The sequence below is a fragment of the Coregonus lavaretus genome (genome assembly GCF_964263955.1).
Source record: "Coregonus lavaretus genome assembly, contig: HAP1_SCAFFOLD_351, whole genome shotgun sequence".
Lineage (NCBI taxonomy): Eukaryota > Metazoa > Chordata > Actinopteri > Salmoniformes > Salmonidae > Coregonus > Coregonus lavaretus.
Window position 1 is genome coordinate 186,667 of NW_028165496.1, and position 69,287 is coordinate 255,953.

General features: G+C 41.9%; 3 protein-coding genes across 3 annotated transcripts; all 3 read right to left on the reverse strand.

Moving 5' to 3' along the window:
- Positions 1–21,578: 21,578 nt before the first annotated feature.
- Positions 21,579–25,829, reverse strand: LOC311115775 (ribonuclease inhibitor-like). The gene is made up of 7 exons (XM_084190915.1): positions 24,766–25,829; positions 24,260–24,433; positions 24,018–24,179; positions 23,663–23,827; positions 23,408–23,581; positions 23,248–23,294; positions 21,579–23,097 (listed from the first exon to the last, which is right to left on the reverse strand). The coding sequence occupies exons 1-7, from the start codon at positions 24,963–24,965 to the stop codon at positions 22,667–22,669; spliced, it is 1,353 nt and encodes a 450-aa protein (XP_084047041.1). The 5' UTR covers positions 24,966–25,829; the 3' UTR covers positions 21,579–22,666.
- Positions 25,830–32,636: 6,807 nt separating this feature from the next.
- LOC311115792 (ribonuclease inhibitor-like) lies at positions 32,637–37,622 on the reverse strand. The gene is made up of 8 exons (XM_084190924.1): positions 36,098–37,622; positions 35,734–35,988; positions 35,378–35,551; positions 34,919–35,086; positions 34,606–34,776; positions 34,258–34,431; positions 34,055–34,101; positions 32,637–33,931 (listed from the first exon to the last, which is right to left on the reverse strand). Exons 1-8 carry the CDS (start codon positions 36,217–36,219, stop codon positions 33,378–33,380), a joined length of 1,665 nt encoding a protein of 554 aa, XP_084047050.1. The 5' UTR covers positions 36,220–37,622; the 3' UTR covers positions 32,637–33,377.
- Positions 36,375–41,371, reverse strand: LOC311115793 (protein NLRC3). Its single transcript, XM_084190925.1, has 4 exons — positions 41,268–41,371; positions 39,432–39,658; positions 38,472–38,762; positions 36,375–38,013 (listed from the first exon to the last, which is right to left on the reverse strand). The coding sequence occupies exons 3-4, from the start codon at positions 38,734–38,736 to the stop codon at positions 36,626–36,628; spliced, it is 1,653 nt and encodes a 550-aa protein (XP_084047051.1). The 5' UTR covers positions 38,737–38,762; positions 39,432–39,658; positions 41,268–41,371; the 3' UTR covers positions 36,375–36,625.
- Between the last annotated feature and the right edge of the window lie 27,916 nt (positions 41,372–69,287).

A 69,287-nucleotide genomic window follows, 5' to 3' on the forward strand; every position in this document is an offset into this window, starting at 1 on the left:
CCAGTTGGCGTTTCTTTGTAGGTGGCGAAACGCCAAAGAAGCTGCTTAATGTCTGTTGCTTTTTGGACATCCCTGACAGTAGTTGACAAGCAACATGTCATGTGTAAGGTTAGATGAGAAGATCGGTCAAGTACGCAAAGGCGCGTAGTAACACAATTGGCATTACGCATTCCTAATTTTTGTCGCGCTTGCGTACCTGCGTACCAGTTATGTGCACCCCTGCATATGAAATCTGACGTGCTTAAATCCAATGGGTTATTTCCTAGCATCGATACAATCGATTTATTACATTTTAAAACGATGTTAGATCGATATATGTTGTCCAAAAGGCCAACTCGCCGAGCACAGATCGATGTAGTTGGATCATAGAAATATAAATCGATACATCGATGTAGTAGATGGATCGTTACACCCCTAGTAACAACACATCTGCCATGCTGATCCTCAACACGGGGGCCCCTCAGGGGTGCGTGCACAGTCCCCTCCTGTACTCCCTGTTCACCCATGACTGCATGGCCAGGCATGACTCCAACACCATCATTAAGTTTGCAGACGACACAACAGCGGTAGGCCTGATCACCGACAACGATGAGACAGCCTATTGGGAGGAGGTCAGAGACCTGGCCGTATGGTCAAGACAAAGTGGTCAAGACAAAGGAGATGATTGTGGACTACAGGAAAAAGAAGAGGACAGAGCACGCCCCCATTCTCATCGACGGGGCTGTAGTGGAGCAGGTTGAGAGCTTCAAGTTCCTTAGTGTCCACATCACCAAGAAACGATCATGGTCCAAACACACCAAGACAGTCGTGAAGAGGGCACAACAAAGCCTATTCCCCCTCAGGAGACTGAATAGATTTGTTCTACAGCTGCACCATCGAGAGCATCCTGACTGGTTGCATCACTGCCTGATATGGCAACTGCTCGGCCTCCGACCGCAAGGCACTACAGAGGGTAGTGCCTACGGCCCAGTACATCACTGGGGCCAAGCTTCCTGCCATCCAGGACCTTTATACCAGGCGATGTCAGAGGAAGGCCCTAAAAATTGTCAAAGACTTCAGCCACCCTAGTCATAGACTGCTCTCTCTGCTACCGCATGGCAAGCGGTACCGGAGTGCCAAGTCTAGGTCCAAAAGGCTTCTTAATAGCTTCTACCCCTAGCCATAAGACTCCTGAACAGCTAATCAAATGGCTACCTGAACTATTTGCATTGTCCCCCTCTTTTACGCTGCTGCTACTCTCTGTTTATTATCTATGCATAGTCACTTTAATGTACATATTACCTCAATTACCTCGACTAACCTGTGCCAACACATTGACTCTGTACAGGTATCCCCTGTATTTAGCCTCGCTCCTGTTATTTTACTGCTGCTCTTTCATTATTTTATTTATTATTATTTTTTACTTAACACTTATTTTTTGTTAAAACTGCGTTGTTGGTTAAGGGCTTGTAAGTAAGCATTTCACTGTAATGTCTACACCTGTTGTATTCCGCGCATGTGACAAATACAATTTTATTTTATTTTATTTTGTTGATATCTAGGCATAGTGTAAATTGTATTGATTGATTCTGTAATTTCTTTCATATAGCCACCTTTAAATTGCCTATTGTCTTCAACTTTGAAGAGATGTATTAACCAACACATTTGAATACTGTATTGCATGTTTTATGTATTTTTCTTTCAATGCCAATAAACCATCATAAAATAAGTTTTTTTCCCGTGACATCGCGTAAAAATGTTATAGGATCTGTATTCATTAGGGAGAAATAGGATTTGCCCGGGGCAAATGATACAACAGGACAAATAAATGTGCTCAGAAATTACGCACTCTGTCCGCAGTAAGGAACTCGTCACCATAGAAATCGAATCTAGTTTATAATTCTATACGCGTCACAATGCCCAATAACATACATTCTAATTCCTAATTCTGTGTGTATCACTCAGAGGTTAAGTTATTCACAATCACAACCAACCTACAGTATATCTATTGCAAACGCGCATTCTTCATTCAAGTCAATCAATATTTTTTATTGTTCTCAGTAAGGTAAGTAGGTCTTCCCATAATGAGAATGACCGATATTGCACGCTTTCGACATTTGAGAAAAATAACGTTACTTGGATCATATCGAATCTATTAGATATACAACCAATTTATCGACAATCTAAGATGACTTGCTTCCTCATCATAATTAAGATCTCATTAATCTCATCTGCATTTTCATTGTTTATATTGCATGGTCTTGTTCTATGTAAGGTATAATGTATATTCTTCCCATTTAGATAACTTTTTCCAGCATGAATTAATAAAAGATAGATGTACTGCTGTAGACATCTGGTGTTGGGTACTGTGCTCAGTAACCCTCGCTCTTTCTGCAGGGTTTTGGCCAACAACAATTAATAATCAATAAGGCCTCATCACTCTCCATGTAGGAGCAGTAAGTTTTTGCCATGAACCAATTTATATCACTCTCTGATTGCCACATTCTAACTGGTTAAGTCACTAATTGAAGACTCTATTGCAGAAAATGCTCAAGAGGCAATTCTGTATGCTGAAAGCCCAGGGAAGGCTCCCACTGGACCTCCCTCTGAGACCACTGAAGGCCTGGCTCCTGGCAGGGAAAATAGTCTTCCTGGAGTAAGTGCAGTGTTCTCAGACTATTTTCAAATACGAAGTACGAAACTTTATATTTCATTTAGGTAACTTGAGTTTATCACATCAGTACACAAGGCCAAATAATAACCTGAATGTATCAAAATATATTAGATGATAGCAATAGTTTGATAGATAGTGTAGACAGACACAGTCTGATACATTTCCATATTCACATGAAGGCGTGAGGCAGAGACATGGAAGAGATGGAGGAAGGTCTCTGTAGCTGAATTGGTGAGGACTATGTAGAGCAAACAGTACACCCACTGTAAAGCACTTCAAATATCAGCAAGCTCATTTTTGTACCCAGAGAAAAACAATAGCTATCAGTTCAAATTCATAATTTTCCCCATCATTTCAATGATGGACCAGTGTCCAGTCTCACCTGGTACATCAACAGTCTTTTAATGACATATTATGGGGCGGCAGGTAGCTTAGTGGGTAAGAGCGTTGTGCCAGTAACCGAAGGGTCGCTGGTTCTAATCCCCGAGCCGACTAGGTGAAAAATCTGTCGATGTGCCCTTAAGCAAGGCACTTAACCCTAATTGCTCCTGTAAGTCGCTCTGGATAAGAGCGTCTGCTAAATGACGTAAATGTAAAATGTAAATGTAAATGTTGTTACATAGACTTGGGATGCAAAGAGGGGCCTGGAATTACAGGAAACAGAGAGAGTTATCCTGCTCAGTGGCCAGAGAGTTCAGGATGAATTAAGGATACCAAATGTCATCGTGGACACTGCTACCGACGGAGACATCCAGCTTCTGAAAGAGGAGCGTTTGAAGTTAACCCGAAAATTCTATGATATGATTGCGGAACTACCAAAGGTAAGGAACAAGAAGCCTGTTTCGTAAGTGTCTTTCCAAGTTGGGTGTATCAGAGTTGTCTCAAACTGGACAATATTACAAATGAGCTTCTATACATTTTGACTTTAGATGTCTGTGGTATGTTTTGTGAAAAAGGACAGATATTGTTTTGTTCTTACTCTTTCATTGCTCTGCATTGTCTATTTAGTCCTATTTCGAATCCACTGAGAGCCTTCCTGAGATGTGTGGCAGAGGTCCTGAGGTGTGTAGCAGAGTGCCTGAGGTGTGCAGCAGAGGTCCTGAGGTGTGCAGAAGAGGTCCTGAAGTGTGCAGAAGCGTGCCTGAGGTGAGAAGCGGAGGTCCTGAGGTGAGGTGCAGAGGTCCTGAGGTGAGCAGCAGAGGTCCTGAGGTGTTCAGTGGAGGTCCCGAGGTATGCAGTGGAGTGCCTGACATGTGCAGTGGAGTGCCTGAAGTGTTCAATGGAGGTCCTGAGGTGTTCAGTGAGGTGCCTGAGGCACCAAACGCAGTGGAAGAAGTGTCCAGTGACAAAAAGAAGACAGCGGCTGCTGAAAACCTTCTGGAAACTGAAAATGTCCTTAGCAAGGTGGTGAACCCCAAAGGGTGGCTGAAGGAGGGCTGGGAAGATCAGCTGCACCGAGACTTCACTAATATGATTGCAAAACTCCCAAAGGTAATGAACAAGAAGCCTGTTTTGTAAATGAAAGGTCAAGCATCTTTGAAAGTTGGGTGTATCAGGGTTGTCTCAATCTGGACAATATTATAAATTAGCTACTATAATCTTAGACTTTGGAGGTCTGTGGTATGTTTTTTGAAAAAATGACAGATGTGTTGTTCTTGCTCTTTCATTACGCTGCATTGTCTGTTTAGTCCTATTTCAGATCCACCGAGAGCCTTCCTGAGGTGTTCAGTGAGGTGCCTGAGGCACCAAACGCAGTGGAAGAGGTGTCCAGTGACAAAAAGAAGACAGCGGCTGCTGAAAACCTTCTGAACACTGGAAATGGCCTCAGCAAGGTGATGCAGCTATCTACTGAGAGCTGTCCTGAGGTGAGCAGCGGAGTGACCGAGGCGTTAAACTCAGTGGCAAAGGTGTCCAGCGAAACAAAGAAGCGGAAGAAAAATGGCGTTCTGCGATTCTTCCGACGTGTGTGGAAGTTCTTCACATGCACCATGAGCCTCCCCAAAGAGGAGTGACTCAAGCACAAACACACACACACACAACTCTGGGCCACACTCTGCATCTGAATTTCTCCACCATCTCCACCTTTCCTTTGAACTGCCTATTTTTAATAATAAAAATAAAGGGGATCTGAACCCCAACAAAAAAACTGGTTTCATTAGTGTTTTTCATATAACTTGAAATTCATAATGCTTGAAATAACATTTTTATTAATTAATTATCCAGACTATTAAGCTGTTTGAGAAGTACTTATTAAGTACTTATTAATCACAGTATTACTGCATTACACACTAGTAAATATGTACGAAATCATTTGAGACACTTTGCATATTAATGTAAGTTTTTGGTTGAATGGCTCTACTGTGGGATATGTTCCTGATCAAAACCAAATCAAACTTTATTTTCAGAGCACATTTCTTACAGATTATGCATTTCAAAGTGCTTAGCAAATAAAATAAAAGGTTAGAAAGACACAAATAGGTTTTATAAATTAGACAAATTAAAATAGTAAAACAATAACAGTGGACATGAGAGACTAATGCATTAAAAGAAATGAAAAGAAATAAGATATATACAATAGATAGTATGACTAAGCAGAAGCATGGCTAAAAAGGTATGTCTTAAGCTCTTCAAACTGTCTACAGTTTCTGAGGCCCTCAGATCCTCCGGCAGGCTGTTCCAAAGGCCAGGATTACTTTTATACTATTCCAGGTTGTTATGATGAGTTTCTCAGGTATCAAAGAATCAAGGATAAATTCTCAGTCATTATGCGATATAACCCCTATTTCTGAGACATGCAATCAAAAAAAACATACATAGAAATAAATTGTGACCATCATGACATCATCCCCACAAATACAAAGATCCGTGACACTTTGTAAATTACATGGATATTACAATATATGCAAATGAATATATCAAAAATAGAAATAACTTCAGTCTTCTTACTTTTACTTATTTATAGGTTCACACCATTCTATGCCAAATTATCCCTTATTATGCATTAAGATACCATCTGTATTTACCTCACTAGAAGACAAAAACACAACAGTTTAATTAATTTCATTTCTAAACCAATAAATCCCTATAAACATTCACCATATGACAAATTATTATGTTTTAACAATTATTCCTAATACCAATTCCTAATATACATCCCAATTTCCATTATATAAACCCTTTAAATACATATAACCGAATGGAATGAAATCTTGAAATTATTGGAGGTATATAACTCTGTTCCTCCACTCAGGTACTCAGCCATAACCCACATCTCATCATTGTCATTCCTCAAACGTCGTCCTCTATCACCTGATAATTGTCATCAACAGTATCCTCATCTCTAATCGTCAATTTCATCGTAGCCTTCTGTATCATTGGTTGACATGATACCTGTTCAATCTCCCCTCTATCCATACCTCCTTTGTGTTAGAAAAGTCCTACAATGTTACATATAGATCTAGGAATCTCTCTTTCTTACTTGCCCCTCCATCAAGGTAGCCATTAACACCTATTACTAACCTTCCCACTTGGGTGTTGTCCATCAATGACTTCATTAATCCTTTACCACCACATAGTCTCCAAGTTGCAAAAAATGTCCAGATTCTCCCGGTAGGTCTGTCAGAGAAGCCATCACCTTTTCTAAAGAAAGTCTGGATAACATTGTTAGTTGAGACACAGCATGCTACTTCAACCTTTCTTCTTATCCTTCCTGATAAGCCTTTTAGATTAGGAAGTTCACATTCTTGCATCTTGTTATAGTCACTAATGTCATAGAAAAGGCCTCCTCTAAATTCTGCCTTATACCACAAATACATTTTCCCTTAAAACATTTAATCTAACCCATAACACATGACTTTCTACTGCTCATATTCTTAATACAATATGCAAATATACCAAGAAATCCTCATACCATCAATACTACCCCCTTTTTTGAACACATGAGTCACAACGTGATTCATGCTTTCGAAAACAAAACACCAACATTGTTAATTAAACCCTAAAAAAATGAAATTAAAAAGACAACCTTTGATAATACCTCCATTTACTTCTATCCCGTAAAGTAATCCAAGATTAGTATACATAACTATCAACAGTTATCCCTCATTCAGGATAGCTCTCTCTCTCCCTTGTTATTATCTAGCCCAAATCATATATATTAAAATCAAATTATAAACCACAATCAGTTATAATAAATTACCCTCAACTCAGTAAAATGAACTATCTTACATTTCTCAGCCCTTGTTTCTCGGATTACTAGTGTGGATGATCAGATCACACCAGCAAGTCAGAACAGAGTTCAGAGGTCATTGAAATCATTCAACGAATTGATAGTATACTAATCATTACCAACATTCAAAACATCTAATAAATGTTATGTACCCCAAGTGTACATAAAATCCTCATGACATTTATTCTCATAAGAAATCATGTATACCCAAAACTCAGTCAAAAATAAAAATAAAAAGTCATTGTGTGTGCTCCTTTAAGACGTATCACCTTTGACCTGTTGAAATCCCCTTAAATAAAAATAACAACCTTTTATAACATCATCCTAGGTGAGTTGTGTGTTTATTTGATAAACCCATTTGGAAAACAAATAAAACAAACATGGCCAGGCTTTATTTAATTTGGTAGCTCCCTATTACAACCTAAAAACAAGACTACTTAATTTTACTAACTAGTTCCACCCTAGCTCTGGGCAATATTCCAATGAGATAAAGAAATGCCCTTTCTCCTGGAATAGAAAGTATACATGTTGTTAACATATAATCAACATTCCAAAGATAGTAATTACACACAAAACATGATACATACATCCACAGTCCTATCTCATCAATAATCATTTGTATCAATCTCACTCCTCATAACTACTCAAATAAAAATATTATATAAAACCTTTCACAAAATTAAAACCACTCAAAATTCCTCTGAGTTTACAATGATTCTGTTGAATTGATCACCCTTCAGATCATATCCTCTTTAAATCTCAGCATGATTATTGAACCCCTTCGTCTGCTCCTTGTGATCCCACATCAAACAAACCGTTATCATTTACTGTATCAACAACATAGGAAATATCAGCTACCCCTTTTAATGTTCCTAACTTCCCTCTAAATGTCCAATTTCATACATTATCCAATACAATCATGTATATAATATAATAATATAATATTATATATAATATATATAATAATATAATAATATATAATATGCCATTTAGCAGTACTCCTCTTAAGTAAGACTAGATATCTTATCCCCAGCATCGATAAAAAAAAAATTATACGTTGTGTCCGACTTTACCCCTAACATAATATTATAGGAGACTTCCATCAATCCAGGAAAAAAAACTCCCACTTAGAAGACACTAGATAATAACACGTTTTATTAAGTTAAGTACACCTTCCACTATAAACCTATAACCCCTTTTTAGTAATTTAATCATTGCAAACTGTTGCATTGATGTTATTAAAATATAAACCTATTGTTTCATAATCCAAAACCCATAAAAAGATGTCTACTTAATCCATCATGCCAACAACAACAACTATCTCCCATCATTCAACGTACCATAAACAGATTATCGTTATCTGAAGTAATGAACCATTTGCATAACACACGGCTTTTTAAACAAACTATATAATGTCATAATAAAATGATCAATTATCAAATATTGTTCCTTATTCAACTATCTAGACATGTTCTTCATTAGTAAATCGTCTCCACAAAGCAATACTACTTAATAACATATTCTCATTCTCCTAAATAGAAATAAATACTTCTATTAAACAATCCAATTCAACATCAAGTCAACCTGTCTCATCAACCAATTAAATTACTTACTTTTTAAACCCTCTACAATATCTATCATACTCTACCGCTAATTTTCCTCATAACGGTACCTCAACAGATGAGACATTAATTTAAAGTTATAGTCAAAACCAATAAAACATCCATTCACCGATATGCAATTTTAATTACTATGTTTTCCTATCTGACATGGATTGGTAGGACAACATCTTTCCTATAATGTTATCAATGAAACCAGTAATTCACGTCAATAGCATCAATGTAAAAGATTAGCTTTCTATCCCTTACTGGATTCGAATCAGGGACCCTCTGCACACATCGACAACAGTCACCCTCGAAGCACCGTTACCCGTCGCTCCACAAAAGCCGCGGCCTTTGCATAGCAACTACTTCCAGTTCATAGAGCAAGTGACGTCACCCAATGAAAACCGCACTAGCTCTCACCGCTAACTAGTTTGCCATTTCCTGCCGATAATATTCAACCTCCTATGACTTCCTACAAAATACGCAATCCTTGTACACCTAACGTAACCCATAATGTCCATTTATGCGCTCTCACGTTTCAGCAAGCCCCAATGGTTAATACCCGCAGACAAAAATTGAAATTCTTCCATTTTTACTACCAGTCCTAATAAAACACACTTTCAAACAACGTTCTGCATTTACCTCTATCATAGGGTTTAAAAACTAACTTAACAACATTAACCATCCTAAATTGCCATAGTAACATCATGTTTGGTTCAGTTTATCAACTAAAATCATAGCCACACAATGAAACCATCACTCCGCCATTTACAGAATGAATGAGATCTAGTCAACTATCCTTTCTAAGTAGGCTACAAGTAACACCAAACACTTGCTGTAGTTTACCATCATATATTGAAATCATCCATTTATCACGATCCAATTTATTTATAGACATATTCCACCATTCTCACTCATTTAATCTATCAAAACCTTATTCAAATGCCAAAAAAATGTACTATCACGCACTCTTCTCTCCATACTCGTTAACATTTTTACATTTTAGTCATTTAGCAGACGCTCGTATCCCAAGCGACCCACAATTAGTAAGCTCTTACATTGTTATACTTATTCCAGCCCACCTTGGGAATAGAACACACAACCCTGGCGTTGCAAGCACCAATCTCCACCAAACGAGCTACAAGAGTCCTGCTATTTAAACCACACACGCTTCAAATCATACATTCAACATCACCAAACCAAATACTCCGTCGTACCCATTCAATCAACACATCAGCAGTGGAATGTACACTCATAAATGCAGATTGATACTCCATGCCTTGAAATGATAAATAGATTTCCACCAATAGCGCCATTACAATGATTTCTCATCTGACCCTCTGATACAAAATGAAGTTCCCTCACTGTACTACGTTAGCTCTACCATGATAATTATTTCAATTGAACCCTCTATTTGCTTTGTACAATATTATACATTACGTCTGAAACAACATTACTTATGGTCAGTTTATTCCACTATCACATGATCCAACAACGGTATAAACTTAGAAAACCCATATTTATTACTTTCTTCACCCACGACGCATGTCTACGTTTGAGTGAAAAAATATAATACAGACATGGCACTCTAATTATGATTTTGTCATTACCATTTCCAAATCGTCACAACTCCTTATAGAACGTTAGAAAGTTCTATATATTCACATGAAATAATCCCTTCAGTTAGTTTAACAATCCTCATTCAACCCAAATCAGCCTCTCCTTCATTCTCTCAGCGGAACCAAAAAAAAACAGACTGTAATTTCCAAGGACACTGCCGTTCCTGTCCCAGAAAACTCAGACTCTTCCACTACTTTCTACAATAACATCAAGCTCTATTTACCCCTTATAAATACTCTTCTGAGGATATTCTTTATCACCCATGCAATGTTAGTAACTTTCAGTGTTAGTAATTTAAATACTTGCATCAAATCCACTTCTGATAATGTTTTTTTTTTAAATGTAGTTCGCCTTTAAATGTCATTTTTGGTGCTATGATTCAATATGTTACCTGTCATTGGCTCCATCTCCTAGCCCTTTTGCGTAATTCATCCACAGTACTTATTGTGACAGGGCTTGTATAACACGGTTGAGGCCTTGAACCTCTTCCCGACTAACACTTTATGATGAATCTTTCACATCAAAGGCCTTAAACCTATTTTATGAACTTTATGGTGATTGTTTCACATCAAAGGCCTTAAACCTATTTTATGAACTTTATTATGATTCTTTCACATCAAAGGCTTTAAACCTATTTTATGAACTTTTTGATGAATATTTCACATCAAAGGCCTCGAACCTATTTTATGAACTTTATGATGAATCTTTCACATCTGTCATGAACCCTGCGTCCTGAGTCGGTTCCTGCCTATGTTGCCATTTTTTCTGCTCTAAATCTCCTGTTCCTGAAGGTTCTTGAACGCTCCCTGCCTGGTTGCCGGGCGACATTGCTAGGCGGGAGATCTCCCTATTACCCGCACCTGCATCTCATCAGCGATCTGCACACCTGGTCCTGATCATCACCCTTCATAAGCTCTGACCTGACATCCATTCCCTGCCGGATCGTTAGCCATGAACAGTATGTTTGTCAGCGTATCAGCCTTTGAGTTTCTAGCGTTAGTTTTGTTGTTTTGCACCTTGTTGTCTTGCCGTGTACTTACCTCCGTTTTGTTTCTATCTACAGTCAATCTCCCGGAACCTTCACCCAACCCCTGCCTGGTTGTCGGCGGCTGCCGAGCCATTATTGGATCTGCCACTGCACCTCCACCAACTCATCTCCGCCGCCCGCTCTGTCCCCTGGATTATTCTGCATCGTTTTTTTGAATCTGTTAAATAAATACTCACCTTCGTTTCAACTCACCTTGTCCTGGTCTGCTTCTGGGTTCTGGCTTAGTAAACCGTGACAACATCAAAGGCCTCAAAACTATTTTATGAACTTTATGATGAATCTTTCACATCAAAGGCCTCGAACCTATAGCCAGGATTCAATTTTATAATCTCGTCATGTTGAGGACTCGACCCCCGCATCTCCCTACGTTCGTCTACCAAAGACGTTTATCCCTGAGGACTCGAACCTCGCATCTTTCTACGTTCGTCTACCAAAGACGTTTATCGCTTTTCATAATGATACTACACATCTCTCTATTTCATGAATTCTTCCATGATGATACAACACATCAGAGCTTAATCTATTTTACTCCTATGATGATACTACACATCAGAGGTTCATCTATTTTACTCCTATGATGATACTACACATCAGAGTCTCATAACCTAATTTACTCCTATGATGATACAACACATCAGAGCTTCATATATTTTACTCCTATGATGATACTACACATCAGAGTCTCATAACCTAATTTACTCCCATGATGATACTACACATCAGAGTCTCATAACCTAATTTACTCCTATGATGATACTACACATCAGAGTCTCATAACCTAATTTACTCCTATGATGATACTACACATCAGAGCTTCATCTATTTTACTTCTATGATGATACAACACATCAGAGTCTCATAACCTAATTTACTCCCATGATGATACTACACATCAGAGCTTCATATATTTTACTCCTATGATGACACATCACATCAGAGCTTCATCTATTTTACTTCTATGATGATACAACACATCAGAGTCTCATAACCTAATTTACTCCCATGATGATACTACACATCAGAGCTTCATATATTTTACTCCTATGATGACACATCACATCAGAGCTTCATCTATTTTACTTCTATGATGATACAACACATCAGAGTCTCATAACCTAATTTACTCCCATGATGATACAACACATCAGAGTCTCATAACCTAATTTACTCCCATGATGATGCTACACATCAGAGTCTCATAACCTAATTTACTCCCATGATGATACTACACATCAGAGTCTCTCTTTACCAATTTATGCTAATTACTATAAACACACCTTGTTTTGAATCATAGCATCATGTCATTGTGTAATTTAATATTTCTCCTTACATCCCTTTACATCATTCAACACCACTCATCGTCCCCATTTAAAAATATTGCTTTTTACAGTTCGTTACAGCTCAGCTTTACCACAGATAAGCAGATTTTGACAGAATTCAAAAAATGAAAGTCTGCTTACCTGTTAGTTGAGCTGTGAACTGCATCCTGTTCATTTAGACGCCAATCTGTTATGATGAGTTTCTCAGGTATCAAAGAATCAAGGATGCAAGGATATTCTTAGACATTCTGTGGAGATTTCAAACCAAGTATTTATTGAATCACAAGCTTGTGGGTTCATCTAACAAACGGACATGGCTTTGCCCTTCGTCAGTTGAACTAACTAGACAAAGAAGACCCTCTATCTTATATAGCCTTTTGGTTCTCATTCCTTTCACATACATTTGACAAGTCTCCATGGGCACTCCCTGTCTTTGATGTTCATCACTTTTTACCCCAAGTCAGTATACTAAACATCACTCATGCTATCCTAAACATCACTAATCTACCTTGACATAATGGAATGTAGACTTCATGGCCCCAAACCACTCATCTCTTAACTCTTCCTCTGTCCTCACAACACTGTGGCATGACATCATTATACCATAAAAACATCATATCACAGGTATTCCTTAAAGAGGTAGGGTTTCAAGTGTCTCCGGAAGGTGGTCAGTGACTCCGCTGTCCTGGCGTCGTGGGGGAGCTTGTTCCACCATTGGGGTGCCAGAGCAGCGAATAGCTTTGACTGGGCTGAGCGGGAACTGTGCTTCCGTCGAGGTAGGGGGTCTAGCAGGCCAGAGGTGGATGAATGTAGTGCCCTCGTTTGGGTGTAGGGTCTGATCAGAGCCTGAAGGTCATGGCTGGTCATGGCTCACATCAACACCATTATCCCAGAAACCCTAGACCTACTCTAATTTGCATACCACCCCAAGAGATCCACAGATGTTGCAATCTCTATTGCACTCCACACTGCCCTTTCCCACCTGGACAAAAGGAACACCTACGTGAGAATGCTATTCATTGACTACAGCTCAGCGTTCAACACCATAATGCCCTCAAAGCTCATCACTAAGCTAAGGACCCTGGGACTAAACACCTCTCTCTACAACTGGATCCTGGACTTCCTGACGGGCCACCACCAGGTGGTAAGGTTAGGTAACAACTAGGGGTGTAACGATTCGTTTTAACAACGATTCGATTTGTATCACGATTCGTGGTTGTCGATACGATTCAAGGACGATATTGGTTCATTTAGAACGATACAATCCGAAACGATTCAGTGACTTGAAATCGATTCAGTAACCTTTTAGCCAAAAATTCAACCAGTGTGACTGAAATAAATACCTGGATATTGGACAGTGCAGGTGAAGTTTCCTAGATTCCTGTTTCTTGTAAGGACCGCAATGGTGGCTTGATAATTTCTCGCTCGTCGGCTTCTCCTCTGTCGTCCGCCATGCTATGTTTTGTTGTCTTGGCGCCTTTGCGCTGCTGCTGGCGCGATGACGTCACGGACAGGCAGACTGAATCGAGTAATGTTTAAAGCCTTTATCATTAAAAGTGCTAAGAAAAAACATCCATATAAACAGGGGTGCACATAACTTTTTCAGTGAGTTACTCAGGTGAGTACCAGCAGATGGTGTTTGGTACTCACCATATATGTAGCGTGGTCTTAATAAGTGCAGTCTTCTTCACTGTCCTCCTCAGTGCCGCCACCACTGTCCTCCTCAGTGCTGCCACCACTGTCCTCCTCAGTGCTGCCATCACTGTCCTCCTCAGTGCTGCCACCACTGTCCTCCTCAGTGCCACCACCACTGTCCTCCTCAGTGCTGCCATCACTGTCCTCCTCAGTGCTGCCACCACTGTCCTCCTCAGTGCCACCACCACTGTCCTCTGCTTCAGCTTCCTGCATGGTAGATGATGAAGATGCTGCAGATGCACCTCCCTGTCCTTGGTTGAGCCTCCGATTAGCTGTCTCCATCCACAGGTCAACAGCAGGCTTTGGGTCAAATGTCTCTGTGGTCTGCTTTGACAGGTGAATGTGCATCAGTGCTGAGAGACGAGCATGTGACAGACAAGATCTGTACTTGGTTTTTATAATGTTGAGATGTGAGAATCCCCTCTCACAAGCTGCACTGCTTAAAGGCAGTGTAAGAGACAGCTTAACCACCTTGTTGATGTTGGAATAAGCATCTGGGTACTTGTACTTACTATTTGGACCAAGTCATACACAGAAGAGGCTCCCAGGCGTTTTCCTGCCTGCTTTAAGCGCATCCATTCTGTCACAGTGGTATCTTTGTCAAGTTGCAAGGTGGCCTCATATTTCTTGAGAATGCTGCAAACTGTTGTGTTTCCAAAACTGTGGAGGTCTTGCATTTCCTGAGGCCATGTTGAAGGATCAAATACTAAGAAATGATCACATGACTTGAGGGAGTCATATCTGATTTCAAACTCTTCAATTAACCCCCTGAGTATTGTCTCTGTCAGCATCAGCATTGGAAACAGTGTGTGCCCTATGGCTTTCACCATCAAGCAGAAGTGTGAACTGTACAATGGCCACCATGAGTTCATCCTTACATTCTCCAATGGTCAGCTTTTCCTTCTGAAACCTAATGGATGTGGTGTTCAAAATGTTGCAAATGTCAAGCATGTTTGACAGAAAGCACTGAAAACGCTCTGTGCAAATATGCTGCAAGTCACTGTTATCACTCGTAACCAGTTGCATTTTAATGGCTGGCAATAGTCTTGATATTTTTAACAGTGTTTCATGCCTCCATGCAGACCATCTGATATTATGAAACTTACCCAGTTTCACAAAGGAGATCCCATTTTCTTCACATAGCTTATTCAGTGCAGCAGTTTTTTTTGCTCCACCTTTTTGTAAATAAAACTGCAGCAGCTTGACCACAGAGCGATTAAATGTCTCACAGTAAGGAACGTTGCGATCAGCTGATTTCGCGCAATTCTCCAGTGTGTGTGCGGTGCACAGAATGTGCACAAGGGAGTCTCCAACCGCAGCAAGTTGCCGGAGTTTTGGCACAACGCCGTTGTAGATACCCACGTTGACAGCAGCAGTCTGTGCACACAGCGACCAACTTTGTTGTCCAGTCATCCAAGCCTGTGTCCTGGAAAAGTCTCACAAGTCCGTCTGTTATGGCCTGTGCGGTTCGGTCAGCACCCAATTCAATCAGTCCAATAAAGTCCGAAGTAAACTCTCCGTTGCTGGACACAGACACACTGTAAACGATTTCCTGCTCAGTTTTTGTGATGTCCTCAGATCCATCAAAAAGCAGCCCACAAAAATTCAGCAGACTGCAACTTGGCTCGTAACTCCCCGCTGATGGTGTGAGCGATGCTCTGCATGATCCGTGTGCCCTCTTCACGTGAATGATATGCACCTCCGACATTTACTTCTAGCCGCTTCAGTAAAGGAACATCCTCAGAATAGGAAGACGTGGGACGTGCGTGTTTAGCTTTATGGAAGGCGAGGAGAAAAATATTAAACAGAGCTTGCCGCTGTTCTTCATTCAGCTTGTCTCGCCATCTGGCAAGTGGGCAACTGGACATTTATTATCGGCTAGCTTGTTTAGCAATGGCTTGCGCTACATTCGTGTGCTCCTTGCTCTTTTCATGTTTGTCAAATAAAGGATGGTTGAAATTCTTTGAGCCTTTATAAAATGCACCTGTTTTGTCTGCTAGATGTGGATTTGAGTGGCAAATCTTGCACCACATTTCAGTGCGCTCATCGTTAGCTTCAAGCCACTGCACATCTTGGAGCCACTTTTCCGAAAAAAGTATTTTCTTCGGCTCTGGCTCCAGTTGGCGTTTCTTTGTAGGTGGCGAAACGCCAAAGAAGCTGCTTAATGTCTGTTGCTTTTTGGACATCCCTGACAGTAGTTGACAAGCAACCTGTCATGTGTAAGGTTAGATGAGAAGATCGGTCAAGTACGCAAAGGCGCGTAGTAACACAAGTGGCATTACGCATTCCTGATTTTTGTCGCGCTTGCGTACCTGCGTACCAGTTATGTGCACCCCTGCATATGAAATCTGACGTGCTTAAATCCAATGGGTTATTTCCTAGCATCGATACAATCGATTTATTACATTTTAAAACGATGTTAGATCGATATATGTTGTCCAAAAGGCCAACTCGCCGAGCACAGATCGACGTAGTTGGATCATAGAAATATAAATCGATACATCGATGTAGTAGATGGATCGTTACACCCCTAGTAACAACACATCTGCCATGCTGATCCTCAACACGGGGGCCCCTCAGGGGTGCGTGCACAGTCCCCTCCTGTACTCCCTGTTCACCCATGTCTGCATGGCCAGGCATGACTCCAACACCATCATTAAGTTTGCAGATGACACAACAGCGGTAGGCCTGATCACCGACAACGATGAGACAGCCTATTGGGAGGAGGTCAGAGACCTGGCCGTATGGTCAAGACAAAGTGGTCAAGACAAAGGAGATGATTGTGGACTACAGGAAAAAGAAGAGGACAGAGCACGCCCCCATTCTCATCGACGGGGCTGTAGTGGAGCAGGTTGAGAGCTTCAAGTTCCTTAGTGTCCACATCACCAAGAAACGATCATGGTCCAAACACACCAAGACAGTCGTGAAGAGGGCACAACAAAGCCTATTCCCCCTCAGGAGACTGAATAGATTTGTTCTACAGCTGCACCATCGAGAGCATCCTGACTTGTTGCATCACTGCCTGATATGGCAACTGCTCGGCCTCCGACCGCAAGGCTCTACAGAGGGTAGTGCGTACGGCCCAGTACATCACTGGGGCCAAGCTTCCTGCCATCCAGGACCTTTATACCAGGCGATGTCAGAGGAAGGCCCTAAAAATTGTCAAAGACTTCAGCCACCCTAGTCATAGACTGCTCTCTCTGCTACCGCATGGAAAGCGGTATCGGAGTGCCAAGTCTAGGTCCAAAAGGCTTCTTAATAGCTTCTACCCCTAGCCATAAGACTCCTGAACAGCTTATCAAATGGCTACCTGAACTATTTGCATTGACCCCCTCTTTTACGCTGCTGCTACTCTCTGTTTATTATCTATGCATAGTCACTTTAATGTACATATTACCTCAATTACCTCGACTAACCTGTGCCAACACATTGACTCAGTACAGGTATCCCCTGTATTTAGCCTTGCTCCTGTTATTTTACTGCTGCTCTTTCATTATTTTATTTATTATTATTTTTTACTTAACACTTATTTTTTGTTAAAACTGCGTTGTTGGTTAAGGGCTTGTAAGTAAGCATTTCACTGTAATGTCTACACCTGTTGTATTCCGCGCATGTGACAAATACAATTTTATTTTATTTTATTTTGTTGATATCTAGGCATAGTGTAAATTGTATTGATTGATTCTGTAATTTCTTTCATATAGCCACCTTTAAATTGCCTATTGTCTTCAACTTTGAAGAGATGTATTAACCAACACATTTGAATACTGTATTGCATGTTTTATGTATTTTTCTTTCAATGCCAATAAACCATCATAAAATACGTTTTTTTCCCGTGACATCGCGTAAAAATGTTATAGGATGTGTATTCATTAGGGAGAAATAGGATTTGCCCGGGGCAAATGATACAACAGGACAAATAAATGTGCTCAGAAATTACGCACTCTGTCCGCAGTAAGGAACTCGTCACCATAGAAATCGAATCTAGATTATAATTCTATACGCGTCACAATGCCCAATAACATACATTCTAATTCCTAATTCTGTGTGTATCACTCAGAGGTTAAGTTATTCACAATCACAACCAACCTACAGTATATTTATAGCAAACGCGCATTCTTCATTCAAGTCAATCAATATTTTTTATTGTTCTCAGTAAGGTAAGTAGGTCTTCCCATAATGAGAATGACCGATATTGCACGCTTTCGACATTTGAGAAAAATAACGTTACTTGGATCATATCGAATCTATTAGATATACAACCAATTTATCGACAATCTAAGATGACTTGCTTCCTCATCATAATTAAGATCTCATTAATCTCATCTGCATTTTCATTGTTTATATTGCATGGTCTTGTTCTATGTAAGGTATAATGTATATTCTTCCCATTTAGATAACTTTTTCCAGCATGAATTAATAAAAGATAGATGTACTGCTGTAGACATATGGTGTTGGGTACTGTGCTCAGTAACCCTCGCTCTTTCTGCAGGGTTTTGGCCAACAACAATTAATAATCAATAAGGCCTCATCACTCTCCATGGAGGAGCAGTAAGTTTTTGCCATGAACCAATTCATATCACTCTCTGATTGCCACATTCTAACTGGTTTAGTCACTAATTGAAGACTCTATTGCAGAAAATGCTCAAGAGGCAATTCTGTATGCTGAAAGCCCAGGGAAGGCTCCCACTGGACCTACCTCTGAGACCAATGAAGGACTGGCTCCTGGCAGGGAAAAGAGTCTTCCTGGAGTAAGTGCAGTGTTCTCAGACTATTTTTAAATACGAAGTACGAAACTTTATACTTCATTTAGGTAACTTGAGTTTATCACATCAGTACACAAGGCCAAATAATAACCTGAATGTATCAAAATATATTAGATGATAGCAATAGTTTGATAGATAGTGTAGACAGACACAGTCTGATACATTTCCATATTCACATGAAGGCGTGAGGCAGAGACATGGAAGAGATGGAGGAAGGTCTCTGTAGCTGAATTGGTGAGGACTATGTAGAGCAAACAGTACACCCACTGTAAAGCACTTCAAATATCAGCAAGCTCATTTTTGTACCCAGAGAAAAACAATAGCTATCAGTTCAAATTCATAATTTTCCCCATCATTTCAATGATGGACCAGTGTCCAGTCTCACCTGGTACATCAACAGTCTTTTAATGACATATTATGTTGTTACATAGACTTGGGATGCAAAGAGGGGCCTGGAATTACAGGAAACAGAGACAGAGAGAGTTATCCTGCTCAGTGGCCAGAGAGTTCAGGATGAATTAAGGATACCAAATGTCATCGTGGAAACTGCTACCGACGGAGACATCCAGCTTCTGAAAGAGGAGCGTTTGAAGTTAATCCGAAAATTCTATGATATGATTGCAGAACTACCAAAGGTAAGGAACAAGAAGCCTGTTTCGTAAGTGTCTTTCCAAGTTGGGTGAATCAGAGTTGTCTCAAACTGGACAATATTACAAATGAGCTTCTATACATTTTGACTTTAGATGTCTGTGGTATGTTTTGTGAAAAAGGACAGATATTGTTTTGTTCTTACTCTTTCATTGCTCTGCATTGTCTATTTAGTCCTATTTCGGATCCACTGAGAGCCTTCCTGAGATGTGTGGCAGAGGTCCTGAGGTGTGTAGTAGAGTGCCTGAGGTGTGCAGCAGAGGTCCTGAGGTGAGAAGCGGAGGTCCTGAGGTGAGGTGCAGAGGTCCTGAGGTGTGCAGCATAAGTTCACAGGTGTGCAGCACAGGTCCTGAGGTGTGCAGTGGAGTGCCTGAGGTGTCAAATGCAGTGGGAGAGGTGTCAAGTGACACAAAGAAGACAGAGGCTACTGGAGCCCTTCGGAACACTGGAAATGGCCTGAGAAAGGTGGTGCAGCTATCCAATGAGAGCCGTCCTGAGGTGTGCAGCAGTCCTGAGGTGTGCATCAGAGTGACTGAGGTGTTCAGTGGAGGTCCCGAGGTATGCAGTGGAGTGCCTGACATGTGCAGTGGAGTGCCTGAAGTGTTCAATGGAGGTCCTGAGGTGTGCAGGGGAAGTCCTGAGGTGTTCAGTGAGGTGCCTGAGGCACCAAACGCAGTGGAAGAGGTGTCCAGTGACAAAAAGAAGACAGCGGCTGCTGAAAACCTTCTGGACACTGAAAATGTCCTTAGCAATGTTGTGAACCCCAAAGGGTGGCTGAAGGAGGGCTGGGAAGATCAGCTGCACCAAGACTTCACTAATATGATTGCAAAACTCCCAAAGGTAATGAACAAGAAGCCTGTTTTGTAAATGAAAGGTCTAGCATCTTTGAAAGTTGGGTGTATCAGGGTTGTCTCAATCTGGACAATATTATAAATTAGCTACTATAATCTTAGACTTTGGATGTCTGTGGTATGTTTTTTGAAAAACGACAGATGTGTTGTTCTTGCTCTTTCATTACGCTGCATTGTCTGTTTAGTCCTATTTCGGATCCACCGAGAGCCTTCCTGAGGTGTGCAGCAGAGGTCCTGAGGCCTCAAATGCAGTGGAAGAGGTGTGCAGTGACACAAAGAAGACAGAGTCTACTGGAAACCATCTGAAAACGGGAAATGGCCTAAGCAAGGTGGTGCAGCTATCCACTGAGAACCGTCCTGAGGTGTGCAGCAGACCTGAGGTGTGCATCGGAGTGCCTGAGGTGTTCAGTGGAGGTCCCGAGGTATGCAGTGGAGTGCCTGACATGTGCAGTGGAGTGCCTGAAGTGTTCAATGGAGGTCCTGAGGTGTGCAGGGGAAGTCCTGAGGTGTTCAGTGAGGTGCCTGAGGCACCAAACGCAGTGGAAGAGGTGTCCAGTGACAAAAAGAAGACAGCGGCTGCTGAAAACCTTCTGAACACTGGAAATGGCCTCAGCAAGGTGATGCAGCTATCTACTGAGAGCTGTCCTGAGGTGAGCAGCGGAGTGACCGAGGCGTTGAACTCAGTGGCAAAGGTGTCCAGCGAAACAAAGAAGCGGAAGAAAAATGGCGTTCTGCGATTCTTCCGACGTGTGTTGAAGTTCTTCACATGCACCATCAGCCTCCCCAAAGAGGAGTGACTCAAGCACAAACACACACACACACAACTCTGGGCCACACTCTGCATCTGAATTTCTCCACCATCTCCACCTTTCCTTTGAACTGCCTAGTTTTAATAATAAAAATAAAGGGGATCTGAACCCCAACAAAAAAACTGGTTTCATTAGTGTTTTTCATATAACTTGAAATTCATAATGCTTGAAATAACATTTTTATTAATTAATTATCCAGACTATTAAGCTGTTTGAGAAGTACTTATTAATCACAGTATTACTGCATTACACACTAGTAAATATGTACGAAATCATTTGAGACACTTTGCATATTAATGTAAGTTTGTGGTTGAATGGCTCTACTGTGGGATATGTTCCTGATCAAAACAAAATCAAACTTTATTTTCAGAGCACATTTCTTACAGATTATGCATTTCAAAGTGCTTAGCAAATAAAATAAAAGGTTAGAAAGACACAAATAGGTTTTATAAATGAGACAAATTAAAATAGTAAAACAATAACAGTGGACATGAGAGACTAATGCATTAAAATAAATGAAAATAAATAAGATATATACAATAGATAGTATGACTAAGCAGAAGCATGGCTAAAAAGGTATGTCTTGAGCTCTTCAAACTGTCTACAGTTTCTGAGGCCCTCAGATCCTCCGGCAGGCTGTTCCAAAGGCCAGGACCATAGTGGCTGAAGGCAGCCTCACCAAACATTTTGGTTCTCACCTTTGGAACAACTAAAAGAGGATCTGAGTGACCGACCGGGCACATACAGTATCTTAAAAGCATGTCAGACATGTATTCAGGTGCAGGGCCACGTAGTACTTTAAAAATCCCATACAGCTATTTTAAAATAAATTATAAAACTACAGGCAACATTTACATTTACATCTACGTCATTTAGCAGACACTCTTATCCAGAGCGATTTACAAATTGGTGCATTCAACTTGGGATAGCAAGTGGGACAACCACTTTTTATTTTTATTTTTATGGGGTGGGTGGGGGGGGGGGGGTAGAAGGATTACTTTTATACTATTCCAGGCTGTTATGTTGAGTTTCTCAGGTATCAAAGAAACAAGGATGCAAGGATATTCTTAGACATTCTGTGGAGATTTCATACCAAGTATTTATAGAATCACGAGCTTGTGGGTTCATCTAACAAACGGACATGGCTTTGCCCTTCGTCAGTTGAACTAACTAGACAAAGAAGACCCTATATCTTATATAGCCTTTTGGTTCTCATTCCTTTCACATACATTTGGCAAGTCTCCATGGGCACTCCCTGTCTTTGATGTTCATCACTTTTTACCCCAAGTCAGTATACTAAACATCACTCATGCTATCCTAAACATCACTAATCTACCTTGACATAATGGAATGAAGACTTTATGGCCCCAAACCTCTCATTTCTTAACTCTTCCTCTGTCCTCACAACACTATGGCATGACATCATTATACCATAAAGGTCATACATATTACCACGAGGTCATACATATTGTAGATACTATTGTTTTCGTTGATAATAACCCCAATATCAAACCATCCTGTGGCCTCCACCTGCCAGTAGAAACGTCCAGTAGATAAACCCTTGGTACAATGCACAGACAGGGATCTTGTACAAATTGATGGATCAATCCATTTATTTGATTCTTCCCCTCTGGTAGCTTCGTTTCCTATGCTAACACCGTCCCCACTGTTAGCATTGTTAGCTTCGTTTCCTATGCTAGCACCATCCCCACTGTTAGCATTGTTAGCTTCGTTTCCTATGCTAGCACTACTTTGACTGTTAGCATTGTCCTCTCTCCACAACACTGTCCTCCTATCCTCAGACAGCCTCAGGTCAATGTGTGCAGAATCTGGGTCCAGGGTGAGCTCACTGGAATCTGTAGAAAACACACATGCACAATGAGGAGCCAGGGAAATAAGAAAGTTAAATGTTTTTCTGTTTAGCTGACGGTACTTTCTCATTGTTTTAAAGGAAATGTCAAACTGAAGAAACCCTGTATATCATATTACACATCAGTCAGACTCACATTTCCTCAGGCCTGGTTTGATCCTGCACTCTCCACACAAGTCCACACTGTATTGTTTTAATAGAAATAGTTCATGTCAAGAAATAATCATAATATGCAGAGGAATATTAAAGGAATATTAAAGTAACTAAATAGTGTACACATAACATATTACACTAACTTGAGTTTATCCAGTCTACAGTGTGGATCCTCCAGTCTAGCAGAGAGCAGCTTCACTCCAGAGTCTCCTGGGTGATTGTAGCTCAGGTCCAGTTCTCTCAGGTGGGAGGGGTTTGACCTCAGAGCTGAATCCAGAGAAGCACAGCCTTCCTCTGTGACCAGACAACCAGACAGCCTGCAGAGAACAGTTGGAATGAGTTAGGGTGCCATACTCAATTCAAAAGGGTTTGCTTACATCAATATGTGAGCCTCTCACCCCAAAACCTGCAAGGCACAGCGAGGGTCCCCCAGTGCAGCAGAGAGTCGCTCCACTCCTGAATCCCCCAAGTCGTTGTCTCTCAGGTCCAGCTCTATCAGGGTTGAGTTTGAACACAGGACAGAGGACTCACAGGATAACTCTGATAGATTACACTGCCTCAGTCTAAGAGATGAATGAGAGAGATAGCAGGAGAAACAGAGAGAGAGAGAGAGAGAGAGAGATTGAAATTTGAATTTGGTTTTATCCAAATACCTGTGCACAGAAATATAGAATGTTAAATAAAACTGTATGTATGTATACCACACTTTACTTTTTATTTTTTTATATTTTTTACAGCATCATCATTTCTCACCCTTGTTTCTGTATCTGACAGTGTGGATCCTCCAGTCCAGCAGAGAGCAGCTTCAGTCCCATGTCGCCCAGGGTGTTGCAGCTCAGATGCAGTTCCTCCAACTGGGAGGCTGCTAGAGCAGGGGACAAACTTCCACAGGAAGTGACCTCACAACGGACAAGTCTGGCGTGAGAGAATATGGAATTAAAAGGGGCTGTATGGATTGACACGATTCGAAACACTTGTTGTCGTAAATATCGCACCTCAGTATCTTCAGTTCACAGTGTGGACTCATAAGCCCAGTGGAGATCCCCTCCACCCCGGTGTCTGTCAGTTTGTTGTCGCTGAGGTCCAGCTCTCTCAGATGGCTGTTCTCTGACGCCAGAGCTGAAGCCACAATTTCACCGCAGCTCTCGTCGAGCCAACACCCAGGAAACCTATGGATTACAACAAAGTGGATCATCCTTCTACACTTTGTGGACTTACATGCTTTAGTCTCTCTTACGGAGTGTAATCGTAGTAAACAAGTTTACAGAAGAGTCTTTTAAATTGACTTCAAACAGCTAAACACTTGGCTGACTTCCCCTGTTCCGTCCCCTAACATCCCTTAGGTGCCGTTGTTGCATTGCTAGTTGCCAGCAGAAGAAGAAGCTGTAGATCCATCCATTCATGTCACAAACGGCTTCCGTTTCTATTTTTCTTCCACTTTACTAAGAAGCTTTTTCTTGGTTTGCTCTTTTTTTTGTTTTGTTTACTAATAATTGCTCACCTTAGTGTGTGCAGCTGACTGTAAGATTGATTCAGTGCAGCAGTTAGCACCTCCAGCTCAGTTGTTGAAAACCCTTGGATATGACTGATGTCTAGTGACTCTAGTCTGTTGTTGGGACTTGCCAGCGCGTCTATGAAGGGCTTCTGGTTCTCCAGCTGGCTGTAGATTATGCTGAGTTCTCTCAGGTGTGAGCCAGGCATTTGGATAGCTGATGCCAAAATTTCAGCGCAGTCGTCTGTGAAATAGCAGGCCACTAGCCTTAAGAGGGGAAAACAAAGGGCTTATAAAGGACATAAAAAAAAGTGTAAATTATACTAATAGTCGTAAGTGACTACGGGAATCTACCAATCTTAGGAAAGTAAATGGAGGCAGGTAGCTTAGTGGGTAAGAGCGTTGTGCCAGTAACCGAAAGGTCGCTGGTTCTATTCCCCGAGCCGACTAGGTAAAAAATCTATCTGTACCCTTAAGCAAGGCACTTAACCCTAATTGCTCCTGTAAGTCACTCTGGATAAGAGCGTCTGCTAAATGACGTAAATGTAAATTCACTATCATCTGAACTTACATAGCCTTCCTGCAGTATCTAACTATTGGGAGGAGTCTGCTACGGCCCTGACTTGACGTGTTGTATTTTCTCGTGTCAAATTCATCCAGCACCTCCTCTGACATCAACAGCATGTACGCCAGCGCCGAGCACTGAGCAGGTGTCAGCTCAATCTTGGAGAGACTTTGGGAGGTCAGGAACTTTAGAATTTCATTCACCAGGGAGTTGTCCTTCAGCTCAATCAAACAGTAGAGGAGATTGATACACCTCTCTGAGGAAACAAACCATTCAGTCGATAACTTGACCTTGATGTATTGGATGGTATTCTGGATACTCTCTTTGTCTCCCTCTGTCTGGAGCTGTAGGCATTTCAAGAGGATCTGATTGGACTCCAGTGAGATGCCCAGAAGGAAGCGGAGGAAGAGGTCCAGGTGGCCGTTCTTGTTGTGGAACGCTTTATCCACTGCACACCTGTGTAAGTCATGCAATGTATCCAGCTTTCCGAAATATAGTGAAACCCATGGTGAAATACATGGCAAACCATTGGCATGACAATGGGAAACATAGAGTGCTGCGAAGAACTCCTGAATGCTGAGATGCACAAAGCTATACAACTTCACTCTAAACATTGGGTCCTCCTCTCTGAAGATCTCTGTGCACATCCCTGAGCCCAAAAAGGCTTCATTGATATCAATATCACACTCTCTCAAATCTTCTTCAGAAAACACCAGATTGCTCTTTAACAGGTTATGGGAGGCTAGTTTTCCAAGTTTCAAAATGATCTATACGTCAGACTCTGACAGTTTCCGAAGGTCTGTTTCATTTTTCCCATGCTTCTTGTTCTCCAGGTTTGTCAGAGTGAGTAGGAAACAAATGTACATCTCAGTCAGAGTTTTAGGGACTTCTTCAGAACAGGATCCTCTCAACATGTTCCCAAGAACCATGGCAGTAATCCAACAGAAGACCGGAATGTGGCACATGATGAAGAGACTCCTCGATGTCTTTATGTGTGAGATGATTTTGCTGGACAGGTTCTCATCATCACTGAATCTCTTCTTGAAGTATTCTTCTTTCAGTGGGTCGTTGAATCCCCGAACTTCTGTTACACGGTCAAAACAGTCGGAGGGTATCTTATCAACTGCTGCTGGTCGGGAGGTTATCCAGAGGAGAGCAGAAGGAAGCAGATTCCCCTTGATGAGGTTTGTCAGCAGCACGTCCACTGATGTTGTCTTGGTTACATTAGACAACCTCTTGTTGTTATGGAAATCCAGTGGAAGTTGGCTTTCATCCAGACCATCCAAGATGAACACGACTTTGCAGTCGACCACCTTCTTTGTGTCTTCCATATCTGAAAGTTCAGGGTGGAAGTCACTCAGCAGCTCCAACAGACTGTACTGGTCGTCTTTGTTTCGATTCAAATCCCTGAATGGAAGGGTGAAGACGAAATCTACATCCTGATTGGCTCGTCCTTCTGCCCAGTCAAGGATGAACTTCTGCACCGAGACTGATTTTCCGATGCCAGCGATACCCTTCGTCAGCAGAGTTCTGACGGATGCCTCTTGTTGGAATATGGATTTGAAGACGTCATTGCAGTTGATTGCATGGTCTTGAAATGCTTTGGTCCGAGCCGTATCGTCCATCTTCAAAACCTCGTGCTCTCTGTTCTCCCCTTCACTCTCTGTGATGTAGAGCTCTGGGTAGATCTTGTTGAGCAACGTTGGATCTCCACGTTTTGCAATGCCCTCAAAGATGTTCCCAGACTTCTTCCTCATGTTGGACTTGAGGTTGTTTTTCACTCCTCTCAGGCCTACTTCTAATCAGGAGAACAGGAGAGATATTGAGTAGTTTGTTAGTCCCAGTTTGCCGTTCTAGTGTCTGTAATATGTCACTTTTCACACAAAGTTAGTTTTCTATAGTTCTAATCAGAGTTTGATTATTTGTTACATTGTATTTTTTTTCCATTTGGTCTGGTTGTGTTCACATTGCCAAATGTCAAAGGAATGAAATTGCCTAAACGAAACCATGTGTTCTTCATGCAGGTTGACTCATCATGGGTTGTTTGGTACAGTACTTAACCTACACCCAATGTAGACGGTGCTAAATAGCCTAATAATGAGAAGATTTGCAAGGTCAATTCATGATGTTTGCATATTCACTTTAAATAGGATCAAGTTTACGTCACTGCTGTGTTTTAAATGGCGCAAAACGCAGACGAAAATTCAACTATAATGGGGATTCACATTCTGTCTTATTTTAGTAGAGCTGTATCTGTTCATCTCAAATAAGTACAGAGGTTTGGTTCACTGAAAATCATTTTTGAGAATGTGCACATTTCTGTGTGACTCACCAATAGCTGGATGACTTGTCTCTGGAGAGAGACAGGAAACAGTCAAGCTCTTAATAAAAAAAAAAAAGAAATACCCTCTATTATCTTCGTAAATATCTTTATGATCTTCGGTCGTAAAATAATAAACGGAGAAATAAAGTTTCTCACCAGCGCCATGTGAACTCATAGTGATATTAATGTTAACTGGATCCCTCACCATTGCAGCCAACAAGCTGGAGTGCAGCGACATTAGAACATGAAGAGTTGGGTTGACAACATTAACGGAGGCTCATATAATTGAAAAGAGACTTAATCTAAAGACACTCACCACACTCAGCCTAAGTTTTGTTGTCTGATGAAAGTGTTCTTTGTCTCTGATTAAATGTTCACTTCCCTCATGACCTCATTTGTAGGCAGGTTTTAATGTCTATGCTTTCTTGCAACACCTGCCAATGCCAACTCATAAATTGTAGTGTCGCAATATCAAAGGTCAAATGCGATAATATAGCCTTGGCACCCCCTTTTAAGGTTAATAATTAATTTGGAGTTACTGAAGGCTTAGCAACACCAGTCAATATACAAGCCATAGACTGTTCACTCTGCTACCGTCCGGCAAACTGTAGCGGAGCATCGGCTCTATGAGCCTGTCCGACAGCTTCTACCCCCAAGCCAGAAGACTGCTAAATAGCCAGAAGACTGCTAAATAGTTAATTAAATGGTTACCCACTGACCCTATCTTGCATTGACTCTATGCACACTCACTATATATACACACTACATACACTCTCATTAGACTATATATACACACTATATACACACTCACTAGACTATATATACACACACTTGACTATATATACATACTATATATACACACTATATACACACTATATACACACTCACTAGACTATATATACACACTATATACAGTGGGGGCAAAAAGTATTTAGTCAGCCACCAATTGTGCAAGTTCTCCCACTTAAAAAGATGAGAGAGGCCTGTAATTTTCATCATAGGTACACGTCAACTATGACAGACAAATTGAGAATTTTTTTCTCCAGAAAATCACATTGTAGGATTTTTTATGAATTTTTTTGCAAATTATGGTGGAAAATAAGTATTTGGTCAATAACAAACGTTTCTCAATACAGTGGGGAAAAAAAGTATTTAGTCAGCCACCAATTGTGCAAGTTCTCCCACTTAAAAAGATGAGAGAGGCCTGTAATTTTCATCATAGGTACACGTCAACTATGACAGACAAAATGAGGAAAAAAAATCCAGAAACTCACATTGTAGGATTTTTTATGAATTTATTGGCATATGATGGTGGAAAATAAGTATTTGGTCAATAACAAAAGTTTCTCAATACTTTGTTATATACCCTTTGTTGGCAATGACACAGGTCAAACGTTTTCTGTAAGTCTTCACAAGGTTTTCACACACTGTTGCTGGTATTTTGTCCCATTCCTCCATGCAGATCTCCTCTAGAGCAGTGATGTTTTGGGGCTGTCGCTGGGCAACACAGACTTTCAACTCCCTCCAAAGATTTTCTATGGGGTTGAGATCTGGAGACTGGCTAGGCCACTCCAGGACCTTGAAATGCTTCTTACGAAGCCATTCCTTCGTTGCCCGGGCGGTGTGTTTGGGATCATTGTCATGCTGAAAGACCCAGCCACGTTTCATCTTCAATGCCCTTGCTGATGGAAGGAGGGTTTCACTCAAAATCTCACGATACATGGCCCCATTCATTCTTTCCTTTACACGGATCAGTCGTCCTGGTCCCTTTGCAGAAAAACAGCCCCAAAGCATGATGTTTCCACCCCCATGCTTCACAGTAGGTATGGTGTTCTTTGGATGCAACTCAGCATTCTTTGTCCTCCAAACATGACGAGTTGAGTTTTTACCAAAAAGTTATATTTTGGTTTCATCTGACCATATGACATTCTCCCAATCCTCTTCTGGATCATCCAAATGCACTTCAGACGGGCCTGGACATGTACTGGCTTAAGCAGGGGGACACGTCTCGCACTGCAGGATTTGAGTCCCTGGCGGCGTAGTGTGTTACTGATGGTTGGCTTTGTTACTTTGGTCCCAGCTCTCTGCAGGTCATTCACTAGGTCCCCCCGTGTGGTTCTGGGATTTTTGCTCACCGTTCTTGTGATCATTTTGACCCCACGGGGTGAGATCTTGCGTGGAGCCCCAGATCGAGGGAGATTATCAGTGGTCTTGTATGTCTTCCATTTCCTAATAATTGCTCCCACAGTTGATTTCTTCAAACCAAGCTGCTTACCTATTGCAGATTCAGTCTTCCCAGCCTGGTGCAGGTCTACAATTTTGTTTTTGGTGTCCTTTGACAGCTCTTTGGTCTTGGCCATTGTGAAGTTTGGAGTGTGACTGTTTGAGGTTGTGGACAGGTGTATTTTTTTCTGATAACAAGTTCAAACAGGTGCCATTAATACAGGTAACGAGTGGAGGACAGAGGATCCTCTGAAAGAAGAAGTTACAGGTCTGTGAGAGCCAGAAATCTTGCTTGTTTGTAGGTGACCAAATACTTATTTTCCACCATAATTTGCAAATAAATTCATTAAAAATCCTACAATGGGATTTTCTGGATTTTTTTTCCTCAATTTGTCTGTCATAGTTGACGTGTACCTATGATGAAAATTACAGGCCTCTCTCATCTTTTTAAGTGGGAGAACTTGCACAATTGGTGGCTGACTAAACACTTTTTTCCCCCACTGTACTTTGTTATATACATACTCACTAGACTATATATACACACTATATACACACTGACTAGACTATATACACACTATATACACACTCACTTGACTATATGCACACTATATACACACACACTTGACTATATATACCCACTATATACACACTCACTAGACTATATATACACTCACTAGACTATATATACACACACTTGACTATATATACACACTATATACACACTGACTGGACTATACTGTGTATGCAGACTATATACACACTCACTCACACACTACACTGACACTCACACAAAACCCACACACATTCACATAAACCAGAGGAGGATAGGGGAGGAGGAGGAGGATAGGGGAGGAGGAGGAGGAGGAGGGAAGGGGAGGAGGACAGAGGAGGAGGAGGATAGGGGAGGAGGAGGATAGGGGAGGAAGAGGAGGGAAGGGGAGGAGGAAAGAGGAGGAGGAGGATAGGGGAGGAGGAGGATAGGGGAATAGGAGGAGGAGGATAGGGGAGGAAGAGGAGGATAGGGTAGGAAGAGGAGGAGGAAAACACTCCAGGCCATTCTTGAACGTCTTCAACTAGATGCTAGATAGAAAGTATAACGGAGCTTTATATTTTATATATATATTATATATATTTTATATTTTCAAATAAATGCCCTTTTTTCCGTCCCTCAAATTGATTTTGATGAGACAAATCGAACAACTTTTATTTTTATCTGAGACAAAGTTTGCCCACCCCTGCTCTAAAGTATCATCCACCCCTCCTCCCTCGCTCTTCCCTCTATCACTCTCCCTTTCTCCCCTCCTCCCTCCCTCGCTCTTCCCTCTATCACTCTCCCTTTCTCCCCCTCCTCCCTCCCACGCTCTTCCCTCTATCACTCTCCCTTTCTCCCCCTCCCACGCTCTTTCCTCTATCACTCTCCCTTTCTCCCCCTCCTCCCTCCCTCGCTCTTCCCTCTATCACTCTCCCTTTCTCCCCCTCCTCCCTCCCTCTCTCTTCCCTCTATCACTCTCCCTTTCTCCCCCTCCTCCCTCCCACGCTCTTTCCTCTATCACTCTCCCTTTCTCCCCCTCCTCCCTCCCTCGCTTTTCCCTCTATCACTCTCCCTTTCTCCCCCTCCTCCCTCCCACGCACTTCCCTCTATCACTCTCCCTTTCTCCTCCTCCTCCCTCGCTCTTTCCTCTATCACTCTCCCTTTCTCCCCCTCCTCCCTCCCACGCTCTTCCCTCTATCACTCTCCCTTTCTCCCCCCTCCCTCGCTCTTCCCTCTATCACTCTCCCTTTCTCCCCCTCCTCCCTCCCACGCTCTTTCCTCTATCACTCTCCCTTTCTCCCCCTCCTCCCTCCCTCGCTCTTCCCTCTATCACTCTCCCTTTCTCCCCCTCCTCCCTCCCACGCTCTTCCCTCTATCACTCTCCCTTTCTCCCCCTCCTCCCTCGCTCTTTCCTCTATCACTCTCCCTTTCTCCCCCTCCTCCCTCCCACGCTCTTCCCTCTATCACTCTCCCTTTCTCCCCCTCCTCCCTCCCACGCTCTTCCCTCTATCACTCTCCCTTTCTCCCCCCTCCTCCCTCCCACGCTCTTCCCTCTATCACTCTCCCTTTCTCCCCCTCCTCCCTCCCATGCTCTTCCCTCTATCACTCTCCCTTTCTCCCCCTCCTCCCTCCCATGCTCTTCCCTCTATCACTCTCCCTTTCTCCCCCTCCTCCCTCCCACACTCTTTCCTCTCTCACTCTCCCTTTCTCCCCCTCCTCCCTCCCTCTTCCCTCTATCACTCTCCCTTTCTCCCCCTCCTCCCTCCCTCGCTCTTCCCTCTATCACTCTCCCTTTCTCCCCCCTCCTCCCTCCCACTTCCCTCTATCACTCTCCCTTTCTCCCCCCTCCTCCCTCCCACGCTCTTCCCTCTATCACTCTCCCTTTCTCCCCCTCCTCCCTCCCATGCTCTTCCCTCTATCACTCTCCCTTTCTCCCCCTCCTCCCTCCCATGCTCTTCCCTCTATCACTCTCCCTTTCTCCCCCTCCTCCCTCTTTCACTCTCCCTTTCTCCCCCTCCCACGCTCTTTCCTCTATCACTCTCCCTTTCTCCCCCTCCTCCCTCCCTTGCTCTCTCTCTTTCCTCTATCACTCTGTAGTATCACCCCCCCCCCCCCTTTTACACAAATTAATCATTAAAAACATATTAATAATCAAACATAACTATAACAACAACAATAATACAATAATAAAAATATAAACAAACAACTTCCAAAGACCATTTCCACCCAAAGCTGAATGATGTGTGAATGGTAAATATTTATTACGTTTATTACCTAACATTTTCTAATCAAAACATCATTGTCCTCTCTCTAAGTGAAGGTGTATTTGTGATGAGACAGGTGGATGTCATCTCTCTGAGTGAAGGTGTATTTGTGATGAGACAGGTGGATGTCACCTGCCGAGTGGCGCAGTGGTCTAGTGTGCCACTAGAGATCCTGGTTCGAATCCAGGCTCTGTCGTAGCCGGCCGCAACCGGGAGACCCATGGGGCGGCGCACAATTGGCCCAGCGTCGTCCAGGGTAGGGGAGGGAATGGCCGGCAGGGGATGTAGCTCAGTTGGTAGAGCATGGCGTTTGCAACGCCAGGGTTGTGGGTTCGATAAAATAATGTATGTGCTAACTGTAAGTCGCTCTGGATAAGAGCGTCTGCTAAATGACTAAAATGTAAATGTCATCTCTCTGAGTGAAGGTGTATTTGTGATGAGACAGGTGGATGTCATCTCTCTGAGTGAAGGTGTATTTGTGATGAGACAGGTTTATGTCATCACTGAGTGATGATGTGTTTGATGAGACAGGTGGATGTCATCTTCATCACTTGATATCAGACAGAGACATGTGTGACTATACCATTTCGATTTCCCACCTGGATATCAATAAAGTTCAATTAAAATCTCCCCCCAAAAAACAGACTAAATCTATTTACAGAAATAAAATTAAATTAAAAATGTGTCTGTCAGTTACTCTGGTGATGGCTGCTTTCATTCACAGAGTTTGGATTTTAACTGAGCCAAATATCTCCCTCTCATCACACATGATTTTGAACTAGGGTAAAGGGGCTCAGTGAACGTGGTGTGGAATGTGTACAGGTGGGTCAGTGTACCAGAGGAGACGCTGTAAAAGGACAGAGCGCCGGCCGGAAAGTCCAGATACACTCCTATACACTTTGTGTCCGGCCTGGGTACTGGCACAACTGAGATCCTGATATTATGAATAAATGTGTACTGTTCATTGCAGCAGAAAAGCCCCCAAGACCTCTTCTTCTCAGTAACCGATCTGGATGTATTTGTCACCCCAATGTCAACCCAGCCAGTCCATTCAACCTGCCAGTAGAAACGACCATCAGACAGGGGCTCCCTGCAGCGTACTTTGGCCCACTTATCCAACTTTTTTGTCCGATCTGAGTCATCTGAATCAGAGAAATCCAAATAAGGATATCGGTTAACCTGTGTTCTCCTCACCACCCTCGTGTTGTCCTCGGACAGAGTCAGGTCACTATCTGCTGACATATCGTTCAGCTTGAGCTGGCAGGCATCTGTAGCAAGACAAGGCAGAAAAACAGAAACATGTGTTTTATGTTATTTTCACAATTTGCTTATAAAAGTTTAGGTGCTTAAAAAGCCAGCTTTCTTTTCCTAAATGTAGTTTGATGACTCACATTTCCTCAGGCCTGGTTTGATTCTGGACTCTCCACCATGGTCCAAACTGTGGGACAAAGAAAGAGTCATGTAGGGCCTATTGAACCTGATTACAGTGGAGATTACCTTGATGATTTCACTATATAAACTAGAGTCTTGAAAGCCCATTGAGCAATGAGGTGTTAACAGAAGCAAAAGTCAAATCAACTACATTTCCTTTTACCTGAGTTTCTCCAGTCTACAGTGTGGATCCTCCAGTCTAGCAGAGAGCAGCTTCACTCCGGAGTCTCCTGGGTGATTGAAGCTCAGGTCCAGTTCTTTCAGGTGGGAGGGATTTGACTCCAGAGCAGAGGCAAGAAACGTACAGCCTTTCTCTGTGACTAGACAACCAGAAAGCCTACAGAGAGAAGAGACAGCATAAAACAATGAACAACTGCTAGAGTATATATTTTTTAAGTTAAAACGTTTAAATTCCATTTAAGTGCAGTGCAGTTCACTAGTTCAATCATTCCTATTTGACTGTTTTCTGAAGTTTACAGTATGCTTTCACAATATCAAATGTGTAATCTACCTAAGAGTCTGTAAGGCACAGTTGGGGTTCCTCAGTCCAGCAGAGAGGAGCCTCATTCCAGAGTACCACAGGCTGTTGTCTCTCAGGTCCAGCTCTCTCAGTACTGAGTATGACCACAGGACAGGAGCCAGGGAGACACAGGAACGTCTGGAGAGATTACACTCCCTTAGCCTTGGGAGGGAAAAAGGGAGAGAATTTAACGCTACGTTCTCTTGGTGTTTCCATTGTTACGGTATAGTTTTAACAATGCGGTAATAAAAGGTTTCTTCTACTGTAACATGTGGAAGATTAAACATAACGGTTTATTTCTCACCCCAGAGTCTGTATCTGACAGTGTGGATCCATCAGTCCAGCAGACAGCAGCTTTACTCCAGAGTCGCCCAGTTTGTTGCAGCCCAGACGTAGTTCCTCGAGCTGAGAGACTGCTATAGCAGAGGACAAACTTCCACAGGACTCCTCTGTAACCCCACAACCAGTCAGTCTGTCCAACATGAAAAAAATGTATTAACTAAATGTAAAGGGGAGCTGTCATTAATCAAGAATACATTAACCTATAGGGCCAGTTTCAAGACACATTAAGCCAAATCCTGGACTAAGAAGCTAGCTAACAATCAATGGTAAGTGATAGGGGCATGTGTGCAATGTTTTTACATAAATGAACAAATCACCTAATGTCAAACCACATATGGAGTTGATTTGACAATTTTGAAAATTGCAGGCATTTCCCTTCTATTGATCCTGACCTTCCCCTTTAAACATGTTCATTACTCACCTCAGTATCTTCAGGTTACAGTGTGGACTCATAAGACCACTGGAGATCTGCTTCACCCCTGTGTCTGTCAGTTTGTTGTAGCTGAGATCCAGCTCTGTCAGACATGAGCCAGCTGCCTGGAGAGCCGAGGCAACGGTTTCACAAACGTCATCTTTGAGATCACAACTGGTGAGTCTGTGTGAAACAACCCCAAAAAAATGATTGAATTGTTCAAACTTGCCAACATGCATACCACCGTCATTTAAAGTTGTTTATCATTATATTTATTGCTTGTTTTCTTTGCCAGAGTAGATTTTGGAAGGTTACTGACTGTTGAAAAGTGTTCTGCTGTGTGTTGTTCCAGGCATAGCACTCACCTCAACACAAGTGGCTGGCTGTGAGCACCCATCAGCACAGCCTTTAGAAGCTCTGGTCCCGATCTTCCCATGTTGATATGGCTAAGGTTAAGTGACTCCAGTCGGCAGTTGGGACTCCTCAGTCCAACAGAGAGGGACTTCAGGTCCAACAGGGCGTTGCCGCTGAGGTCCAGATCTCTCAGCTGGGAGTCGGGCAGCTGTAGTGCAGATGCCACCGTTTCACAGCAACTCGTTGTAAGGCGGCAGTCCGCTAGTCTACAGAGGAGAGACGTTTATTATGGGAGATGTGGATGTAGTATAGGACTGATTAAAATGGCTATAAGACATACAGTGACATACTGTACATATCAACACTTCAACTCACATAGCCTTTCGGCAGCATCGAACAGCAGGGACCAGCCTCTTACGACCCTCATCTGACGTGTTGTACTCTCTCACGTCCAGTTTGTCCAACACTTCCTCTGACATCAAGAGTACGTATGCCATCGCCGAGCACTGTGCAGGCGTCAGCTTCTTCTCAGCAGGGTTTTTGGATGTCAAGAACCTTTGAATTTCATTTACAAATGATGTATCGTTCAACTCAATCAAACAGTGGAAGAGATTGATGCACCTCTCTGGGGAGGGATATTGTCTTTGTTTTTCGTCTGAGAGCTTGTCTTTGATGTATTGGATGGTATTCTGGATACTCTCTTTGTCTCCCTATGTCTGGAGCTGTAGGCATTTCAAGAGGATCTGATTGGACTCCAGTGAGATGCCCAGAAGGAAGCGGAGGAAGAGGTCTAGATGACCGGTCTTGCTCTTCAAAGCTTCATCCACCGCACTCCTCTGCAAGTCATGCAGTGTTTTCTGCTGCTGCTGAGAACCTCTGGGTTGTGGCCTGTAATCTTAGTCATCACCTTCTCCAAAATACCCGTAATTCGATCTTGGTAGCCTGTTCTCTCTTGATGCAAACGGGGTTGACATTTTCACTGACAAAGAGGTAGGCAACATAGAGTGCAGCGAAGAACTCCTGAATGCTGAGATGCACAAAGCTGTACTTGTTTGCTCTAAACATTGGGTCCTCCTCTCTGAAGAGCTCTGTGCACATCCCTGAGAGCAAGAAGCCTTCTTTGACATCAATGCCACACCCTCTCAGATCGTCTTCAGAAAACACCAGATTGCTCTTTTCCAAGTTTTGGAAGGCTAGTTTTCCAAGCTTCAGAATTATCTGTACGTCAGACTCTGACAGAATACGAGGATCTGGTTCGTTTTTCCCATTATATTTCTTGTTCTTCATGCTTGTCAGAGTGAGAAGGAAACGAATGTACATCTCAGTCAGAGTTTTAGGGACTTTTCCATGGTCATTTTCACTCAACATTTTCCCAAGAACCATGGCAGTAATCCAACAGAAGACTGGAATGTGGCACATGATGAAGAGACTCCTCGATGTCTTTATGTGTGAGATGATTTTGCTGGACAGGTTCTCATCATCACTGAATCTCTTCTTGAAGTATTCTTCTTTCTGTGGGTCGTTGAATCCCCGAACTTCTGTTACACGGTCAAAACAGTCGGAGGGTATCTTATCAACTGCTGCTGGTCGGGAGGTTATCCAGAGGAGAGCAGAAGGAATCAGATTCCCCTTGATGAGGTTTGTCAGCAGCACATCCACTGATGTTGTCTTGGTTACATTAGACAACCTCTTGTTGTTATGGAAATCCAGTGGAAGTTGGCTTTCATCCAGACCATCCAAGATGAACACGACTTTGCAGTCGACCACCTTCTTTGCATCCTTGATATCTGTTAGTTCAGGGTGGAAGTCACTCAGGAGCTCCAAGAGATTGTAGTCATCTTTGATGAAATTCAAGTCCCTGAATGGAAGTGAGAAGACAAAATCTACATCCCGATTGGCTATTCCTTCTGCCCAGTCAAGGATGAACTTCTGCACTGAGACCGTTTTTCCAATGCCAGCGATTCCCTTTGTCAGCACAGTTCTGACGGGTACCGCTTGTTTGGATTGGGATTTGTCATTATGTTCCTCTGTCTTAGGGTCTAAAGATTTAAAGATGTCATTGCAGTTGATTGCATGGTCTTGAAATGCTTTGGTCCGAGCCGTATCTTCAATCTGCCATACCTCATGCTCTTTATTAACCCCTTCACTCTCCCCAGTTGTGATGTAGAGCTCGGTGTAAATATTGTCCAGCAATGTTGGGTTTCCCCGTTTTCCAAGCCTCTCAAAGATGCTCCCAAACTTCTTCTTCATGTTGGACTTGTGTTTGCCCTTGACTTTTTGCAGATCTTCATCTAATGAGGAAAGAACATTGATAGTGTTGTGGGATGCATAAAATATATCTTTACTTCTGTTTTTTTATCTGCAGTATTCAGTACCGTAACGAACACAATACTTTCAGTTACTGGTTTCAAAGTCCGATTTCCTGCATGGGCGTGCCATATTTTTTTTTTTCAGACTTTTATGAGTCTGTGTGTGTGTGTTAATCTACAACTGGTACATCCATTTTTTTACTTTAAAATTAATTATATACTGTGTACCCATTTGATTCTTGAAGAATACAACTTACAAATACCTCATGAGCTTAGTTCAACTGTCGTACCCTATCAAAACAAAAAATATATGCTTAATTGTATAGTATTATTTGACAGGGACACTGCATATTAACTAATCAACATTTCTGTAATAATTTGTTTTGTTTTTTTGCATTATTTTCTATTATAACAAAAATAACAATAAAGAATTGTCTTACCAGCACCATGTGAAGGCATAGTAACACTGATGTTTTCATAAACTGAACCTCCGAGATTGCAGCCAACAAGTTGGGGTGCAACAACAACAGAACCACCCTGAGCTGTAATGGAGGACTGTGGTGGGGCAGGCTGAGCCGTAATGGAGGACTGTGGTGGGGCAGGCTGAGCCGTAATGGAGGACTGTGGATGGGCAGGTTGAGCCGTCATGGAGGACAGCGGACCAGAGTCCTGGGCTGGAACGAGGGACTGAGGAGTCTGATCCATGATATCAGACAGTCAGTCTCCTCCCCCTGAGAGAGCCAGAAGCAAAGAGAGAACAGACAATATACACTGAACACTTTCCTTACATTGAGTTGCACCCCCTTTTGCCCTCAGAACACCTTCCTAATATTGAGTTACACCCCCTTTTGCCGTCAGAACACCTTCCTAATATTGAGTTGCACCCCTTTTGCCCTCAGAACACCTTCCTGATATTGAGTTGCACCCCCTTTTGCCCTCAGAACACCTTCCTAATATTGAGTTGCACCCCCTTTTGCCCCCAGAACACCTTCCTAATATTGAGTTGCACCCCTTTTGCCCTCAGAACACCTTCCTAATATTGAGTTGTACCCCCTTTTGCCCTCAGTACAGTCTCAATTCGGTATCAGTATTGTAGTCCTATGCCATAACCACAGAAGGCTAGAATGGTCATCACAAAGGATACATAGTTGACTTACAGAAAGATTCCCTAGTATATTTATTTTATTTAACCAGGTACGCCATTGAGTATACATTTTCTTTAACAATAACAACCTGACCACGATAAGAGCGAGACACCGTGCAGCAAAGCAGACAATTCTTTAAAACTCAACACATAAACAGAAAACGAAAAAAACTAATGCACAACACTCGGTAGGATGTAAAACATATCTATATAACGGTTATATAGAGCTTTGAATCCCTAAAAAGACGACACTTACCGCATGTAAGTTGTCTTGTTGTGCCGTCTACAATGGTGCTTTCTTCCTCCTACTTTCTTTGGTCTGTTTCATGTTCTGGGCGTTGTAGAGGAGGATACTTCCTCAGTGTTGCCAACTCCTCAGTAAGTAAAGTAGCTATTGGCTGTCCTAAAACTCACTAGAAGTCGCTAAATTACGTCAACACTCAATTTGCATCATTGGTCATGCGCTTGTAATTGTGATGGACGCTGTAGGAGAGAGGAATAACTTCGTGAGAGAGATTTTTTTTGTATACAATCTACATTAACAATCTAAATGGACCACAAAAAAATAAGGGCGGGATCAGCCAGCGGCGGCTTCTCGCATGCGCGATTCATTTGCAGTCTGGACGCGGAGTGGTGAACATCTTCTGCTCTGAATACTCGCTAAATATAGCGACAAAGTCGCTAAATTGGCAATGTTAACTTCCTGAACTTTGCAGTTAACCGCAAAGGTTCATCATCTCTGTACTGACAGGGTTTGGTGACTGGATATAAATTAATTCAAAGGAATAGTCAGAGAGGCGTGTCTTAGTTTATAATACAAAACTGTGTCTGTCTGTCTGTTTTATATACTTTGTATTTAAAGCACAAATGTATTAATAAAGTTGATTTTTCTATCAGTCTGTCTGTCGGTCTGTCTCTCTGTCCATCCATCTGTCTGTATGTGTTTCTTTCTCTCTCTCTTCATAGTAGGGATATTCAAAAATAAAATATATAAATATTTGTAAAAACATGTTGATTTTTCTGTCAGTCAGTCTATCAGTCTGTCTGTCTGTTTTATATACTTTGTATTTAAAGCATGAATTAATTAATGAAGTAGATTTTTCTGTCTGTCAGTCTGTTAGTCTGTCTGTCAGTCTGTCTGTTGTCTGTCAGTCTGTCTATCTGTCAGTCAGTCTGTCTGTTAGTCTGTCTCTCTCTGTCCATCAGTCTGTCTGTTTTTCTTTCTCTCTCTCTTCATCATTGGGATATTCAATATATAAGGCCATGCGCTTCTCCCGAGTGGCGCAGTGGTCTAAGGCTGATCCACTAGAGATCCTGGTTCGAATCCAGGCTCTGCTGTAGCCGGCCGCAACCGGGAGACCAATGGGGCGGCGCACAATTGGCCCAGCGTCGTCCAGGGTAGGGGAGGGAATGGCCGGCAGGGAGGTAGCTCAGTTGGTAGAGCATGGCGTTTGCAACGCCAGTGTTGTGTGTTCGATTCCCACGGGGGGCCAGTATGAAAATAAATAAAAAATAATAATGTATGCACTAACTGTAAGTCGCTCTGGATAAGAGTGTCTGCTAAATGACGTAAAAATATAAATATTTTTAAAAAACATGTAGAATACATGTAGGATACATAGGATACTAGTTGATTTACAGAACGATGCCGTAGTAAATGTATTTTATTTGCTCTTATTTAACCAGGTACGTCATTGAGTATACTTAAGCAATAAGGTCCAAGGGGGTGTGGTATATGGCCGATATACCACAAACCCCAGAGGTGCCTTATTGCTATTGTAAAATGGTTACCAACATAATTAGAACAGTAAAAATAAGTGTTTTGTCATACCCGTGGTATACGGTCTCATATACCATGGCTTTCAGCCAATCAGCATTCAGGGCTCGAACTACCCAGTTTACACATTTTCTTTAACAATAACGACCTGACCACGATAAGAGCGATACACCGTGTATCAAAGCAGACAGTTCTTTGAAACTCAACACATAAACAGAAAAGGTAAAAGACAAATGTACAACACTGGGTAGGATGTAACACATATCTATATAACGGTTATATAGAGCTTTGAATCCCTAAAAAGACGACACGTACCGCATGTAAGTTGTCTTGTTGTTCTGTCTACTCTGGGCGTTGTAGGGTAGGCTCCTTCCTGTTAACCGCAAAGTTTCATAACCTTTGGCAACGGTTCTGTTCTAACAGGCTTGGTGATTGGATAGAAATAAATTCAAACAAATAGGCAGAGAGGCGTGTCTTAGCTTGTATTACAAAGCTGTGTGTGTGTGTGTGTGTGTGTGTGTGTGTGTGTGTGTGTCTGTCTGAAGCTGTTTGTCTCTGTCTGTCCATCTGTCTGTCTGTCTCTCTCTCTCTCTCTGTCTGTCCATCTATCTCTCTCTCTGTCTGTCTAGGGCCTAGGTCATGTTTAAATTAAGGGATTAACATTTGCCAGGTATAATCTTTGGGATTTGACTCCTTGATGTTAATTTGGGAAATATATTTTTGGGTGGTGGTGGTGGAGGAGGAATAATGGTCTGGGGCTGTTTTTCATGGTTCAGGCTCCTTAGTTCCAGTGAAGGGAAATCTTAACGCTATAGCATACAATGACATTCTAGACCATTCTGTGCTTCCAACTTTGTGGCAACAGTTTGGGGAAGGCCCTTTCCTGTTTCAGCATGACAATGCCCCCGTGAACAAAGCGAGGTCCATACAGAAATGGTGTTTAGAGATCGGTGTGGATGAACTTGACTGGCCTGCACAGAGCCCTGAACTCAACCCCCTTCGAACACCTTTGGGATGAATTGGAACGCCGACTGCGAGACAGGCCTAATCGCCCAACATCAGCGCCCGATCTCACTAATGCTCTTGTGGCTGAATGGAAGCAAGTCCCAGCAGCAATGTTCCAACATCTAGTGGAAAGCCTTCCCAGAAGAGTGGAGGCTGTTATAGCTGCAAATGGGGACCAATTCCATATTAATGCCCATGATTTTGGAATGAGATGTTTGACGAGCAGGTGTCCACATACTTTTGGCCATGTAGTCTATTTTTGGTTGGTGGAGGAGGTGATTCCTTCTTGATGTTAACCAGAGAGAATATATTTCTGGGTGGTGGTGAAGGTGATTCCTTTCCAATGTAACCCAGAGAGAATATCTTCAGTTCTCCTTTCTTCACCTCTTTCTTCCTCTTACCCGGAGAGAGACTCTTCAGTGACACAGACTCCTTCCTAGAGTTACCCAATGACAGCCTCTTGATTGAGGGTGACTCCGTCCTCTTCCCGGCCAATGAAAACCTCTTCTTGGGAGTAAGGACCTCCCTCTTTAGGATCTCCACTGACAGTTTGTCCAGAGTAGGAAGAATGATGCTTCTCTTCTGTTTCTTACTGGATAGCGCCCCCTTCAGTTCACTCCAGGTCAACACTGAGTCCTGTTTCTTCTTTTGGCCATGTACTAATCCAGGCACTTGTGCCATCAAACCAATTTATCCAGAACGCAGCAGCCTGCCTGGTTTTCAACCTTCCCAAGATCTCTCCTGTCACCCTGCTCCTCCGCACACTCCACTGGCTTCCAGTCGAAGCTCTCATCCACTACAAGACCATGGTACTTGCCTACGGAGCAGCAAGAGGAACTGCCCCTCCCTACCTTCAGGCTCTGCTCAAACCCTACACCCCAACCCAAGAACTCTGTTCTGCCACCTCTGGTCTTTTGGCCCTCCCTCCCCTATGGGAGGGCAGCTCCCGCTCAGCCCAGTCCAAGCTCTTCTCTGTCCTGGCACCCCAATGCTGGAACCAGCTTCCCTCTGAAGCTAGGACAGCAGAGTCCCTGTCACTCTTTCGAAAGCACCTGAAACCCTACCTCTTCGAACAGTATCTTAAATAATCCCACAGTCTACTGAAGGGAGTGGCTCTCCCATAGACACCAATGATAGCAGCCGGGTCCGGTCTACTGAAGGGGGTGGTTCTCCCATAGACACCAATGATAGCAGCCGGGTCCGGTCTACTGAAGGGGTTTGGCTCTCCCATAGACACCAATGATAGCAGCCGGGTCCGATCTACTGAAGGGGGTGGCTCTCCCATAGACACCAATGATAGCAGCTGGGTCCGTTCTACTTAGTTCATTGAGGTCTCACTTCCGTTTCCTTTTCTGTCTCTCTCTTTATCAGCTCACCACTCCCCGCCCCTCCCGCTCAGAGAAAAGGGGTGTATTCATTAGTCTGACAAACCTTTTTTCATCAAAAAAATAATAAGAATTGGCTATGAAAATAGGAGTATCTATTAGACGAATTCAGATAGTTCCCTCCCTGTTCCGATTGGCTCTGTTTTGGTTCTGTTAGGTTCCTAGTGACTACACACCAGAACAGAAGGATCCGGGTGTCTGGCAGGTTCAACTAAATAAAAACTAAATTCAGGGCAGCAGGTAGCTTAGTGGTTAAGAGCGTTGTGCCAGTAACCGAAAGGTCGCTGGTTCTAATCCCCGAGCCGACTAGGTGAAAAATCTGTCGATGTGCCCTTGAGCAAGGCACTTAACCCTAATTGCTCCTGTAAGTCGCTCTGGATAAGAGCGTCTGCTAAATGACCAATTATTTATTACACAATTCTGTACATATGTATAACATTTGCATGTAGCTGTTATGAATGCATAGAGCTGTTATGAATGCATGGAGCTGTTATAAACGAATGGAGCTGTAATGAATGCAGGGAGCTGTTAGGAATGCATAGAGCTGTTAGGAATGCATGGAGCTGTTATGAATGCATGGAGCTGTTAGGAATGCAGGGAGCTGTTAGGAATGCAGGGAGCTGTTAGGAATGCAGGGAGCTGTTAGGAATGCATGGAGCTGTTAGGAATGCAGGGAGCTGTTAGGAATGCATAGAGCTGTTATGAATGCATGGAGCTGTTAGGAATGCAGGGAGCTGTTAGGAATGCATGGAGCTGTTAGGAATGCATGGAGCTGTTAGGAATGCATGGAGCTGTTAGGAATGCATGGAGCTCTAATGAATTCTTATAGCAAGTTATGATACGCTATAGGGGCAATTATCACATCATGTTGTCATGGATATATATCAACGTTAACTGTGCATTGATGAGACGTTACGCCTAAATAGACAGACCAGACAGACAGTTCAGTACCTACATGAATCATTTATTGACCATTTTGATACCTTCTGGAAACAAAGCTTGTATTATAAGGAGGATGGGATCCATCCAAATTATTTGGGTTCCTGGATCATTTCACAGCATTATAAGGCTGCGTTGAGACAATGACTTATCAATGACCCAAGTCCAGCTCATTTAATCAAATCAAATCAAATCAAATTTTATTGGTCACATGCGCCGAATACAACAGGTGCACACATTACAGTGAAATGCTTACTTACAGCCCTTAACCAACAGTGCATTTATTTTAAACAAAAAAAGTAAGAATAAAACAACAACAAAAAAGTGTTGAGAAAAAAAGAGCAGAAGTAAAATAAAGTGACAGTAGGGAGGCTATATATACAGTAAAATAAAGTGACAGTAGGGAGGCTATATATACAGGGGGGTACCGTTGCATAGTCAATGTGCGGGGGCACCGGCTAGTTGAGGTAGTTGAGGTAATATGTACATGTGGGTCGCTGAGTTGTCATAATACTTCAGGAAATGTACATTATCCTAGGGACATTGGAAGACACAATGTAAATAACCTAATTTATGTCCCTCTTACTGCCCGGAATGCCTCTGCTGATCCTACAGCTATTGTATGCAGTACTCATATGCCTATGAACCAGAGTAATACTGTTGCCACTGAGGTGGTGTGCCCTAGTAGGAAGTCCACTGTGTGCAGCTCACCCTGCACTAATAAAAATAACCAGAATATGTCTACCTCTGCTAAGCTTCCCAGTAAAGCAAGAAAAAGAATGAAGCATCCCAGAAAAGTGTTAAAAATAGCCCAAGTTAACATATGTAGCTTAAGAAACAAGGTTCATGAAATCAATAATTTGCTAGTAACAGATGACATTCATATTCTGACAATCTCTGAAACTCACTTAGATAATACCTTTGATGATACAGTGTTAGCAACACAGGGTTATTACATTTACAGAAAATACAGAAATGCTAACGGGGCGGTGTTGCTGTCTATATTCAGAACCACATTCCTGTAAAGCTTAGAGAGGATCTCATGTTAAATACTGTTGAAGTAATATGGCTACAGGTTCACCTGCCTAGACCACCAAATGCTAACAGTCAGTATCTGCTATAGACCACCAAATGCTAACAGTCAGTATCTGGATAACATGTGTGAAATGCTTGATAATGTATGTGATATCAATAGAGAGGTATACTTTCTGGGTGATTTAAATATTGACTGGCTTTCATCAGGCTGCCCACTCAAGAGAAAGCTTCAAACTGTAAACTAGTGCCTGCAACCTGGTTCAGGTTATCAATCAACCTACCAGGGTAGTTACAAACAGTACAGGAACTGAAATCATCAACATGTATTGATCACATCTTTACTAATGCTGCAGACATTTGTTTGAAAGCAGTATCCAAAATCCATCGGATGTAGTGATCACAATATAGTAGCCATATCTAGGAAAACCAAAGTTCCAAAGGCTGGGCCTAATATAGTGTGTAAGAGGTCATACAATAAGTTTTGTAGTGATTCCTATGTTGCTGATGTAAATAATATTTGTTGGTTCGTGGTGTGTACTGAGGAGCAAACAGACACTGCACTTGACACATTTTTGAAATTGCTTATCTCAGTTACTAATAAGAATGCACCCATTAAGAAAATGACTGTAAAAACTGTTAAATCCCCGTGGATTGATGAGGAATTGAAAAATTGTATAATTTTAGGCAAAAGATATGGCAAATAGGTCTGGCTGTACAACCGATTGGCAAACATACTGCAAATTGAGAAATCATGTGACTGAACTGAATAAAAAGAAGAAACTACACTATGAAACAAAGATAAATGACATTGAATTATAGTAAAAAGCTTTGGAGCACCTTAAATGACATTTTGGGCAAAAAGGCAAACTCCGCTCCCTTCATTGAATCAATGGCTCATTCATCACAAAACCCACTGATATTGCCAACTACTTTAATTATTAGCAAACTTAGGCATGACATGCCAACAACAAACGCTGACACTATACATCCAAGAGTATCTGACCAAATTATGAAAGACAAGCATTGTAATTTTGAATTCCGTAAAGTAAGTGTGGAAAAGTATTATTGTCTATCAACAATGACAAGCCACCGGGGTCTGACAACTTGGATGGAAAATTACTGAGGATAATAGAGGTCGATATTGCCGCTCCTATTTGCCATATCTTCAATTTAAGCCTACTAGAAAGTGTGTGCCCTCAGGCCTGGAGGGAAGCAACATTTATACCCCTACCTGAGAATAGTAAAGCCCCCTTAACTGGCTCAAATAGCCGACCAATCAGCCTGTTCCCAACTCTTAGTAAACTTTTGGAAAAAATGGTAATTGACCAGATAAAATGCTATTTTACAGTAAACAAATTGACAACAGACTTTCAGCACGCTTATAGGGAAGGACATTCAACAAACACAGCACTTACACAAATGACTGAAATTGATGATAAAAAGATTGTGGGGGCTGTTTTGTTTGACTTCAGTGCGGCTTTTGACGTTATCGATCATAGTCTGCTGCTGGAAAAACGTATGTGTTATGGCTTTACACCCCCTGTTATATTGTGGATGAAGAGTTACCTGTCTAACAGAACACAGAGGGTGTTCTTTAATGGAAGCCTCTTCAACATAATCCAGGTAGAATCAGGAATTCCCCAGGGCAGCTGTCTAGGCCCCTTACTTTTTTCAATCTTTAGTAAAGCCAGTGTGTCTGTGTATGCGAATGACTCAACACTATACACGTCAGCTACCACAGCGACTGAAATGACAGCAACACTTAACAAAGAGCTGCAGTTAGTTTCAGAATGGGTGGCAAGGAATAAGTTAGTCCTAAATATTTCAAAAACTAAAAGCATTGTATTTGGGACAAATCATTCACTAAACCCTAAACCTCAACTAAATATTGTAAGGAATTATGTGGAAATTGAGCAAGTTGAGGAGACTAAACTGCTTGGAGTAACCCTGGATTGTAAACTGTCATGGTCAAAGCATATTGATACAACAGTAGCTAAGATGGGGAGAACTATGTCCATAATTAAGCGCTGCTCTGCCTTCTTAACAGCACCATCAACAAGGCAGGTCCTACAGGCCCTAGTTTTGTCGCACCTGGACTACTGTTCAGTCATGCGGTCAGGTGCCACAAAGAGGCACTTAGGAAAATTGCAATTGGCTCAGAACAGGGCAGCACGGCTGGCCCTGGATGTACACAGAGAGCTAACATTAATAAAATGCATGTCAATCTCTCCTGGCTCAAAGTGGAGGAGAGATTGACTTCATCACTACTTGTATTTGTGAGAGGTATTGACATGGCATCGGACACACATGCATACCCCACAAGACATGCCACCAGAGGTCTCTTCACAGTCCCCAAGTCCAGAACAGACTATGGGAGGAGCACAGTACTATATAGAGCCATGACTACATGGAACTCTATTCCACATCAAGTACCTCATGCCAGCAGTCAAATTAGATTTAAAAACAGATAAAAAATACACCTTATGGAACAGCGGGGACTGTGAAGCAACACAAACATAGACACATGCACACAAACTCATGATAACGTACGCACTATACACACATGTACACATGGATTTTGTGTTCTAGAGGGCACACACTTAATATGTTGTGAAATCTGTTATGAATGCATTGTAAAGTTTGTTGTCATGTTTTTAAAATGTATAACTGCCTTTATTTTGCTGGACCCCAGGAAGAGTAGCTGCTGCCTATGGGGAATCCATAATAAATATAAATGACCATGCTACCAATGGATCTTCATCTATCATTCATGAACTAAGACACCGAAGGACAATGAAGTCAGGTTACAACAGCAGCCAAACCCCTTCAGTAGAAAACCAGAGGTCCCCCTAAACCTACACAATGTCATTAGTAGAAGATATAATCACAGTCATTTCTTCTAAACCTTGACATGGCCCTAAATGAACGTTACAACAATCTGATGGACCCCTCCTTCTCCTCTTCTGTGTGAATATTGTAGGGCCTTAATGAACATTACAACAATCTGATGGACCCCTCCTTCTCCTCTTCAGTGTGAATATTGAAGGGCCTTAATGAACGTTACAACAATCTGATGGACCCCTCCTTCTCCTCTTCAGTGTGAATATTGAAGGGCCTTAATGAACGTTACAACAATCTGATGGACCCCTCCTGCTCCTCTTCAGTGTGAATATTGAATGCAGGGTAAAGGGGTCCAGTGAACAAGTCATTGTACGTGTGCAGGTGTGTCATAGCGTCAGAGGAGACGCTGTAAAAGGACAGCGTGCTGACCGGCCAGTCCAGAAACACCCCAATGCAATTAGTGGTAGTGGTGCCTTCTCCTGAATATGCAACCTCATCTATAGCAAACGCGCATTCTTCATTCAAGTCAATCAATATTTTTTATTGTTCTCAGTAAGGTAAGTAGGTCTTCCCATAATGAGAATGACCGATATTGCACGCATTCGACATTTGAGAAAAATAACGTTACTTGGATCATATCGAATCTATTAGATATACAACCAATTTATCGACAATCTAAGATGACTTGCTTCCTCATCATAATTAAGGTCTCATTAATCTCATCTGCATTTTCATTGTTCTATGTAAGGTATAATGTATATTCTTCCCATTTAGATAACTTTTACCAGCATGAATTAATAAAAGATAGATGTACTGCTGTAGACATCTGGTGTTGGGTACTGTGCTCAGTAACCCTCGCTCTTTCTGCAGGGTTTTGGCCAACAAACATTTATAATCAATAAGGCCTCATCACTCTCCATGGAGGAGCAGTACGTTTTTGCCATGAACCAATTCATATCACTCTCTGATTGCCACATTCTAACTGGTTTAGTCACTAATTGAAGACTCTATTGCAGAAAATGCTCAAGAGGCAATTCTGTATGCTGAAAGCCCAGGGAAGGCTCCCACTGGACCTACCTCTGAGACCAATGAAGGACTGGCTCCTGGCAGGGAAAAGAGTCTTCCTGGAGTAAGTGCAGTGTTCTCTGATTATTTTTAAATACGAAGTACGAAACTTTATACTTCATTTAGGTAACTTGAGTTCATCACATCAGTACACAAGGCCAAATAATAACCTGAATGTATCAAAATATATTAGATGATAGCAATAGTTTGATAGATAGTGTAGACAGACACAGTCTGATACATTTCCATATTCACATGAAGGCGTGAGGCAGAGACATGGAAGAGATGGAGGAAGGTCTCTGTAGCTGAATTGGTGAGGACTATGTAGAGCAAACAGTACACCCACTGTAAAGCACTTCAAATATCAGCAAGCTCATTTTTGTACCCAGAGAAAAACAATAGCTATCAGTTCAAATTCATAATTTTCCCCATCATTTCAATGATGGACCAGTGTCCAGTCTCACCTGGTACATCAACAGTCTTTTAATGACATATTATGTTGTTACATAGACTTGGGATGCAAAGAGGGGCCTGGAATTACAGGAAACAGAGACAGAGAGAGTTATCCTGCTCAGTGGCCAGAGAGTTCAGGATGAATTAAGGATACCAAATGTCATCGTGGACACTGCTACCGACGGAGACATCCAGCTTCTGAAAGAGGAGCGTTGGAAGTTAACCCGAAAATTCTATGATATGATTGCGGTGCGGAACTACCAAAGGTAAGGAACAAGAAGCCTGTTTCGTAAGTGTCTTTCCAAGTTGGGTGTATCAGAGTTGTCTCAAACTGGACAATATTACAAATGAGCTTCTATACATTTTGACTTTAGATGTCTGTGGTATGTTTTGTGAAAAAGGACAGATATTGTTTTGTTCTTACTCTTTCATTGCTCTGCATTGTCTATTTAGTCCTATTTCGGATCCACTGGGAGCCTTCCTGAGATGTGTGGCAGAGTGCCTGAGGTGTGCAGCAGAGGTCCTGAGGTGTGCAGAAGAGGTCCTGAAGTGTGCAGAAGCGTGCCTGAGGTGAGAAGCGGAGGTCCTGAGGTGAGGTGCAGAGGTCCTGAGGTGAGAAGCGGAGGTCCTGAGGTGAGGTGCAGAGGTCCTGAGGTGAGGTGCAGAGGTCCTGAGGTGAGGTGCAGAGGTCCTGAGGTGAGAAGCGGAGGTCCTGAGGTGAGGTGCAGAGGTCCTGAGGTGAGGTGCAGAGGTCCTGAGGTGTGCAGCACAGGTCCTGAGGTGTGCAGTGGAGGTCCTGAGGCCTCAAACGCAGTGGAAGAGGTGTGCAGTGACACAAAGAAGACAGAGTCTACTGGAAATCATCTGAAAACGGGAAATGGCCTATGCAAGGTTGTGCAGCTATCCACTGAGAGCCGTCCTGAGGTGTGCAGCAGTCCTGAGGTGTGCATCAGAGTGCCTGAGGTGTTCAGTGGAGGTCCCGAGGTATGCAGTGGAGTGCCTGACATGTGCAGTGGAGTGCCTGAAGTGTTCAATGGAGGTCCTGAGGTGTGCAGGGGAAGTCCTGAGGTGTTCAGCGAGGTGCCTGAGGCACCAAACGCAGTGGAAGAGGTGTCCAGTGACAAAAAGAAGACAGCGGCTGCTGAAAACCTTCTGGACACTGAAAATGTCCTTAGCAATGTTGTGAACCCCAAAGGGTGGCTGAAGGAGGGCTGGGAAGATCAGCTGCACCAAGACTTCACTAATATGATTGCAAAACTCCCAAAGGTAATGAACAAGAAGCCTGTTTTGTAAATGAAAGGTCAAGCATCTTTGAAAGTTGGGTGTATCAGGGTTGTCTCAATCTGGACAATATTATAAATTAGCTACTATAATCTTAGACTTTGGATGTCTGTGGTATGTTTTTTGAAAAACGACAGATGTGTTGTTCTTGCTCTTTAATTACGCTGCATTGTCTGTTTAGTCCTATTTCGGATCCACCGAGAGCCTTCCTGAGGTGTGCAGCAGAGGTCCTGAGGCCTCAAATGCAGTGGAAGAGGTGTGCAGTGACACAAAGAAGACAGAGTCTACTGGAAACCATCTGAAAACGGGAAATGGCCTAAGCAAGGTGGTGAAGCTATCCACTGAGAGCCGTCCTGAAGTGTGCAGCAGTCCTGAGCAGTGGCGGCTCCTGAAAAAATTCTCAGGAGGGGCAATTTTTCTGATGATTTAGGTGACCTACACACATTTTAAAAAAGATATGTCCAGCAACAACATGAAGACAGGGGCAGCATATAAGTCAATACCAGAAGCATTTATTGACTGATCTGGGGAGATGGATTCCAGTTTCTGTGACAGATTATAAATAATCTCTGATGCCTTTGTTATATTAGCTTTTGGTTGAATGTACTGTCGTAGTAAATATATAATGTTATAGCTTGGTCTGACTAAAATCTTGTGCATGACCCATTTTGTGTTGGGCGTTTGTTTTCAATCAATGCTGTTCCTATCCTATAACAATGGACAAAAGAGTCCTATCTTGTCAGCCTTGTCAGCAGGTGGCCAAGGACAACACCCACGCCATAGGTCTCTCAGTTCTTCCAACTCACGAGTTCTTGCTCTGAGGACACACACACACACACACACACACACACACATCATCACTGATAACACACACACACACATCATCACTGTTAAACACACACACACACACACACAAAAATCCCCTCTCTTTAGGCTGAACATTTGAAGACAGAGAACCCGACTCAGAGCCAATGCAACAGTGGAGGGGACCTCGCCCAACTCATCAGGACCAATCAGAAGATCAGAACTACTAGATTCAACCTACATCATTTATTGTATAAAATGTCTGCACACAATGTTTTCGGGGCTCTCTTCAGATAGCTCCCTAAGAGTTTGACGAACGAGTCCGTGCACGCGATTCCAGATATCTTTACCTCTGAATAAACTGCCTTTATTATACCATATCCACCCTGTCCAAAGTCTCTACTTGGTCTCAGTTCTCCAGTAAACTTGTGATTATCAACAGTACACAACGGTAACAAACAATTGGGGGAACTCACGGGGCAGATAGTAAAGTCGAAGTGACACAGAAAGCAGTTCAATGTCGGGGGTACAGAGTCGCTCTCTTACCAGGATCGCGGTCCGCTCTGACCAGGGTGAAGCCGGTCGGCTCCACTTCTCTGTCCGGGACTCTGTCATCCAGCCAAGTCTCCCAGCTGTATTGGATTCCGCTGCCAGCAGCGTTTTCATTATTTAGTCCGTTCGAAGCGGGTATGTACACGATCAACAAGATCAGTCCAAAACCCACCACTGGAAATCCATGGTTGGCAGAATGTTTGTAAACTAAGTGTACAAATTAAAAACATAAAATAACGCCACTAAGTGTACAAATTAAAAACATAAGATAACGCCACACTGCAGGTCGCAACAGAGACGCTGCTAGCCGCTATTTTCTTAGTTACGTTCATGGTTACGTCACGTATGACGAAAGCGCGTAAGTGCAAGCCCTCAGACACCCATAGAGAATGTATTGAAAGCTTTGAAATTTGAAAAAAATAGATTTTACATGACAGGCTATGAGAGACTTCTGGGCGATTTTCAACCTGACTGAAATCGCCCCAAAAACTGGCGGGGCCATTTGAAGCACGACTTTAGCCTGATTTGACATTTAGTGGCAGTCAGATCAGATTAGAACACTGATAACTACTGTTGCCGTGATATAATTGATTAGAAAAAAAATCCCTTCCTTTTCCCGTTTGGCAGTGCGTCGCCCATATCGCCCTATTGAACAGGCTGTCCCTGGTCCTGAGGTGTGCATTAGAGTGCCTGAGGTGTTCAGTGGAGGTCCCAAGGCCTCATACACAGTGGAAAAGGTGTGCAGTGACACAAAGAAGACAGAGGCTACTGTAAACCTTCTGAAAACGGGAAATGGCCTATGCAGGGTTGTGCAGCTATCCACTGAGAACCGTCCTGAGGTGTACAGCAGTCCTGAGCTGTGCATCGGAGTGCCTGAGGTGTTCAGTGGAGGTCCCGAGGTATGCAGTGGAGTGCCTGACATGTGCAGTGGAGTGCCTGAAGTGTTCAATGGAGGTCCTGTGGTGTGCAGGGGAAGTCCTGAGGTGTTCAGTGAGGTGCCTGAGGCACCAAACGCAGTGGAAGAAGTGTCCAGTGACAAAAAGAAGACAGCGGCTGCTGAAAACCTTCTGGAAACTGAAAATGTCCTTAGCAAGGTGGTGAACCCCAAAGGGTGGCTGAAGGAGGGATGGGAAGATCAGCTGCACCGAGACTTCACTAATATGATTGCAAAACTCCCAAAGGTAATGAACAAGAAGCCTGTTTTGTAAATGAAAGGTCAAGCATCTTTGAAAGTTGGGTGTATCAGGGTTGTCTCAATCTGGACAATATTATAAATTAGCTACTATAATCTTAGACTTTGGATGTCTGTGGTATGTTTTTAAAAAAATGACAGATGTGTTGTTCTTGCTCTTTCATTACGCTGCATTGTCTGTTTAGTCCTATTTCAGATCCACCGAGAGCCTTCCTGATGTGTGCAGCAGAGGTCCTGAGGCCTCAAACGCAGTGGAAGAGGTGTGCAGTGACACAAAGAAGACAGAGTCTACTGGAAACCATCTGAAAACGGGAAATGGCCTAAGCAAGGTGGTGCAGCTATCCACTGAGAGCCGTCCTGAGGTGTGCAGCAGTCCTGAGGTGTGCATTAGAGTGCCTGAGGTGTTCAGTGGAGGTCCCAAGGCCTCATACACAGTGGAAGAGGTGTGCAGTGACACAAAGAAGACAGAGGCTACTGTAAACCTTCTGAAAACAGGAAATGGCCTATGCAGGGTTGTGCAGCTATCCACTGAGAACTGTCCTGAGGTGTGCAGCAGACCTGAGGTGTGCATCAGAGTGCCTGAGGTGTTCAGTGGAGGACCCGAGGTATGCAGTGGAGTGCCTGACATGTGCAGTGGAGTGCCTGAAGTGTTCAATGGAGGTCCTGAGGTGTGCAGGGGACGTCCTGAGGTGTTCAGTGAGGTGCCTGAGGCACCAAACGCAGTGGAAGAGGTGTCCAGTGACAAAAAGAAGACAGCGGCTGCTGAAAACCGTCTGAACACTGGAAATGGCCTCAGCAAGGTGATGCAACTATCTACTGAGAGCTGTCCTGAGGTGAGCAGCGGAGTGACCGAGGCGTTGAACTCAGTGGCAAAGGTGTCCAGTGAAACAAAGAAGCGGAAGAAAAATGGCGTTCTGCGATTCTTCCGACGTGTGTTGAAGTTCTTCACATGCACCATCAGCCTCCCCAAAGAGGAGTGACTCAAGCACAAACACACACACACACAACTCTGGGCCACACTCTGCATCTGAAAGTCTCCACCATCTCCACCTTTCCTTTGAACTGCCTATATTTAATAATAAAAATAAAGGGGATCTGAACCCCAACAAAAAAACTGGTTTCATTAGTGTTTTTCATATAACTTGAAATTCATAATGCTTGAAATAACATTTTTATTAATTAATTATCCAGACTATTAAGCTGTTTGAGAAGTACTTATTAAGTACTTATTAATCACAGTATTACTGCATTACACACTAGTAAATATGTACGAAATCTTTTGAGACACTTTGCATATTAATGTAAGTTTGTGGTTGAATGGCTCTACTGTGGGATATGTTCCTGATCAAAACCAAATCAAACTTTATTTTCAGAGCACATTTCTTACAGATTATGCATTTCAAAGTGCTTAGCAAATAAAATAAAAGGTTAGAAAGACACAAATAGGTTTTATAAATTAGACAAATTAAAATAGTAAAACAATAACAGTGGACATGAGAGACTAATGCATTAAAATAAATGAAAATAAATAAGATATATACAACAGATAGTATGACTAAGCAGAAGCATGGCTAAAAAGGTATGTCTTAAGCTCTTCAAACTGTCTACAGTTTCTGAGGCCCTCAGATCCTCCGGCAGGCTGTTCCAAAGGCCAGGACCATAGTGGCTGAAGGCAGCCTCACCAAACGTTTTGGTTCTCAACTTTGGAACAACTAAAAGAGGATCTGAGGGACCGACCGGGCACATACAGTATCTTAAAAGCATATCAGACATGTATTCAGGTGCAGGGCCACGTAGTACTTTAAAAATCAATACAGCTATTTTAAAATAAATTATAAAACTACAGGCAAGATTTACATTTAAATTTACGTCATTTAGCAGACACTCTTATCCAGAGCGATTTACAAATTGCTGCATTCAACTTGGGATAGCAAGTGGGACAACCACTTTTTATTTTTATTTTTATGGGGTGGGTGGGGGGGGGGGGGGGGGGGTAGAAGGATTACTTTTATACTATTCCAGGTTGTTATGATGAGTTTCTCAGGTATCAAGGAATCAAGGATGCAAGGATATTCTTAGACATTCTGTGGAGATTTCATACCAAGCATTTATAGAATCACGAGCTTGTGGGTTCATCTAACAAACGGACATGGCTTTGCCCTTCGTCAGTTGAACTAACTAGACAAAAAAGACCCTCTGTCTTATATAGCCTTTTGGTTCTCATTCCTTTCACATACATCTGGCAAGTCTCCATGGGCACTCCCTGTCTTTGATGTTCATCACTTTTTACCCCAAGTCAGTATACTAAACATCACTCATGCTATCCTAAACATCACTAATCTACCTTAACATAATGGAATGAAGACTTTATGGCCCCAAACCACTCATTTCTTAACTCTTCCTCTGTCCTCACAACACTATGGCATGACATCATTATACCATAAAAACATCATATCAATCCACTCTTTTTTTTTTCTTTTTTTCTTTGTGGTATGTGACACGACTTAACCCCAACAATGCACATATAACTGTATATAAAATACAATATTCTCCCATTAGTAGTACACACATCTCTGACTAGATCCTAAACTATGCTAGATAACTGAGAATTGATTGCTTCCACCATTCATACCTGAATCCAACTCCATTCTCAATATATTTAATCAACAAAGGTATAAATTCTCAGTCATCTATCTTATGCGATATCAAACCTCTCAAACCTCTATAAACTCAGTCTGAGTAAAAAATAAACACATAATTAACTACTATATATTCATGATAATAATCTATGTAGTCAAAACCCCATTTTTACATATATAAGGAAAAATCCCACATAGATCATTATCCCCCCTTTTAAAATAACCCCTATTTCTGAGACATGCAATCAAAAAAAACATACATAGAAATAAATTGTGACCATCATGACATCATCCCCACAAATACAAAGATCCGTGACACTTTGTAAATTACATGGATGTTACAATATATGCAAATGAATATATCAAAAATAGAAATAACTTCAGTCTTCTTACTTTTACTTATTTATAGGTTCACACCATTCTATGCCAAATTATCCCTTATTATGCATTAAGATACCATCTGTATTTACCTCACTAGAAGACAAAAACACAACAGTTTAATTAATTTCATTTCTAAACCAATAAATCCCTATTAACATTCACCATATGACAAATTATTATGGTTTAACAATTATTCCTAATACCAATTCCTAATATACCTCCCAATTTCTATTATATAAACCCTTTAAATACATATAACCGAATGGAATGACAGTCAGTTGATTGCTGAAAAATCTGAAAAATCTTGAAATTATTGGAGGTATATAACTCTGTTTCTCCACTCAGGTACTCAGCCATAACCCACATCTCATCATTGTCATTCCTCAAACGTCGTCCTCTATCACCTGATAATTGTCATCAACAGTATCCTCATCTCTAATCGTCAATTTCATCGTAGCCTTCTGTATCATTGGTTGACATGATACCTGTTCAATCTCCCCTCTATCCATACCTCCTTTGTGTTAGAAAAGTCCTACAATGTTACATATAGATCTAGGAATCTCTCTTTCTTACTTGCCCCTCCATCAAGGTAGCCATTAACACCTATTACTAACCTTCCCACTTGGGTGTTGTCCATCAATGACTTCATTAATCCTTTACCACCACATAGTCTCCAAGTTGCAAAAAATGTCCAGATTCTCCCGGTAGGTCTGTCAGAGAAGCCATCACCTTTTCTAAAGAAAGTCTGGATAACATTGTTAGTTGAGACACAGCATGCTACTTCAACCTTTCTTCTTATCCTTCCTGTTATAATAAATTACCCTCAACTCAGTAAAATGAACTATCTTACATTTCTCAGCCCTTGTTTCTCGGATTACTAGTGTGGATGATCAGATCACACCAGCACGTCAGAACAGAGTTCAGAGGTCATTGAAATCATTCAACGAATTGATAGTATACTAATCATTACCAACATTCAAAACATCTAATAAATGTTATGTACCCCAAGTTTACATAAAATCCTCATGACATTTATTCTCATAAGAAATCATGTATACCCAAAACTCAGTCAAAAATAAAAATAAAAAGTCATTGTGTGTGCTCCTTTAAGACGTATCACCTTTGACCTGTTGAAATCCCCTTAAATAAAAATAACAACCTTTTATAACATCATCCTAGGTGAGTTGTGTGTTTATTTGAAAAACCCATTTGGAAAACAAATAAAACAAACATGGCCAGGCTTTATTTAATTTGGTAGCTCCCTATTACAACCTAAAAACAAGACTACTTAATTTTACTAACTAGTTCCACCCTAGCTCTGGGCAATATTCCAATGAGATAAAGAAATGCCCTTTCTCCTGGAATAGAAAGTATACATGTTGTTAACATATAATCAACATTCCAAGGATAGTAATTACACACAAAACATGATACATACATCCACAGTCCTATCTCATCAATAATCATTTGTATCAATCTCACTCCTCATAACTACTCAAATAAAAATATTATATAAAACCTTTCACAAAATTAAAACCACTCAAAATTCCTCTGAGTTTACAATGATTCTGTTGAATTGATCACCCTTCAGATCATATCCTCTTTAAATCTCAGCATGATTATTGAACCCCTACATCTGCTCCTTGTGATCCCACATCAAACAAACCGTTATCATTTACTGTATCAACAACATAGGAAATATCAGCTACCCCTTTTAATGTTCCTAACTTCCCTCTAAATGTCCAATTTCATACATTATCCAATACAATCATGTATATAATATAATAATATAATATTATATATAATATAATATATAATATATATAATAATATAATAATATATAATATGCCATTTTGCAGTACTCCTCTTAAGTAAGACTAGATATCTTATCCCCAGCATCGATAAAAAAAAATTGATACGTTGTGTCCGACTTTACCCCTAACATAATATTATAGGAGACTTCCATCAATCCAGGAAAAAAAACTCCCACTTAGAAGACACTAGATAATAACACGTTTTATTAAGTTAAGTACACCTTCCACTATAAACCTATAACCCCTTTTTAGTAATTTAATCATTGCAAACTGTTGCATTGATGTTATTAAAATATAAACCTATTGTTTCATAATCCAAAACCCATAAAAAGATGTCTACTTAATCCATCATGCCAACAACAACAACTATCTCCCATCATTCAACGTACCATAAACAGATTATCGTTATCTGAAGTAATGAACCATTTGCATAACACACGGCTTTTTAAACAAACTATATAATGTCATAATAAAATGATCAATTATCAAATATCGTTCCTTATTCAACTATCTAGACATGTTCTTCATTAGTAAATCGTCTCCACAAAGCAATACTACTTAATAACATATTCTCATTCTCCTAAATAGAAATAATTACTTCTATTAAACAATCCAATTCAACATCAAGTCAACCTGTCTCATCAACCAATTAAATTACTTACTTTTTAAACCCTCTACAATATCTATCATACTCTACCGCTAATTTTCCTCATAACGGTACCTCAACAGATGAGACATTAATTTAAAGTTATAGTCAAAACCAATAAAACATCAATTCACCGATATGCAATTTTAATTACTATGTTTTCCTATCTGACATGGATTGGTAGGACAACATCTTTCCTATAATGTTATCAATGAAACCAGTAATTCACGTCAATAGCATCAATGTAAAAGATTAGCTTTCTATCCCTTACTGGATTCGAATCAGGGACCCTCTGCACACATCGACAACAGTCACCCTCGAAGCACCGTTACCCGTCGCTCCACAAAAGCCGCGGCCTTTGCATAGCAACTACTTCCAGTTCATAGAGCAAGTGACGTCACCCAATGAAAACCGCACTAGCTCTCACCGCTAACTAGTTTGCCATTTCCTGCCGATAATATTCAACCTCCTATGACTTCCTACAAAATACGCAATCCTTGTACACCTAACGTAACCCATAATGTCCATTTCAGCGCTCTCACGTTTCAGCAAGCCCCAATGGTTAATACCCGCAGACAAAAATTGAAATTCTTCCATTTTTACTACCAGTCCTAATAAAACACACTTTCAAACAACGTTCTGCATTTACCTCTATCATAGGGTTTAAAAACTAACTTAACAACATTAACCATCCTAAATTGCCATAGTAACATCATGTTTGGTTCAGTTTATCAACTAAAATCATAGCCACGCAATGAAACCATCACTCCGCCATTTACAGAATGAATGAGATCTAGTCAACTATCCTTTCTAAGTAGGCTACAAGTAACACCAAACACTTGCTGTAGTTTACCATCATATATTGAAATCATCCATTTATCACGATCCAATTTATTTATAGACATATTCCACCATTCTCACTCATTTAATCTATCAAAACCTTATTCAAATGCCAAAAAAATGTACTATCACGCACTCTTCTCTCCATACTCGTTAACATTTTTACATTTTAGTCATTTAGCAGACGCTCGTATCCCAAGCGACCCACAATTAGTAAGCTCTTACATTGTTATACTTATTCCAGCCCACCTTGGGAATAGAACACACAACCCTGGCGTTGCAAGCACCATTCTCCACCAAACGAGCTACAAGAGTCCTGCTATTTAAACCACACACGCTTCAAATCATACATTCAACATCACCAAACCAAATACTCCGTCGTACCCATTCAATCAACACATCAGCAGTGGAATGTACACTCATAAATGCAGATTGATACTCCATGCCTTGAAATGATAAATAGATTTCCACCAATAGCGCCATTACAATGATTTCTCATCTGACCCTCTGATACAAAATGAAGTTCCCTCACTGTACTACGTTAGCTCTACCATGATAATTATTTCAATTGAACCCTCTATTTGCTTTGTACAATATTATACATTACGTCTGAAACAACATTACTTATGGTCAGTTTATTCCACTATCACATGATCCAACAACGGTATAAACTTAGAAAACCCATATTTATTACTTTCTTCACCCACGACGCATGTCTACGTTTGAGTGAAAAAATATAATACAGACATGGCACTCTAATTATGATTTTGTCATTACCATTTCCAAATCGTCACAACTCCTTATAGAACGTTAGAAAGTTCTATATATTCACATGAAATAATCCCTTCAGTTAGTTTAACAATCCTCATTCAACCCAAATCAGCCTCTCCTTCATTCTCTCAGCGGAACCAAAAAAAAACAGACTGTAATTTCCAAGGACACTGCCGTTCCTGTCCCAGAAAACTCAGACTCTTCCACTACTTTCTACAATAACATCAAGCTCTATTTACCCCTTATAAATACTCTTCTGAGGATATTCTTTATCACCCATGCAATGTTAGTAACTTTCAGTGTTAGTAATTTAAATACTTGCATCAAATCCACTTCTGATAATGTTTTTTTTTTAAATGTAGTTCGCCTTTAAATGTCATTTTTGGTGCTATGATTCAATATGTTACCTGTCATTGGCTCCATCTCCTAGCCCTTTTGCGTAATTCATCCACAGTACTTATTGTGACAGGGCTTGTATAACACGGTTGAGGCCTTGAACCTCTTCCCGACTAACACTTTATGATGAATCTTTCACATCAAAGGCCTTAAACCTATTTTATGAACTTTATGGTGATTGTTTCACATCAAAGGCCTTAAACCTATTTTATGAACTTTATTATGATTCTTTCACATCAAAGGCTTTAAACCTATTTTATGAACTTTTTGATGAATATTTCACATCAAAGGCCTCGAACCTATTTTATTAACTTTATGATGATTCTTTCACATCTGTCATGAACCCTGCGTCCTGAGTCGGTTCCTGCCTATGTTGCCATTTTTTCTGCTCTAAATCTCCTGTTCCTGAAGGTTCTTGAACGCTCCCTGCCTGGTTGCCGGGCGACGTTGCTAGGCGGGAGATCTCCCTATTACCCGCACCTGCATCTCATCAGCGATCTGCACACCTGGTCCTGATCATCACCCTTCATAAGCTCTGACCTGACATCCATTCCCTGCCGGATCGTTAGCCATGAACAGTATGTTTGTCAGCGTATCAGCCTTTGAGTTTCTAGCGTTAGTTTTGTTGTTTTGCACCTTGTTGTCTTGCCGTGTACTTACCTCCGTTTTGTTTCTATCTACAGTCAATCTCCCGGAACCTTCACCCAACCCCTGCCTGGTTGTCGGCGGCTGCCGAGCCATTATTGGATCTGCCACTGCACCTCCACCAACTCATCTCCGCCGCCCGCTCTGTCCCCTGGATTATTCTGCATCGTTTTTTTGAATCTGTTAAATAAATACTCACCTTCGTTTCAACTCACCTTGTCCTGGTCTGCTTCTGGGTTCTGGCTTAGTAAACCGTGACAACATCAAAGGCCTCAAAACTATTTTATGAACTTTATGATGAATCTTTCACATCAAAGGCCTCGAACCTATAGCAAGGATTCAATTTTATAATCTCGTCATGTTGAGGACTCGACCCCCGCATCTTCCTACGTTCGTCTACCAAAGACGTTTATCCCTGAGGACTCGAACCTCGCATCTTTCTACGTTCGTCTACCAAAGACGTTTATCGCTTTTCATAATGATACTACACATCTCTCTATTTCATGAATTCTTCCATGATGATACAACACATCAGAGCTTCATCTATTTTACTCCTATGATGATACTACACATCAGAGCTTCATCTATTTTACTCCTATGATGATACAACACATCAGAGCTCCATCTATTTTACTCCTATGATAATACTACACATCAGAGCTTCATCTATTTTACTCCTATGATGATACTACACATCAGAGTCTCATAACCTAATTTACTCCTATGATGATACTACACATCAGAGCTTCATCTATTTTACTTCTATGATGATACAACACATCAGAGTCTCATAACCTAATTTACTCCCATGATGATACTACACATCAGAGCTTCATATATTTTACTCCTATGATGACACATCACATCAGAGCTTCATCTATTTTACTCCTATGATGATACTACACATCAGAGTCTCATAACCTAATTTACTCCCATGATGATACTACATATCAGAGTCTCATAACCTAATTTACTCCCATGATGATGCTACACATCAGAGTCTCATAACCTAATTTACTCCCATGATGATACTACACATCAGAGTCTCTCTTTACCAATTTATGCTAATTACTATAAACACACCTTGTTTTGAATCATAGCATCATGTCATTGTGTAATTTAATATTTCTCCTTACATCCCTTTACATCATTCAACACCACTCATCGTCCCCATTTAAAAATATTGCTTTTTACAGTTCGTTACAGCTCAGCTTTACCACAGATAAGCAGATTTTGACAGAATTCAAAAAATGAAAGTCTGCTTACCTGTTAGTTGAGCTGTGAACTGCATCCTGTTCATTTAGACGCCAATCTGTTATGATGAGTTTCTCAGGTATCAAAGAATCAAGGATGCAAGGATATTCTTAGACATTCTGTGGAGATTTCAAACCAAGTATTTATTGAATCACAAGCTTGTGGGTTCATCTAACAAACGGACATGGCTTTGCCCTTCGTCAGTTGAACTAACTAGACAAAGAAGACCCTCTATCTTATATAGCCTTTTGGTTCTCATTCCTTTCACATACATTTGACAAGTCTCCATGGGCACTCCCTGTCTTTGATGTTCATCACTTTTTACCCCAAGTCAGTATACTAAACATCACTCATGCTATCCTAAACATCACTAATCTACCTTGACATAATGGAATGTAGACTTCATGGCCCCAAACCACTCATCTCTTAACTCTTCCTCTGTCCTCACAACACTGTGGCATGACATCATTATACCATAAAAACATCATATCACAGGTATTCCTTAAAGAGGTAGGGTTTCAAGTGTCTCCGGAAGGTGGTCAGTGACTCCGCTGTCCTGGCGTCGTGGGGGAGCTTGTTCCACCATTGGGGTGCCAGAGCAGCGAATAGCTTTGACTGGGCTGAGCGGGAACTGTGCTTCCGTAGAGGTAGGGGGTCTAGCAGGCCAGAGGTGGATGAATGTAGTGCCCTCGTTTGGGTGTAGGGTCTGATCAGAGCCTGAAGGTCATGGCTGGTCATGGCTCACATCAACACCATTATCCCAGAAACCCTAGACCTACTCTAATTTGCATACCACCCCAAGAGATCCACAGATGTTGCAATCTCTATTGCACTCCACACTGCCCTTTCCCACCTGGACAAAAGGAACACCTACGTGAGAATGCTATTCATTGACTACAGCTCAGCGTTCAACACCATAATGCCTTCAAAGCTCATCACTAAGCTAAGGACCCTGGGACTAAACACCTCTCTCTACAACTGGATCCTGGACTTCCTGACGGGTCACCACCAGGTGGTAAGGTTAGGTAACAACTAGGGGTGTAACGATTCGTTTTAACAACGATTCGATTTGTATCACGATTCGTGGTTGTCGATACGATTCAAGGACGTTATTGGTTCATTTAGAACGATACAATCCGAAACGATTCAGTGACTTGAAATCGATTCAGTAACCTTTTAGCCAAAAATTCAACCAGTGTGACTGAAATAAATACCTGGATATTGGACAGTGCAGGTAAAGTTTCCTAGATTCCTGTTTCTTGTAAGGACCGCAATGGTGGCTTGATAATTTCTCGCTCGTCGGCTTCTCCTCTGTCGTCCGCCATGCTATGTTTTGTTGTCTTGGCGCCTTTGCGCTGCTGCTGGCGCGATGACGTCACGGACAGGCAGACTGAATCGAGTAATGTTTAAAGCCTTTATCATTAAAAGTGCTAAGAAAAAACATCCATATAAACAGGGGTGCACATAACTTTTTCAGTGAGTTACTCAGGTGAGTACCAGCAGATGGTGTTTGGTACTCACCATATATGTAGCGTGGTCTTAATAAGTGCAGTCTTCTTCACTGTCCTCCTCAGTGCCGCCACCACTGTCCTCCTCAGTGCTGCCATCACTGTCCTCCTCAGTGCTGCCACCACTGTCCTCCTCAGTGCCACCACCACTGTCCTCCTCAGTGCTGCCATCACTGTCCTCCTCAGTGCTGCCACCACTGTCCTCCTCAGTGCCACCACCACTGTCCTCTGCTTCAGCTTCCTGCATGGTAGATGATGAAGATGCTGCAGATGCACCTCCCTGTCCTTGGTTGAGCCTCCGATTAGCTGTCTCCATCCACAGGTCAACAGCAGGCTTTGGGTCAAATGTCTCTGTGGTCTGCTTTGACAGGTGAATGTGCATCAGTGCTGAGAGACGAGCATGTGACAGACAAGATCTGTACTTGGTTTTTATAATGTTGAGATGTGAGAATCCGCTCTCACAAGCTGCACTGCTTAAAGGCAGTGTAAGAGACAGCTTAACCACCTTGTTGATGTTGGAATAAGCATCTGGGTTACTTGTACTTACTATTTGGACCAAGTCATACACAGAAGAGGCTCCCAGGCGTTTTCCTGCCTGCTTTAAGCGCATCCATTCTGTCACAGTGGTATCTTTGTCAAGTTGCAATGTGGCCTCATATTTCTTGAGAATGCTGCAAACTGTTGTGTTTCCAAAACTGTGGAGGTCTTGCATTTCCTGAGGCCATGTTGAAGGATCAAATACTAAGAAATGATCACATGACTTGAGGGAGTCATATCTGATTTCAAACTCTTCAATTAACCCCCTGAGTATTGTCTCTGTCAGCATCAGCATTGGAAACAGTGTGTGCCCTATGGCTTTCACCATCAAGCAGAAGTGTGAACTGTCCAATGGCCACCATGAGTTCATCCTTACATTCTCCAATGGTCAGCTTTTCCTTCTGAAACCTAATGGATGTGGTGTTCAAAATGTTGCAAATGTCAAGCATGTTTGACAGAAAGCACTGAAAACGCTCTGTGCAGATATGCTGCAAGTCACTGTTATCACTCGTAACCAGTTGCATTTTAATGGCTGGCAATAGTCTTGATATTTTTAACAGTGTTTCATGCCTCCATGCAGACCATCTGATATTATGAAACTTTCCCAGTTTCACAAAGGAGATCCCATTTTCTTCACATTGCTTATTCAGTGCAGCAGTTTTTTTTGCTCCACCTTTTTGTAAATAAAACTGCAGCAGCTTGACCACAGAGCGATTAAATGTCTCACAGTAAGGAACGTTGCGATCAGCTGATTTCGCGCAATTCTCCAGTGTGTGTGCGGTGCACAGAATGTGCACAAGGGAGTCTCCAACCGCAGCAAGTTGCCGGAGTTTTGGCACAACGCCGTTGTAGATACCCACGTTGACAGCAGCAGTCTGTGCACACAGCGACCAACTTTGTTGTCCAGTCATCCAAGCCTGTGTCCTGGAAAAGTCTCACAAGTCCGTCTGTTATGGCCTGTGCGGTTCGGTCAGCACCCAATTCAATCAGTCCAATAAAGTCCGAAGTAAACTCTCCGTTGCTGGACACAGACACACTGTAAACGATTTCCTGCTCAGTTTTTGTGATGTCCTCAGATCCATCAAAAAGCAGCCCACAAAAATTCAGCAGACTGCAACTTGGCTCGTAACTCCCCGCTGATGGTGTGAGCGATGCTCTGCATGATCCGTGTGCCCTCTTCACGTGAATGATATGCACCTCCGACATTTACTTCTAGCCGCTTCAGTAAAGGAACATCCTCAGAATAGGAAGACATGGGACGTGCGTGTTTAGCTTTATGGAAGGCGAGGAGAAAAATATTAAACAGAGCTTGCCGCTGTTCTTCATTCAGCTTGTCTCGCCATCTGGCAAGTGGGCGACTGGACATTTATTCTCGGCTAGCTTGTTTAGCAATGGCTTGCGCTACATTCGTGTGCTCCTTGCTCTTTTCATGTTTGTCAAATAAAGGATGGTTGAAATTCTTTGAGCCTTTATAAAATGCACCTGTTTTGTCTGCTAGATGTGGATTTGAGTGGCAAATCTTGCACCACATTTCAGTGCGCTCATCGTTAGCTTCAAGCCACTGCACATCTTGGAGCCACTTTTCCGAAAAAAGTATTTTCTTCGGCTCTGGCTCCAGTTGGCGTTTCTTTGTAGGTGGCGAAACGCCAAAGAAGCTGCTTAATGTCTGTTGCTTTTTGGACATCCCTGACAGTAGTTGACAAGCAACATGTCATGTGTAAGGTTAGATGAGAAGATCGGTCAAGTACGCAAAGGCGCGTAGTAACACAAGTGGCATTACGCATTCCTGATTTTTGTCGCGCTTGCGTACCTGCGTACCAGTTATGTGCACCCCTGCATATGAAATCTGACGTGCTTAAATCCAATGGGTTATTTCCTAGCATCGATACAATCGATTTATTACATTTTAAAACGATGTTAGATCAATATATGTTGTCCAAAAGGCCAACTCGCCGAGCACAGATCGATGTAGTTGGATCATAGAAATATAAATCGATACATCGATGTAGTAGATGGATCGTTACAACCCTAGTAACAACACATCTGCCATGCTGATCCTCAACACGGGGGCCCCTCAGGGGTGCGTGCACAGTCCCCTCCTGTACTCCCTGTTCACCCATGACTGCATGGCCAGGCATGACTCCAACACCATCATTAAGTTTGCAGACAACACAACAGCGGTAGGCCTGATCACCAACAACGATGAGACAGCCTATTGGGAGGAGGTCAGAGACCTGGCCGTATGGTCAAGACAAAGTGGTCAAGACAAAGGAGATGATTGTGGACTACAGGAAAAAGAAGAGGACAGAGCACGCCCCCATTCTCATCGACGGGGCTGTAGTGGAGCAGGTTGAGAGCTTCAAGTTCCTTAGTGTCCACATCACCAAGAAACGATCATGGTCCAAACACACCAAGACAGTCGTGAAGAGGGCACAACAAAGCCTATTCCCCCTCAGGAGACTGAATAGATTTGTTCTACAGCTGCACCATCGAGAGCATCCTGACTGGTTGCATCACTGCCTGATATGGCAACTGCTCGGCCTCCGACCGCAAGGCACTACAGAGGGTAGTGCGTACGGCCCAGTACATCACTGGGGCCAAGCTTCCTGCCATCCAGGACCTTTATACCAGGCGATGTCAGAGGAAGGCCCTAAAAATTGTCAAAGACTTCAGCCACCCTAGTCATAGACTGCTCTCTCTGCTACCGCATGGCAAGCGGTACCGGAGTGCCAAGTCTAGGTCCAAAAGGCTTCTTAATAGCTTCTACCCCTAGCCATAAGACTCCTGAACAGCTAATCAAATGGCTACCTGAACTATTTGCATTGTCCCCCTCTTTTACGCTGCTGCTACTCTCTGTTTATTATCTATGCATAGTCACTTTAATGTACATATTACCTCAATTACCTCGACTAACCTGTGCCAACACATTGACTCAGTACAGGTATCCCTTGTATTTAGCCTCGCTCCTGTTATTTTACTGCTGCTCTTTCATTATTTTATTTATTATTATTTTTTACTTAACACTTATTTTTTGTTAAAACTGCGTTGTTGGTTAAGGGCTTGTAAGTAAGCATTTCACTGTAATGTCTACACCTGTTGTATTCCGCGCATGTGACAAATACAATTTGATTTTATTTTATTTTGTTGATATCTAGGCATAGTGTAAATTGTATTGATTGATTCTGTAATTTCTTTCATATAGCCACCTTTAAATTGCCTATTGTCTTCAACTTTGAAGAGATGTATTAACCAACACATTTGAATACTGTATTGCATGTTTTATGTATTTTTCTTTCAATGCCAATAAACCATCATAAAATACGTTTTTTTTCCCGTGACATCGCGTAAAAATGTTATAGGATGTGTATTCATTAGGGAGAAATAGGATTTGCCCGGGGCAAATGATACAACAGGACAAATAAATGTGCTCAGAAATTACGCACTCTGTCCGCAGTAAGGAACTCGTCACCATAGAAATCGAATCTAGATTATAATTCTATACGCGTCACAATGCCCAATAACATACATTCTAATTCCTAATTCTGTGTGTATCACTCAGAGGTTAAGTTATTCACAATCACAACCAACCTACAGTATATCTATAGCAAACGCGCATTCTTCATTCAAGTCAATCAATATTTTTTATTGTTCTCAGTAAGGTAAGTAGGTCTTCCCATAATGAGAATGACCGATATTGCACGCTTTCGACATTTGAGAAAAATAACGTTACTTGGATCATATCGAATCTATTAGATATACAACCAATTTATCGACAATCTAAGATGACTTGCTTCCTCATCATAATTAAGATCTCATTAATCTCATCTGCATTTTCATTGTTTATATTGCATGGTCTTGTTCTATGTAAGGTATAATGTATATTCTTCCCATTTAGATAACTTTTTCCAGCATGAATTAATAAAAGATAGATGTACTGCTGTAGACATATGGTGTTGGGTACTGTGCTCAGTAACCCTCGCTCTTTCTGCAGGGTTTTGGCCAACAACAATTAATAATCAATAAGGCCTCATCACTCTCCATGTAGGAGCAGTAAGTTTTTGCCATGAACCAATTCATATCACTCTCTGATTGCCACATTCTAACTGGTTTAGTCACTAATTGAAGACTCTATTGCAGAAAATGCTCAAGAGGCAATTCTGTATGCTGAAAGCCCAGGGAAGGCTCCCACTGGACCTACCTCTGAGACCAATGAAGGACTGGCTCCTGGCAGGGAAAAGAGTCTTCCTGGAGTAAGTGCAGTGTTCTCAGACTATTTTTAAATACGAAGTACGAAACTTTATACTTCATTTAGGTAACTTGAGTTTATCACATCAGTACACAAGGCCAAATAA

Bases quoted from the DNA above. Each gene is read 5' to 3' on its own strand.
- LOC311115775 (XM_084190915.1), bottom strand. From the start codon at position 24,965: ATGCCTGGCTCACACCTGAGAGAACTCAGCATAATCTACAGCCAGCTG. The intron at 24,180-24,259 runs GTGCGATATTTA...CTCTCACGCCAG, and splicing joins TGTGAACTGAAGATACTGAG to ACTTGTCCGTTGTGAGGTCA. The intron at 23,295-23,407 runs GTTAGTGTAATA...AAAACAATACAG, and splicing joins TGTAGACTGGATAAACTCAA to TGTGGACTTGTGTGGAGAGT.
- LOC311115793 (XM_084190925.1), bottom strand. From the start codon at position 38,736: ATGGATCAGACTCCTCAGTCCCTCGTTCCAGCCCAGGACTCTGGTCCG. The intron at 38,014-38,471 runs GTAAGACAATTC...TTTCCTCATTAG, and splicing joins TATGCCTTCACATGGTGCTG to ATGAAGATCTGCAAAAAGTC.
- LOC311115792 (XM_084190924.1), bottom strand. From the start codon at position 36,219: ATGGCATACGTACTCTTGATGTCAGAGGAAGTGTTGGACAAACTGGAC. The intron at 35,989-36,097 runs GTGAGTTGAAGT...TCTCCTCTGTAG, and splicing joins CGATGCTGCCGAAAGGCTAT to ACTAGCGGACTGCCGCCTTA. The intron at 35,552-35,733 runs GTGAGTGCTATG...TGTTTCACACAG, and splicing joins AGCCAGCCACTTGTGTTGAG to ACTCACCAGTTGTGATCTCA.